General features: G+C 34.7%; 1 long non-coding RNA gene across 1 annotated transcript; it reads left to right on the top strand.

Annotated features, from left to right (window-relative positions):
• Positions 1–29,630: 29,630 nt before the first annotated feature.
• LOC141480105 (uncharacterized) lies at positions 29,631–58,613 on the top strand. The gene is made up of 3 exons (XR_012464164.1): positions 29,631–29,769; positions 56,449–56,544; positions 58,531–58,613. It is a non-coding gene; the product is annotated as an uncharacterized lncRNA (long non-coding RNA).
• The last annotated feature ends 13,476 nt before the right edge of the window (positions 58,614–72,089 follow it).

Here is a 72,089-nt window from a genome sequence, read left to right as displayed (position 1 = left end):
CTTACCAAATACCGAATGGAAATACCATTCTGAAGGGACATTTTCACAAATAAATGTTCATAAGTCCGAAACTTGACTAGTTAGGTATAGGTATGATATACATAGAAAGAAAGCAAATTTCAGCAGCTTTCTGAATTTTCAATAATATACAGGGTTTTCCATTTAAAATAATCAAATTTCAGGAACTTTTTCAAGCAAACGAAAAATTGTATTTTTTTACCACCCTGTATTGAAGTAACGGAGATTAGGCTGACGTGTGGGAAGTGTCCAAGTATCACCTAACTCCAAATCAAATTTCGATATCATAGTACTTCTTAACTAAAAGATATCGGCATTTTTAGAAGTCATGATTTTCGAAGAAAAAAATTGAAATTAATTTTTATTTCGAAAACGGTAACAGATAGGTATAGGGAAATATCAAGAAAAGTTGTCGGGCAATAGTTGGAGATTCCAAAAATAATATTATATACAGAGTGTTCCATTTGAAAAATCAAAGTTGCTACTGCTTTCTAATAGAAGCGGCAACACCGCATTATCGATCTAGTTGGCTAGAGAATGTCCAAATATGCCCTCCATTAAATTTTCAAAGTGATCCGTTGTCTGGTTCACCAGAAACTTCTAATGTGCCATCCACCGTGAATCAGCCAGTATATACAATACCCTACGGAAAAGATACCAGAAACTGCTATTAGAACGCAATCTTTGCGTCGATGAACAAATTATCCCTTTCAAAGGCCGGTTGAAAATCAAACAATATATCGAAAACAAACCTAAGCAGTGAGGAGTGAAACTTTATGTGTTGGCTAGAGAGAGTGGTATGATTTATGATTTCTTCATTTACCAAGGATCAACCACAGAAATGAACCCACTCTATATGCACTTTGGCGCATCAGCTGCTACAGTTATGCAACTTTCTGATCGAATTGTCGAATCTAATCACGCCTTATTTTTTGACAACTACTTCAGTTCTTATAACTTCTTTCAGTACTTTTGGTCAAAGTCAATATTTGTAGTGGGAACAATAAGATGGAACTGTTTTCGTCCTCAAATTTTGCCAAATGGTAAGGATATGAAAATGAAAGGGAGAGGAACTTCTGCTGAATGCAGTAAGGATGGCATAGTAATTACGAAGTGGTACGACAATAAATCGGTCATCCTGGCCTCAAATTTTGTTGGTATCGGAGAGCAAGACCTCTGTAGTAGGAGATGGGATAAAACGAAAAAGGAATATGTTAAAGTGCCTAGGCCAGAAGCAGTAAGGAGTTACAACAGCAGTATAGGAGGTGTGTATAAACATGATTTTTTGTTGGGTATCTACCGCTCTTACGTTTGATCAAGAAAATGGACAATAAGGCTCATTTTCCATGCCATATATCTGAAATATAAAAATGAAGCTACAAATTTGGGTCTTCCACAACAAAAGATCCTAGATTTACTACCCTTCCGTAAGTCTCTGGCTGAACATCTCATACTTACTAAAAGACCCTCAAAAAGGGGCAGGCCTTCAACGGAACTTCCCAATGATGACCTTGAAAATAGATATCAAAGAAACAGATTTGAGTCTAGACCTCTGAAAGATTCTAAATATGATGGATATCAACATATTGCGGAATATGATAAAAACAAATATAACTCAGATGTAAATTGGAAGGGTGCAAGGAAAGAACACATGTTCACTGTAATAAGTGCCAATGCATATATGTTTGCTGAAAGACAGAAACTATTTCAAAAAATTTCATAGTCGATAGTTACTCAAATTCAAACTGTTCTGAACAATAAAATTTTTCTTTACAATAAAAACAGTGTAACGGATCCATAGTTCATTTCGGTTAATTCAACTAAAAGCAACTTTACGTCACCGCGCCATCTCTTAGCAAACTTCTGCCACACACAACGGTAGTAAGATACATAGGGCACTGTTAAAGCTCTTTTCCCATCAGCTTATAAGTTCAAGGTTAGGTAGGAGGGAAATGAAGGGCGCCGCGCGTTTCACTTGTTGAATATTCGTTCTCGTTGTGAGGTTAGTTTTTTCAGGTGTTGAAGAAAACGGGCCGTATTTTTTCTAGAGAGTGTGGTTCGGAAATCGCTGAGTATCGAATGGTAGAAGATTGCTTGGGTTTTCAAAGAACTGTGCATTCCACGGGATCTTGCACCCGCATATTTCATTTTAGGTTATGGTAATTGTGATTGAAAGTGTTACTTGCTTAGTGAATAATGTTTTAGGCCATGTGGCCGTGAGAGGTATCAGATCTCATTGTAACAAAATGTCCGTACTGAGCCGCATATTTTATTTTAGATACTCAAATCAGAAGCCATATTACTGTCATCCAGCATTACTAGTGAAATACAAATCGTAGCTAACTGGTATTTCCTTTTCCTTTTCTCGTCACCCTACCGACCGGCGTACCCAAACCCTGCATCCTAAGAGGCTCCTGTGCAACAGTATTTTAGTTTAGTTGCGTAAACTAGATTTGTCGTTCTGGAGGTACATGTCCCAAAAACTGATGGGAGGGGGTAAATGTTTTTTTTCAACTGAAATATGATTGTTAAATGGGTGAATCAATCAAAATAATTTCACGGCATTTTTTTAGACAAGTGCTAGTGAAAGCGATATATTTATAACTGTTCCATTCTGTTAGAATCTGTTTTTTTTTTCGTTAACCAGCTGTCGCCCCTTTATGACAACTCTCAAAAGTTGAAACTTGTGCGGGGAAAGGACTACGGAGGTCTTACCTTTTAACGTGTGATTTCTAACATGGGTTGGACGATAGAAAGTGAAAATTGATCGTCCGACCTTGCGGTTCGAACCACCGGTTCACACAGCGATGGATTGAGTGAGTGAAGCAAACCACCCAAGTCAACCCACCGAGCTACCATCCCACCACTAATACTTCTGTTTCTGATGCTAAAATCCGTCTCAGTTTTGAGAATTGATTGATACCTATTGATTCTTTTGTTTTTTTCAAGTTGTTTCAATCTATAACGTTCTCAATATATGTAAAACGATTTCAAATGTGAAATAAAACAATGTTGTTGACATTATCTACAACCATTTCATTTTCAGATTGTTGAAGACAAATCTCCCAAAAGGAGTCGATAGAAAACAATGATATTCTCCACAGAAAAATGTCTTTCGTTCAACATATCATTGGCTGTAACTCATGCTAAAAAATTCCTCTGATTTCCTTTACTGAAATTAATATTCCACTGACATCTGCCGCAAAAGGGTGGCAGTTCCACATTGTATGGAAAGTAAATATGTTCATATCGTTTTGATAAACAGACTGATGTTCAGGACCAACACCAATCACGATGAAAATCCAATATGCATATCGAATTTCGTTGCTGATATATTTTTGTCTGTGGCGGAAGTTTGGCAAGACCGTTGCTGGAGAGAGATATCGTTATTTACCGAAGCAAATGTTCGAAGCAATTTGTATAGCGAAGTGCAGTAAAATGGTGGAGCCGAGAGACATTTCACATTCATATAAATGTCAGTGAATAATACGTTTAAAAAAAAACTCTGGATCATACTTTGTCAATCTATGGAATAGTCGAGAATATTTTGATCAAGTTGAAACATAAAAATACCTGTTTATGTTTCGAACAGGACAATATTTTATTGTATACATTCAAGAATGAATCTGATCAGATTCGCAAAAATTAGAAAACTGACCACGTATTCGAGTGAAACATCATTGTGGTCTGACACAATGTCAACACACATTCCACTATACTTACAGGTGTGTTCAATATTGATTCATGATCACTAGACATTGAGATCAGATTCAAATTTCAAGACACACATATGTTCATGTTCATATTATATGCATATTCATTTCAATGATCATTGACATTTGGATAACAAAAAATGAAACAAAGATAACAAAGATAAAAATACATCAATAGAGGATAATTTCATAACATCAGAAGATGCGCCTACTGTAACTTTGTTGTCTGATGATTTCGTACATATCCATTCAGTTTTTTTGAAGAAAATCCTTAAGGCACTCTCAGAGCGGTACCTGTGCGAAAGTAGCGATTCACATTGGCGTTGAATCGCTGGTGATTGATTTCATTTGGAAAAACGTTCTTAGGAAGTTTATTCCACATAAACGCAGTTCTCCAGATGGCAAAGTTCTTGAATAATGAAGTTAGAAGTGTACTGAGTTGAACCTCAAAACGATAAGCAGCCACAGACCGTCGCGTATATCTGATATGTACCGCTCTTGGTAGAATCAAATGTGCCAAGTCACTTGAACACCTTTCATGAGAGTATCTATAGAAGAGAGGTAAATCTTCAATCTTTCTTCGATGTTCCAGGCCATCAAGGTTGCACGTGATGTTCGCATCTCCAATCAGGAGAACATTACTCCAAAGAAAGTCTGATCTGAGCTTTATAAAGTATCAAAAGTTGCTGAGGTGTGTACATTTTTCTGGTTCGGGCAATGTTAAAAACGTTTGAGAAGCAGCCTTTGCAATTCCAGCGACATGATTGTGTCAAGACATATTGGTATCAATTTCAACCCCCAACAAGCTTATAGAAGCTGAAAGAGGAATTATCTGACCTGACATTATTATATCCAGTTCGGAGATATTCATCTTCTTAGAGAAAACTGATGCCTGGGTTTTTGTGGCATTTATTTAAACCTGCTTACTTCCACCCCAATGCGAAATCACTTCAACTATATGCCTATTAAAATATAAAATCTCCTGCTGCCGTTGAAGATGTTTCTCCGCCGCCGAGGATATGGATCCCTGGGAAACACCAGCGTTGATAGTGAAAGTATTCAAGAAATATCCATCAACGGCCACTTGCAAGAAACGTTCTTTTAGAAAGCTGAAGATCCATTCACCAAAATGATCCGACAAACCACAGCATCGAAGTTTGGCCAGCAAACCCTCATTTCAAGTGCAACAGCTCTTGATTCTCCATTTTTCTCGATTGCGTTATTTCAAATATGGGTTACATACGATAGGAGGTCGCCTGTTGATCTTTGTTTCCGAAAGCCATATTTATGATTTCAATTGTTACTGTGATTAGGTTTTTCGAAATATTTTCAAATAAGTAACTGTTGACCCGCCTTATATCATTATTGTGACCTGAATAGTATTGTCTCGTATCTTTTGTTTCAGTTGATCATTATAATCACGACAAGTACATTTTTTATTCCACTACGGTTATTTTTTTGGAAATTTTGTATGTATTTTAATTGAGGTTCGCGTTATTCGATTTATTGCTCCCATTCACATTTTCAATCTCATTCCAAGTGTCCTACACTTTCCGTTTTTGATTTCATTGTTTTTATTTGTTTCCATGCCTATTGAATTTCAGCATTTTCGAATCGTCAGATACACAGTTGTCTAATGTAGGTGTAGGAAAATGAAAACAGCATTGAAACAAATTTGCAATGGTACATGAATACTGAACTATTGGCTGAAAAAAAATAATAGAACTAGTTCATTTGGAAAACTCCTTCATATCCCGGATCAAAATTTCGTATCGGTTGCCCCACTCAACAACTTAATTATCAAAACAATTTTGAGTGTGTCAGAAATGTGTTTACAATTGTAACGAATTAAAGAATTAACTGTCTTAAACAACAATATTTCACTGTCACAACTAATTTATATTCCACACTTAGCAACTAACGCCTAATTTATCTTCACTGTTTGAATTCTTTATTTGAACGCACGATTCGCTTTCTGAATACAGGCTCCCCTCTCGGGACGAGAAGCGGGCCTCATAAACCGGTAACGACCGTGCTAGATTTCTCTAGTTGTTTCGGCACTGGCCTAGACTTTTCGCGACGGCTTGTCGATCGCATTCCATTCGCGGTGAGGCATATGTTTGCTGACTGAGATATCGGTCAGGGCCGGCTTCAGATTCGTTACACAATGATATCCTTGTGAGAGTTTGTTATCGTGGTGTGAAATCCATGAGTTTTCTCCTCATATCTGGTCTTTTCGATAAATTTGCTATTAACACCACTTTGACTTTTGATCGACTTTGACGTACTTTTGTCAGATTCGTCTCAGTTAGAAGCCGCCGTTACGAACTTTACATATCGAATTCGTGACCCCATATTTCATCACCAGTTTCAATGCGTTTTGTAAATGTGGGGTTGGAATTTATTTACACATTACAACATGTTTCCAACGACCTTTAAGAGAATGAGTTTCTGCAAAAAATTGAGGTCTTTTGGTACTAGTCGAGTGGCAACTATTTCAGGCCTGAGAAATTGTTCAAATTTTTACGATCTGATTCTCAAGATGCAGAAATTGCAGCGTTTGATAATAAAACGATGATTTTCAGTCACCATGATGTTCATGACCGACCGGTTTTGAACGCAGCACATGTTTTTGATAAAGTCAATTCACCGTAAGTCTTATTCGACATTCTCTGTGTTTTGGCACACGAAACTTCATGTGCAATGAAAAATTCAAGACAGATTCTTTGTTCTATATTTTTCCCTTTTTCAACAATCGCAAAACACATTCGAGATTGATTGATAAATTGTTTTCTGTAATTGAAATAAATGATGGACAATGAATATGGACACCATAGTTCAACATTCTGAAAGTGTTCAGATCACTATAATGTCATTGTCAACTGTAAAAAGTTTCATTTAAAAGGTGGAATTTCAGAAGAATACAATTCTATACAGAATTCATGAGTAATTTATCTGAGACCTGTATTGAGAATATTTTGAGAAGATTCCCAAAATTGAACAACGTTCATTTTTGAGGATAACATCATCCCAAGTGATGTGTCGCCAAAATTCATTTGCGTCCAATCGACCATTCGCATCTATTTGTCAAAAACTTTCTTCTTCGTCAAAGCTTCCATAAAAACCCCCTGAATTATCATTCTATTTCAGTTTCATATCCCCAAATCACTTTTTGACGATCGTCATTCATCAGTCCAAATTGAAGGCGATTGACCGGGGTTTCTTCTATTCAAACAAAAACGGACGTGGTCACATTTATTATTTCATTCCGTCATACAAATATAGATCCGTCAGTTGGAAGCTCATATATACATTGTTTGCTACAATGGATTCGTCCACAATGTAGCAATAAAGAACGTGAGACTCTCTCACGTCCCGTCTTATTTTCCGAGCGGACAAATGTTTCGGATTTCGCAATCCATTTTTCTGTAGTTATATCGAGTTGTCCGAAGGAATTGAGTCCATTCTCGATGTGATGGTCTATATTTTGAAAGATAATTTATAAGGAGAAGAGAAATCAAGGTTGTTATAATGAAATGTGTTATAGGCAAGGGACATGAATGAATTGATCAATAATAATGATATAACAGAATGGAACTGAATGGTAAAATTGAACGGAACTGGCCGATACTTGATGAAAATCGATATTAAAAAACTAATCAATACAGTTTATTGTATGATTTTCATTATAGTGGAAATCAAACAATAAGCTGTATTGATTATTTTTTTCAATGGTGAAAGATGAAGTCTACAAAGTGATCAAGAGTTCCTCTGCCTAATTCGCGACTATAAGAGGGCAAAAATCGAATAATTCCTTTTCAAGACCAGCTGTCTGAGTGGCTGATGAATTCGGTTTAGTTTTTATTTAACACCAAAAGGAGTGATCTTAACTGTGTTTCCGAATTGGAACTCGAATTCAGCAAAAGTCTCATATGAAACTAACAGATAGCATTTTACTCCTACATTGAAGACCTACACTCATCAAATCAACTGACTTTCGTTTTTCTGAGGTCGAGTGAGGTGAAGTTGAAAACTGAGGGGTTCATCATGGCCTGCCATCAATTCATTGCATTGATGGATATTGAAGTGAAACCATGTGATTTTTTTTATCTCTGGAAATAAAATATTCCAAATTACAAATAGAAGTAATTCATTGAAAGGTACTCTCTTGACAATATGAGAAATGTAGAATTATGCACGTCAGCTAAATAGTTTACAACTACCATATCACACTATAAACGTTAATTATACTGATATATTTCAGTATTCTGATGTTATTCCTTTGAGTTTTGGAACAAAATTTTCATCTTGTATACCACATGATTTTTTCATTGAATAATTCCATGAAAACAGGGCTCTGGATTCCATGACGCTTCTGATGGAAGCAAATATATACTCTGTTAATGTTACCTTTCTGACGTTTTTGCTAATAGTTTTCACAAATTCAAAACAATATCAATGTTTGATAGCCGTTCAAGAGAGATAGGTAGTTTGTTGAATGATTTGATGGCATAATTAAAGGGGATGTTTGCTGCTTTTGTCAATTTATGGTGGGGAACAATAAAAATATAGTTGGATCTCAATGTATATCCTGTGGCAAGCCGAAGATTATCTCTTGATTCAAATTTCTCAAGATGAGTTTTGACATAAACAATACAGTTGCATATAAATAGTAAAATAATGGTTAGAATATCCAAATCGGTAAACAGCTCCTGGAATCGGAAAATATCAATAGTAATTTTCCTAAACAACAATATACGGTTGATTGATCCTAAAGCCTAGATAAAATAAGTATAGTTCAAAAATACTAAAAAACACGCTTTTGTAGCATAGGAATCTAAAAAAATAAAAATAAATATAGTTCATAAAACACGCTTTCAAAGAATATCGAACTATAAAGATAAATATTTTTTTTTAAATAAGCTGAAAACAATAATTAACGAGAAATACTAGTATTATTGTGAAAAAATCGTGGGCGCTTTGTGCCATATTTTTTTTATATCAAACGCCCGTCGCTTTTTTCACAACAATACTAGTATTTTTCGTTCATTATCGTTTCAAGCTTATTTGAAAAAAAAAATATTTTCAACTTTATAGATCGATGTTCTTTGAAAGCGTGTTTTTTAGTTTCTTAAAATATATTCATTTTGAGCTATTAGTAATTCGTTTATTCTTGTACAGTTTACCGAAGTTGATCAGACAATAACTTAGTGAAGATTGAATAGTAGCATAGTAATAGCCCTTCAATATATTCAATGGAACAAAACTACGGAGATTACGAATTTCACCAGTTTACTCAAAATATAATCAATGTGCTTGTTCCAACAGAGTTGAGCATCAATGTTCAGACTTGAAAGTTTGACAGATGAAGGAAAAAACGATTGTATGAGAGCTGTTCAGAATGAGAACATTTTGAGAAAAATATTTTTGCATTTCAGCAACTGCTTGATTGGTCTGACACGACAATTCCTCATAATCCGAGGAGTTCACAGTGAACGATGAATCGTCAGCAAATTGCACTGTACAATGTTGACGATCACTGTTATTGAGGTCATGTACGAATAAAAGAAAGAGCATAGGTCCTAGGACGCTACTCTGGGGAACATCGGTGGGAACGACACAGGTTCTAGAGTGGAAGATCCCAGCCTTCAGTTTGCGTTCTGCAATCCAGATAAGATCTCAACCAATCCAGAGGTCGGTCTTCAGTAGTACTACAAATGAATCATAAAAAGAATGCTGACACCTACCCAAATTCTATATGGTTTATTTTGATTAGTTTCATCCATGCTATGATTAGGTATACAAATATAAGTTACCTAGCACTCTTTTCCTTTTGTTGAGTAATAGAATTAATTAGTGATTAACGTAGAGTGACAAGTCAGATACAGACAGAGATATATCTACTTTCAGTAATGTCATTGCTGAATGAATTAATGGAGCAGGTGGTAGCATTGCCTGAACTTTGATCCGATACCGATTCTATATGTTGAGGATGCAATTTTGAAAGGGCCTCCTCTGTGTCTGGCTTCACATAAAGAGTACGTAGTGATGATTCAATTAGAAATTTGGTGATTCATACATCAGTATGAGTTCCAACAATTAAGGTATTCATAGATATTAATCAAAAAGTGTAGTTAATGGAATTATGTTTTGAATTTGTCAATTTCAACTAATTGTAGATTCATCAGGATTTTAACAACGCTTTTTTTGTATCATAGTTCTGCCAGGAAAAATCATCAGAATCATAAAAAATATACAATCATATAAATCATCCAAACACAAAATTATGAAAGCATGTGTGAAGGTTGAACCCTTGAAAGGGCCGCGCCACAGATAAAGAACACGTAGTGTTGATTTAAGTAGAATTTTCAAGAATCATCTTTCAGAATAGATTCAACTTTTTGAATTATATGTATATGAAAACTGTTGATTTTAACTGATTGTGGAGTCAGTAGGAATTTCTTCACAACAATTATTTTTTTGTATTATGGTTCAGCCAGGCAAAATTATAATAGCACAAAATCATAAACAACGGACACGCATAAAAAGCATACACGCATGAAAGTATAAGAACTACTTAAAGCAAAAAAAACAAGTAAATGCATGAAATCACCATTGAATTAAACACAACGAGGAGATCGTCTTGGACGTACACTGTAAAACGTTAGCCTGAGGTAGCTACTGCTGAAGACACCGAAATCCCGGATCTCAAGAATCAGAGGAGTCTAATAGGAGGGAGGTTAAACAACAGTCTTGAGTTTTTCTCATGGTTCCTGAGAATAGGATTCCGATCAGAGATTGTTAGGTTTGCTGCATCAAACCCTACAGTAAGACCCTATCCTATATTTTGTTATATTCACTATTAAAGCAACCATTGAAAAGAGTGGAAAATGTCAGGACCTTGACACTCTGATTTCGTCATCCATCGATAATTCATTTTCAATAGTGATGATTCAGTATTGTAAAGTATCTACTTTACTAAATCTCATTATTATCATATTAAAATTTCCATGATTTTTTCAACTCCAAAATTCAATTCTAAAATCCGCTATCAAGTCCACTATCCTGTCAAATCCCCATATTTCACCACTGAATTCTTGCAATGATGTCTACATCAAGTAATCAACTTTCCTCGCAGTCCAGTAATCACATATCACATTATTTCTAGAATGCATTCTCATCGATCGTAGATAATGTCCTGTTTTGCTCCTTCAAACTCCATAAATTCTTACAACGAACGACTTTCGCAAAACTAGATACGGTTTGTTCTGAAATTTACGTTCTTTCAACTGCCTGATACTGTGCACTCTAGCTGCGACCTGGAAAGTTATCAGATTTTCCCGAATTTCAATTAGGACATCTAATTTAGTGTAGTTGAGATGTCCTGTGCAGGCAGTGCGGACAAGGATTCGCATGCTGGAAGAGACGTTTGTGGTTCATAATCGAATATGAGTTATATCCTGAATTTTCTAACACGTTTAATTTGAAAAAGGTATATTTTTCAGGAGAATTCAATTTTTGGGAAAGAAGCTTTTTAACTTCCTACTTTGATATCCTCATACAAAAAATGTATGGAGATGGAGAAGTAGAATGACAAAAAGAGTCTATCTTAACACATTCAGTTCTGAAAAAGTAGTTGTCCAACTACTAGATGGTATGACGAATCAAAAGTTTTCATGACTATTGAACCAAATCAACAGGTATAAAATTGTTTTTTGTTAGTTGGGTAAGCAACTATGAGGTCAATCACAGATGAACCAATTCATTAATTTACAGTCGTATTTTTTAATAAAATACATCATAAATGAGTCTTGAGAATTTACAAACCAAAAAAAATGTTCTATAACGTCAAACATAATCATTGTACATACATAACGCAATCAAGAAACAAGGAGAGTCGAGAACTGTTGCGTTTGATGTTTATAAGGCCTTTTGACCGTATGTGGCATGAGGGTTTGCTGGTCAAACTTTGATGATATGGCTTGTCGGATCATTTCTGTGTATGGCTCTCCAGCTTCCTGGACATCGTCTGCGGATGCACATCTTCTTTGGCAGCAGGACGTTGCATACTTCAATAGAGATCTAGAGATAATTTCGAATTGGGGCGAAAGTAACCAGCTTCAAGTCAATGCCATGAAAAACCTGACCTCGGTTTTCTTCAATGGAACATGTTTCTGAACCGGATATGATAATGTCAGGTCAGATAAGTCCGCTTGCTACTTTGATAAGTTGGGGATTAAAATTGAAAACAATATGTCTTGGCGCAATCTTGTCGCGGAATTGCGAAGGCTGCTTCTCAAAAGTTTGGATCACTGTTCCGAATACACACCTCACCAACTTCTGATGCTTCATAAAGCTCAGATCAGACTTTCTTTGGAATATTGCTCTCAAGTATCGATCCCGCCACTGAGCATACCCTGGAGCTGCTGGATTCGATCCAGAAAAAAGTGATCCGCCTGATTGGAGACACGAACGAACATCACTTGCAACTTCGATAATCTGGAACATCGAAGAAATACTCATCTTGCTTCAACAGATACTTTCACGGGTAGTCTTCAAGAGACTTGGCACGTTTGATTCCACCAAGAGCGGTACATATCAGAAATACACGACGGACTATGGCTGCTCATCGTTTCAAGGTTCAATTCTGTACACCTCGAACTTCACTATTTTAGAACTCTTTCATTTGAAGAACTGCTTTCATGTGTAATAAACTTCCTGAGAACGTTTTTCAAATGAATTCAATATCCAGCGATTCAAATCCAAAGTGAGCGGTTACTTCCGCACAGGCGACTGGACGATTTTCAATCTTGAACAAAAAATATTCCTCATGTAGGAGAATAAAAAACGTTCTTTTTGGAACTGGAACTTTGTCGATGTTCGTAGATTTCTACATTTTTCAATTCCTAAACTACCAAAAGCATCTAGAATATTCAATCCCAGAAAGCTGGTTTTGATTAATATTAGTGCTGTACAGCATAAAAACAAAAAAGAATCAACTACTCATCACCATAAATATGCTACACATCGGAATCATAGTATCGTATTCAAAATACGAATCAAATCTCAAAAAATTTATGACAAAGATTAAATTATTTGTCAAGAATATACCACGAGCAGAGATAATAGACAAATATAAATTTAAATACTTACTTCCACGATTGTGGGTATATATTGTGTATTAATTTGTTCGTAGTCTGGAACCCTTATGATTAAAATCTCTATATCCATTGATTGTTTAATTTATTTATATAATGTCCAAAAGTGTTTGGTTCGAAATTGTGTTTTTATCAATACTCAGTACCCATTCAATAAAGTCTTTTATTTTTAATTCTTCATATTCTGTTCAAATATATCCAGTTTGAACTTATATTCTCATCTATATCTAGCACATCTAGTACTTATTGTGATAGATTGATTAGTTTTATTCAATTATATTCTGTTCAAATGTAGCTATTTTGAATTTATATCTTAGTACTTAATTTGATGCATGAATCTCATTTAATGTCAGATTCAGTATTATCATTTCTTACACGCATGCAGATCATTTTGCTTCGTAAGATGTATTTTATTTGTAATTGAATAGACCTGGCCGATAATTGGTGAAAATTCATATTTAAAAAGCTAATCAATAGAAACACGTGACACGTGTTTCGCTATACCATAGCTTCTTCAAGCATCAGTTATGCTTGAAGCTATTGTATAGCGAAACACGTGTCGCGGTTTTTGTAAAACCCTTATACTGAAAATCATAGAATAAACTCTATTGACAAAGATAATTGTCATTTAGGAAAATTACATTATGGAAAATCCTATATCAATTGCCAAATGAGTCTACAAAGTCACATCGCCAAACTCCTATCTATCACTTCGCTATTCACTGAAATCGACTCCTAAACGTTTTTAAATTTATGAGAAACTTCTAGATACTATTGTGAGATTTTTATCAAACAGTTCACAAAGCCTGCAACAGAACTGTTGAATCAAAAGTATTGAACATGCTCAGAGTAGTACATTGAAACAGGTGTTAAAATTTAATGAACTGTTGGGTGGGAATGAAGTCAGTCAAATACGATCATCTATTTCCCTGATAACCATATATCTAGAAAAGTGATATACGTGACCTAACATAGATATTAATAATAATAATAACCCGTTCAGGAAAAAGCCCATATAAAATCCGCAGAGATCCCCTCACTTCTACGGAAACACAAGGATGAGCCAATGCGTCTCCTTCAATAGCATTGAAGACGTTGGCTCATCGAAGCGCCTGACGTTCGCTTTCTTCAGTTCGAGTGGGCTGAAGTCGGAAACTGAGGGGTTCATCATGGCTTGCCAGGATGGTATCTTCAACACATTAGTTCATCGCAGGCGCGTGATGGGAATAGAGGATCCTTTCAGAAGGTGCAGGGCCTGCCGCGAGGCGCACGAAACCCTAATGCACTTGCTATCAGCATGTCTAGCATATGCGGTCTCGGCCTATTTCCATCGACATAACGCGGCCCTAAGAGTGCTATATTACTATATACGGCACTCTCACGGTATTGACGAGACATCGGTGTTGCCCTACACTTCGGGGGATATTGAATCCGTTTTGGGGAAGGAGAAGTGGAACTTCGTTGAAACTATTCGTTTCCCATCCTCAGACTCATACAAGCTAATAAGCCTGCTGTAGTCGTTCTCGACCATCAGAGCAAGACGATATTTATCATGGAGTTTTCAGCTCGTGGCGAGACGAATATCGTCCGAAAAGAGGAGGAAAAACGGATAAAATATCGAGATTTTCTCTTCGAATCCCGCACACTCTATCCAGACCACTCTGTCAAGATGGTTGTTCTGATTATTGGAGTCCTTGGTGGAATGATGTCCTTTCTACTCTCGAATCTTGAAATCATACCGGCTTGCCGCACTAAGGCAGAAATCTTAGCCGTACAGATGCAGAATGCTGTCATTCTTGGCTCACTGCGCTTGCTCAGGAAACATGATTCTTGGACCCAATGATCACTCACTCCACGGTTGTGGGGAGTGGTCATTGCTTGATAATGCTGGCGCGCCCTCCCGAATGTATTGAGGCTTCAGGGGATAGGGCCTAACCAGCGAACACTACTGTGAAAAAAAAATATAACTTTATTCACAAAAGATAAATACAAATACGGATACAAGTAAGTTACAACATACGATGAATGGATAAAGTGATTTTAGGATAAGTGCAAATCACTTGTTTCCTATAAAAATTGACATATATGTACGAATGGTATTATGTACAAAAAAACATATGCATATAACATTTAGAAAAAATGACAAAATACAAAATATTATAATATATAAGAATTATAATGAGTTTTCAGTTATATAATAAAATGAAGTATGTAACACGTAGGTATATAAACATTATGATAAAATTTCAATATACTAATAAGATAAAAAAATGCAATGAAGAAGGAGAATTTCATCTGCGAGAGATGCGTTAAGCTCAGTCGTTAAAGTTGTGTCAAGTCCTTGTAAGTATTTGAAGTCTTAGTTCAGCATTTCTACAAAATATCTCCCACGTTCGAGTGTCCCCCAGCTTTTTTTTGAACATATGCTTATCATTTCTTTAGAATGTATGGGTAGGTGAGTACATTTCGATTTCGTGTATTATATTTGTGTTCTGGCTTAGCTGTTTCTGAGTTACAGAAATCAAATCTGACGTTTACATACAGGAAATATAGCTGTCTAGTATAAAAAAACTTGACTCTTCATACAGGCTATCGGAAGAAAATCTGAGAGTTTTATTGAGATATAGCCGAATGAATCTTTTTTGGATCATTTTCAAAGGATTCAAATATATTCTAGATGCGTTTCCCCAAACCGTAATAGCGTATCTCAAATAACTCTCAACAAGAGAAAAGTACAGTTCTTTCAATTCTGTAATGGGCAAACATTTTTCAAGAGTTTTGAATCGATAAATAATCTTACGCAGTTTTTCAATAATAAAGTTGATATGGAAGTTCCACCTCAAGTAATTATCGATGTACACGCCTAGATATTCAATGCTTCTTACAGATTCGATATATAATGTTTTTTCAGGTAAGTTTACAACAATTTGATAAAAAGTTGCAGCCCCGGATTTATTACAACCGGATTGACAGTTAGCAGTTTTGGCAAAACCAGTCACTTATGAGAATAAAATCTTTTTCCACAATGTTTTTTAATTCGTCCCAAGTATCTGCCTGATAAAATATTGTAGTATCATCGGCATATCCTATTACTCTTCCTGCACTGTTCAGTTCAAACACATCGTTGATATAAAGGTTGAAACAGGACCAATAACAGTACCTTGAGGTACACCACATTCAGGCCATCACCTATTTTAACTACTCGTTTTTTTTTCTAAATAACCACTCAGAATATCCTTTCCTTTCTAATGTTTGTACTAATATAGAGTGGTCTACAGTATCGAAGGCCTTGCTTAGGTCAATGAAGAGACATAAACAAGGCTTTCCATTTTCTAGGACTTTATGAATTTCATTCGTTAACTCCAATAGAGCATCTTCTGTGGAAGATCTTTCTTTGAAATCAAATTGTTTTTTAGAAACTGAATGATATTTGTTAATAAAGTTTACTAATCTTGCCGTCATGAATTTTTCCAGGATTTCCGATAAATGGTTGATCAGAGATATTGGTCTATAATTAGTCACAGAGGTTTCGTCCCCTTTTTTATATATTGGGCACACTATTGACTCCTTGAACACATCAGGCCAAACTTCCTTCCTAAGGCAGGTTCAAGAGATACAAGACATTCTTTCAGATCATTTTTATTTTCTAACGTAGTCTCCTTTCAACTATACACACTCATTCCAGCGATGCTTCCATCTCTGTAACCCATCTAAATAGTACTGTGTTCTCCAAATGCAATTTTTAAATGAGTGAAAAAAGTCTGGTGAGTAAGGCGGATGGTCGAGCAGTTCACATCGTAATTCGTGGATTGTCACCATGGCACCCGTTGAGGTGTGGTTGAACAGGCTTTACTTTCTGCAAGTGTGGTCGTTTTTCCGCAAGTTCTGCTTTCAGCTTGTTGGAGCCGGTATGCATTGCATTTACCGGATACCCTATGAGTGAGGAAAATCCTATATTTGTGAAACTAAGAGGCCATTGAATGTTCGCAGACCATGTTTGGACCCATTAACACAACATCGAGTGATCCCAAGCTGAGATTATAAACAGAGAGGAACATTGGTTTAGGAGAAAATTCAAGGATACATGTTGTCCAACAACGTATTCAGCCGAGCCAGCGTAGAGATACGCAACGTATGGAAACCCATCATCAAGCGAAAAATGGCCAACTCCCGCCAAACAATCATCTCCCACTAAACCAGTGAAGCGAAAAATGGAAAGCGGGGATGAGTGAATGTACTCGAACGACCTATAAATAGTCATCTTTCGGAGGAATCAGTCCAGTCATCACCCGAAGACGATTGTAGATACCAACAATCGAAACTTCGTGAAATAACGTTGAATTGTTCTATTTTTACTTGTATTTTATTTCACTGTTATTTCATTTCAAGGTTTTTGCTTAGTATAATTTTTATTTTCAGCTATTCATTTATTAATTCTTCTCTTTTGGGTGTCTCAGGGATTTTAAATCATTTTATATATTAGACAATGGAATTCCGAACCAGTGGAATTCACAATGTAACAAACATGTTCTTTCAACTTGATGATAACCTTTACTTTCTTTCTCACTTTGATTTGGCGGTCGTCTTGCACCATTCGATGACCTTCAGTGATGTTTTCGTCGGTAGTTGCAGTTTTTGATCGTCCAGTACGTTCATCGTCTTCCAAGCTTTTATAGACACGTTCAAATTCAGCTGCCCAAAATTTCGCTGCGGTAAATGATGTTGCAGAATTTCCATACACAGAATCCAACTCATCTTTAATTTTCGTAGGCGTGTTGCCTTTCAAAAACATATATTTAATGACAGCTCGATACCCTTATTCATCCACTTTCATGAAAACACTCACATCAATTCACTCAAATGACTGTAACATAAAAACGTTGCGTCCATTAGACTGAAATTTTAGTGAGTAATTGTCAATAGATGAGCAACAAAATTCACTAGCTTTTTGACAGATTGAATCTTAGATAGAATTTATGTGCCAAAGACTGAGAATTTTCTTCTTCCAAAGGTTGAGTTTCTTTGTTGACTAAGACTGACATCAAGAAGTGAGTGTTAGATTCAAGAACAAAAATAACAATCTCAAAAAGAAAATCGCAGTCTTGGTCACTAGCTTTTATTTACGATGCTATCTTCATATTGAGGCCGAAAACTTTTCAGAACACCCTTGTATGTTTGTACACTCGGTGACATAAATGGAACTTTTGATGAACTTGAGAAAAATATGAAAAAAAATTTATATTGGATAGATTTGGCACTGGAAAAATAACTCCTTAAGTAGATCTTAATATCTGTGTTAAATCACATATTATTCAGAATATCATATTGCTTCATTAACTTATATTTGGACTTACACAAATATCTTGTTTAATGAAAAATCAAATATATGATCTAATGAAAAATAAAATTATAAATTTCAAGACTAGTTCAACTAGATTTTGTTAAAACTCAGTTGTTTCTTACATTTCTGCTTAGTACTAGTGATGTACTAATTACTATAAAGGTAGTTTAACTCAGGTTTTTGTTTGATGAAATATCTCTATTTCAAATTCATCTTATAATTTTGTCAGTGATTTATAGTACACTGTTCACTTATTCTCACGAGACATGAAGTTTGATTTTGTTGAAAAAGTGGGTTTTCACTATCGAAAAATTCTCATCAACTTATAAAATATTCCATATATTTCCAAATGAAATTGAAGTAACTTTCGAATAATCGTGCATGTGATACATTTAAGGAATAAAAAATTTGAAAAATAAAATTTTCCTAGCTGAAAATTCGGTAATGATGCCATTATCGAAAAAAATGATTCTATATTTTCAATGGTCGTTCTGAAGAAACGGCAAACTGACCTTTTCGGAAATTTCCGGCAATATGCTTCATTTCCTACCAGGTCACTTGAAATCCATCAAAAACTTTAACTCATTCAAAACTCATATAAAGAAATGGTTACGACATACGGAACGATATATATTACACCATATAGTTTACAATCAATTACAAGAAGTCACTCTCAATTACTAAATAAGCTCAGCAGTTTTCTGAACTTTGTATTTTACTAGTTATTATTATGTGACATTTTTTTCAAAGTGCTCATCTAGATTTATAATTATCCTTACTCGTATTTTTATAATATGTCATTAGGTAATATGCAGATTTTATTTCCATTTAACTTTTCCAATACTTTGTATTAATATTTTATTTTATATTCTTCCAACTTCTACATTTACATTCTCATAGTCTCATCTTTATCAGCTTTTATATTCTATACTCACGTTTTCTGAAGTTTGTATTTTACTAGTAATTATTATATGATATTTTTTCAAAGTGCTCATCTACATTTATAATTATCGTTACTCGTAATTTTATATTGTTCCACTAAGTCTATTTACCACTCAGGTTATTTCTTCACACATTGCATCAACATCTGCAATTATACATGTTTATATATAGAAAAAATTCTACACATCATCATCACGCACACCCAATTCAGCTTCAGTGACTACCCTGTTTATTCATGCATATGCATATGTATATGTGTGAGAAATATGCATAACTTCAACGAAAGTCATTTTTTGTGGAGGAAAAAATCAGTTTTTTTATCGACCTTTTTTGGGTGATTGTTACCTTCCACAATCTGAAAAAATATAAAAATTATAATGGAGAACTTTATACAAGTATAACTTCTATTTGTATTTGGTGACTTAACATTACATTACAGTATATTAGATTACATTCAGCTCATGATACATTTTCATGTGTTACATCCTGGTCAAACTCTAGAATAGGAATAGGGAATTCTGTCACTCGAGAATTTGCTACCAGTATGGGTTTCATCACAGATCACTGCGGCAAATGGCGTCATTCTATAGAAATTAATTTCAGTACGCATCTCAGCATAGCAATTCGGTATTCTCAGTTGCTTACCTCGGAGTATTTCTTCATGAGATCCGCACATAATATCCCAAAATGAAAAAGACTGACTAATAAATCCTTGCTCACATATCGAAACCCCTATGTACGCTGAAAACAAAGGAAATAAAGAGGGATATACGATGCAGGTAAGTGTCTGCCTCATTTGAATGTGGATTTATTCATAGTGTGTAGCGCTCTGTTTATGGTTTTGGCACAATGCCTGTTATTTGGAACTCTATCCAAGCTCAACTAGACTAATAATAGTAAGCCTAAGCTTGGGCTTATTCAGCTTTATAAGTTTTGCCATCAGTGTTGAATCGGGGACGTGAATGTGAGGATGAAAAGGGCTCATCCAGATCCGAACCGATGAGACTATTTCATGGAAAACATTGGTGGAAAATAGAATACCATTGTATCTAGAACTTCACCTATAATATATTTTCATCACATGTAATGATAGTCTGCTCCAAACGTATAAATCAAATAATCAGAAAAATATATTCAATATTCATTTCAAATCAGTTATGATCATTAAAAAAAATTGTTAAACTTGTTCGAAACAGTGTGAATGCAAGTACCTAATTAATAGTAAAAATAATGATTCATTTATGTCTTCGAAGATGTGAGATACCTATAGGAAAAGTCAACAACGAATACTGAAGGGCTACATATATGTATTTCATTTATAAACAATATTGTAATATTATCAGTCGAGTAAGCCTTCAGACGGATTTCTTTCAGAATATTATTAAAAACGGTTTGCCTCAATAGGTGAGGCGAGAGAAAACAACGTATTTACAGTGAGGAACATTGAAAATTGATATACTTTCTTGTGTTATAAGAATTAATTTCTTTATGAATAGTTAACATAAGGTTGTTTCTGATTATATACTCACACATTTTGAAAAATAAATTTCCAAAATTTGGGGATTGAAAAAATTATTCTATCTGCTAGAAGTGGTAGTAGTTATACTTTTCAGTGTATGTTTTTACACAATGAAAACACCCCCCAACAACATACAATATAGCGCAACCGTGGAGCAAATTAGGAATGATACGATGTCAATTTCTGTTCTTGTATCGAGACACATTTCAAATTTCTAAACATGTAACAGATGAAGTTCAGTTGAGAGATCAGATTGAAATAATGTTCCTTCCAGTTTAGAACCATATCCACGAATACCCTGAAAATTTCACAGGATGACTTAATTCGAAAGAAAGATCATGAATATTATTGGGGGTTGGACATCTTTTCTAGTAATTGTGAAATTGAATCACATTAGTTTTTTCGCTGTTGAAGTGGGAGAATTGAAATTACGTCATGATATCAGATTACCAATAACAAATGTAGAACAGATAATCCTTAAGTTCATTCAAAATGATCACAATAACGTCATTAGCATACCTGATGAAACTCACTTCGGATAGCATGTTATCGATGACATTTATATAAAACAAAACAAAAGTATGCCGACTCTATGTATGCTGACTCTGAAAGTATGCTGACTCTAAAAGAATGCTAACTTTAAATATATCGAGTTCATGCAAGAGCAGAAAATGTTACTCGTTTATGGTGGAAATATTAGGCCTCCCATTGTCTGCCCATACCGTTTTTTCTGTGAATATACTGAGAAATGATGGGAAAATAACCATGAAGTCACCATCTGAAGCCACCCCTGACCGATATGCGGGCCAACTCAGCGATCTAACACATGACACCACTGTGATAGAATGCAGTCGGGAATCGAACCCACTACAGATTTCTAGAAAGGACCGTTATCGATATGAGCACGGCTTCCCGGCTCAAGAGGGCAGTTCAGAAAGTGAATCGAGCTGCTAAACTAGAAATTCAATTCAATAGTGGCAATTATTTAAGCGTTAGTTGCTAAGTGTTGTGAGCAATAAATTAGTCCGTGATTAGTGAAATATTGTTGGAAATAAATTTGTTAAAGACAGTTAACTCATTAATTTCTTATAAGTGGTGTCAGAACTGGGATTTGTGAAATAAATATGTGAGCGCTTGGTGGACAATTTTTGTATTGCGGTGAAATTGACTATGCGATTTATTTGTTCGCGCAGAGAGACTGGTAATTCGTTATTTCGCGAAGTGGACAGTACCGGACTACGGAAACAAACTGATAGACCTGTCTCGCGAAAAATATACTTGTGTAAGTTAATAAGTGTTTAGGACTCGATTGAAATAAGTGGACATATACAGTTTTGTGGAAAATAGATAACAAGAGACGAAATGTGTTCAAGAAAAGTGCGAATTGAAGCAAGAATTGGAGGAGAGGGAGATAGATTGTTCTGGGAAGCAGACAACACTCCAGAAGATACTGTGGATAACTTAACTGTATCAGGAGAAGATCCCAAAATATATTTATTCGAAGTTTAATAATGTGCAAACTCGATGAGAATATCAAATCGCTGAAAGAAGAACTTCTGGAAAATTCGAAGTGCCTGGAGGAGAAGCTTCTGGAGAATTCCAAAAGTTTGGAAGATAAATTTCTAGAGAATTCTGATGGCTTGAAGGAAAAACTTTAAAGAAATGCAGAATGCTCAAAGAAAGAACTTTGTTGTGTGGCGAGTCTACCCGAAGAATGGATGAGAACCATCGAAACAGAGATAGACAAAATCAGGAAGGAAATGAATACGGAAGTACAGGAAATCTGAGAAGAGATCAAAGATGAAATCAAGGCAGAAATGAAGAGAATGGAAAAAAAATAGGCGATGAAATCAAAGGCGGATTAGAGGCAGAAATCGGCAAGATGAAGAAAACAATGTTGTGGAATTGGCCGCGGTAGTAGTGCGGCCGATTCACGATCGGAAGACCGTGGGTTCGATTTCTGCCTCGACCAGATATTTATCTCGAAAGAATTCATCGGGTTGAAGCTGGGATGATAATGCAACCGTGTTAGGAATCACGCGTTAAAAGGTAAGACTTGTTAGTCCTTAGCTCGCACAAGTTTCTCAACTTCTGAGAGTTGTCGTTCGTATAAAGCGACAGCTGAAAAACAGATTTTAAACAGAACATAACCAGCAAGTTGCAAAACCAAATCGTTAATTCTGCCCACACCACAGAAACTGTTACCGAAAACTCAATTCCGGAATTGAGTTTTTACATGGAAGAACTTCAAAAGGTAATGAAAGATGTTAAAGTCAGTTCTGAACCAGGAAAGCTCTCCATGAAGCCGCCCCAGTTCGACGGAAACACTCTTTGAGCAAATTACCGCCGACAATTCGAAGCTGTCGCCAGTGTAAATGGATGAAATATAGGAGAAAAGGCGGTAGCATTAACAGTGGCATTGCATGGAGAAGCAACGAATATTTTGCAAACTCTCACGGCCGAAGAACAGAAAGACTATGACCAACTTATGAAGCATCTTGAGCTACGGTATGAGCAACCCACGTAGAGCACGTTCACCATTCACAGCTGAAAAACCGCTGCCAGAAATCAGGAAAATCTCAAAAGAAAGAAAATTGGGCATGTGCGTAGCAAATGTCCAAGCATTCAAAGAACCAACACCAAATCAGGAAAACTAAAGAGGGTCGAACTAAAGAGGAACAGACGACGGGAGTAACGGACCTCGGATATGACCAAAAGCTTCAATGCGCCAATATAACGTGGGTAGTACCTTTGAGAGAATCGCCATCGATATCGCCGGTTCATTCCCAGGGCCCGACCATGGGAACAAATATATCCTGGTAGCCATGGACTACTCCAATAAGTTGGCAGAAGCCTATGCCCTGCCCAACCATGAAGCCTTTAGCGTCGCTGACGTTATGGTTAAGGTATGGATATGTCGATTTGGTGTCCCATTGGAGCTGCATTCAAACCAGGGCAGACATTTCGAGTCCAACCTGTTCCAAGAAATGTGTGAACTGTTGAACATTCGAGAGACCAGAATCACAGCCTTACATCCACAGTCCGATGGAATGGTGGAATGAATGAATAAATCCAAGGTAGTCTCCGACCACCAAAGAGACTGGGACCAGTACCTCCAACTGTTCTTGGTTAGGCAGTGCACGAGTCAACCTATCAAACCCCTACCAGTATCATAATGGGCCGTGAGCTGCGACTTCCTTGGGATTTGGAATCTGGGACGCCGCCAGAACAAAACATTGCGGGGAAATACTATGTCAGCAAGCTTCGACAGAGAATGGACGACATCCATGAACAAGTCCGTCTGAACATTCAGAGCGCCAACGATAGGATGAAGAAGGATTATGACATCAAGGCGAATGCTGGAGGATTCGAAACCGTTGATCTAGTTAGGCTGTACAACTCTAAGCGATGCCATGGTTTATCACCGAAGTTGCAGAACTCGTGGGAAGGTCCGTAAAAAATCATGAAGGAGATAAATGCCGTCGTCTACCGAATCCATAAGCCACCTCGAGGAAAGCCTAGGTTCGTCCATTTTATTATATTGGCTCCTTGTGCTGGAAATAACGACAAAGTTCGCGCTCTCATACCACCGGAGGATGTATGATGTATATGTCTTTATACTCGAGCGAGAAGGTTGTACATGAAGTAACTCAAGAAGAGCCACCAGACCTTTTCAAGGTTCTAGTTGATTACTCAGTAGCTCACTGCATGGCAGAGGATGTCCAGGGGTATCACTGTGGTATCCAACAAAAAAATCGGTCAGCTCCAAACATTACGAGAACAGAATCCAGAAGTCGGAGGAGTGCTACAGTTGATGAAGGGTCAGAAAAACATTTTCTACTTGGTAACCAAAAAGTATTCTCGAGACAAACCGTCCTGTGAAGATATCTGAAGGAGCCCCACCAGACTGATAGACACGATGCTCGACCAGAATCTTGTGTACTTGGCAATTTCGAAATTAGCCTTTGGGCTTGCCAGACTGGATTGGAGAATTGTAAGAATGAGGTTGGAAACGATATTCAGATCCAGCGACATCAAGATTTTGATGTGCGGTACCCATCTTCCACAACCGAGCATTTAGACAGTGGATTCTTATTTCTATCGAACTTCACAGTGCAGATATGGAGAGTTATGCAGGTATCAACACACGCCAAGGATGATATTTCGAGGTGAAACGTCTTGAAGAAGGGGGCAATGTAACGAATCTGAAACCGTCCCTGACCGATATGCCGGCCAACTCAGCGAACAAACACATTACATGACCGCGAAAGAATACAGTCGGGAATTGCCGGTAAAACTCTAGAACCGAACCAACTACAGATTTCTAGAAAGGACTGTTACCGATATAAGCACGGCTTTCCGATCCAAGAGGGCAGTTCAGTAAGTAAATCAAGCGGCTAAACAAGAAATCAAATAGTGGAAATAAATTAAGCGTTAGTTGCTAAGTGTTGTTATAAATAAAATATTCTGTGATTATTGAAATATTGTTGGAAATAAATTTATTTTAGATAGTTAATTCAATAATTTTTCACAATGTCAAAACACTTCAGATGTGAGTTTGATATTATTCACTCCGAGCTCATTCAGCCATGACTAGTCACATTATTGTTGTTGTGTAATTGGCTGGCCGTATACTGAAACCATCAATTTTCAGTTTTATGAAACCCCTGCCTGCTATATTTCAATGTGCTCAGCTTGACGGAAGGTAATAACAATCGATTTCATCTTGAAACGTTCATAATGTTACCGATATGTAGGTTCACAAAAGAAAATTTCTGCTCGCTGACGATTATTGCGTATCTCTGACTGCTACTTCGGATATTGAATCTTGACAGTAACAGAATGTTTTGTGAAAAAAAAAATATAATGATAATGAAATATCAACACATTAACTGCTAGTTTCTGAAAATGTTCGGCCGTCGCCGTATGAGCATTATTGTTGTTGAAAAAATATATCACAATTATATACAGGGTGTTACCTACGTACAGTACGACACTTCAGAGGGTGATTCGTTAGGTCGTTTTAGAAAAAAACTTTCTCTTGAAAATATGTCAGGGTGTGTTGCTTAGTTTCTGGGATACAGGGCATACCAGAAGTAAATAATTAACAATCTCGACATTGAAGTAAATGAGCAGAATGGTCACTTTCTGATGAAATACACGACTACAATAAAGTTGTCATTGACTGTCTGACAGGTTCAAAAATACCTGGAGTACTCCTTATGACATTGCAATTGTCAATTATTCGATTTCTCTAACCATTCACATCTAGTACAGGAGTTTCATTCACAAGAGCCTCATAAATAAATATCTGGAGATTATACATATCAGTACTGCGAGCTGGCTAATTTTGAGGTAGGTATACTGCACGTCCAATCGAGCGATTAGGGTAAGTGATGTCGAGATGCTGACTAGCAAGAACACTAAAATGAACTGGAGCCCCGTCGTGCATAAACCCCATTTACCGGCACTTCTTCTAACAAAATGAGTGAATGATCTCCCAAAATGTCCGTGTATCATTCTCCTGTTAGTTTTGCTGGTAGAAAAAATGGACCAGTCAGGTAGTCACGAATCATTCCTACCCAAAAGTTCAGCGAAAATTGTTGTTGAAAATGACTTTCTCTAATAACTTGGGGATTTTCTTTGGTCCAAAAATGGTTATTGTGAAAGTACATAATAGCATCGCGTGAAAAATTTACTTCGTTCGTGAAAAAAATATTTGAAAATGATTATTATTGTGTGCCATCGTATGAATCAACCACCTGCAGAACATTAATCTTGGGGGGAACTCCCGATGCAGTAGAGCTTAGATCCGCTGTATCTGATATGGGCATAGGAGACTCGTTTTCAAAACATTCCATACGGTTTTTGGCTACCTTCCAGCTGCACTGAAATCTTCCTGGTACTATTTGAAAAATTTTCTCCTATCGCATCAAGTTTACCTTCATCTAGCTCATGCGTTGTTACAGTTTCTGTTCTTCCATCATCTGCATTTTTATTGTCATGGTAAATTCTACGGGCTTCTTCGGCATTTACATTTTCTAATCCATAAACAAAGTGCATTTCAGCCATTTCAGCGTTAGTAAAATTATTGATGATGAAATCACTGCTAATTGACAACTCTGACTATCATTGATATGACAACACTATCATTGTCAGCTGGTCTAAAGAAGGTTTTCATGACATGCAAAATGGCTTCAAAGCTAGATATTTCAAAAACTACACCTCACGATTTGACCTCCACAAACTTTATTTGAAAAAATATCACAACATGTTTCGCTGAGACATTAGCTTTTTCAAGTGATTCATGATCATAAATCAGTTACCCTCAAGTTTTGTAGTATTCATTCTCAATGAGGAAATAATTTCCAGAAGACATTTGATCTCTACAGATCAGAATACATATTCAGTAAATGTTCATCCAATGAAACTTTTGCGTTGCGTCATCAAAATTGACAACTCTCAGGTGTGGAACACCCTCAATGGTGAAATGATACTGGAATCATGAATTATATTCTCCTTGGCAACTCATATCAGTCAAATATTTTTTCAATTCGTTTTCTAAAAAGTTCGAATAATCATTTGGAATTATTTGAAAAAAAAACGGGTGACTATATCGATTCAATGTCCAGTACAATATACTGTATGTTTAGTTTCTGATATCGATAGCGTAATATCAGTTTTCAACCGTATACGCCATATACGATTTAGATACATACAACACCAACCCCATTTTTTGAATTAGTCTTCTACGAACAGAATATGTGAATAAAACTTATGGAAATAACTCATTTCATTTTTGACATTATTTTCAATTATTTATCGGTTTTACATTAATAATAAATTCCATAAATAACTAAAATAAGATTTTTATAGACATTTTTGGTGGACAAAACATATATATATATATATATATATATATATATATATATATATATATATATATATATATATATATATATATATATATATATATATATATATATATGTTGGGGATGCAGTCAAAAAGTACTGGGTGGTTGTTTAAACAATACTTTGTTATATGGTCGAGCTTTCGAGAATGTTTATTCCCTTTATCAAGACATCTACAAGAAATTGAAAACTTTGCTGCAAAATTGTAAAACAAATAGATGAAAAATGTACTTACTAACTTGAGGTTATAGTAAAAAGCCAGACGTTGCAATGAGAAAAACAAAGATAATACTTTTCATCATGTAGAAAAGTGCCACACGTTAAATTTTTATGTTTCAGAAAAAAAATACAAAACTTATTTTATTTCAACATTTAAATGATTTGAAATTTTAGAATTATTCCACTTGCAATGCACGGCACTTACTGGTCGCGTGGTAGCAACCATAAAGAAAGAGGAAACAGGAAATATTTGAAAATTGATAATTGACATTATGACATTTGAAGTTCAAAAATTGACAGTAAAAAAAAAACAGGATTACCAAAAGGCACAACAGCAGCATGGTTGACATTCGCAAATTCAAAAGTATCTGAATATGGGTACAGTGCTGCCAAGTACTCACAATTGAAGTGAATGACAGACTAAGCACTGCGTCCAAACCCACACACTATATGTTGCTTGAGGAACCTGGGGAAGTGAGTTCCAATTTTAAGATGTAATTATAAATATTGCTGAGGTTGTTGATCTCAGTATTTTTGTTCATGTTGTTGGAATTCCTTTTGATAAAGAACATTTCTTTAAACAACCGTTTTTGTAAGTTGCTTTTAGTACACAAAACTCTAACTTCGGTGTAGTTCATGGTGTGCTTTGTGTTGATGACATGTGCTGCAAATGCACAGGTGGTTTTATTTGTATCACAATCACTTTTATGGGACGTTATGCGTCCTGGAAAAATTCTAGATGTTTGACCAACATATGTCTTATCACATGTATGACAAGGAATTTCATATACTACATTTGACTTTTCCAAAGTTTTCAACGGAGTTTTGATTTTGGAAAAAGATTATTCGTAGTGGTGACAATGTATTGGGCAAATTTAATATTTTCACTTTCGAAAACGTTCAGGAGTTTGGATGTCAAGGACTGAAAATATGGTAATGTTTTGAAAAATAATGAATTTGGAGGTATATCTCCACTATTTGACATATTTAAATGATTTTCATTTATGGGATTAATTAAATTATTTGGAAAAGTATTCACTGTGGAAAAGGAGCTGAACAGAAAAAAATTTGTATTCGCTCAATACATTGTCACCACTACGGATAGTCTTTTTTCCAAAATCAAAACTCCGTTGAAAACTTTAGAAAAGTCAAATGTAGTATATGAAATTCCTTGTCATACATGTGACAAGACATATGGTGGGCAAACATCTATAATTTCATCAGGACGCATAACGTCACATAAAAGTGATTGTTATACAAACTAAAACCACCTGTGCACTTGCAGAACATGTCATCAACACATAGCACACAATGAACTACACAGAAGTTAGAGATTTTTGTACTGAAAGCAACTTACAAAACGGTTGTTTAAAGAAATGTTCTTTATCAAAAGGAATACCAACAACATGAACAAAAAGACTGAGATCAACAACCTCAGCAACATTTATAATTCCATCTTAAAATTAGAAGTCATTCCCCCAGGTTCCCCAAGCCACATATAGTGTGTGGGTTTGAACGCAGTGCTGAGTCTGTCATTCACTTCAATTGTGAATATTTGGCAGCACTGTACCCATATTCAGATACTTTTGAATTTGCTAGTGTCAACCATGCTGTTGTTGTGCCCTTTGGTAATCCTGTTTTTATTTTTTACGTCAATTTTCAAACTTCAAATATCATAATGTAAATTATTAATTGACATTGACTTCGAATCAAATATTTCCTGTATTCTCTTTCTTTATGGTTGCTACCACGCCACCAGTAAGTGACATGTATGGCCACTGAAATAAATTTAAAATTTCAAATCTTTCAAATGTTAAAATGAAATAAGTTTTGTATTTTTTCTCTGAAACATAAAAATTTGATGTGTGACATTTTTCTACATGATGAAAAGTATTGACTTTGTTTTTCTCATTGCAACGTCTGACTTTTTTCTATAACCTCAAAATAGTAAGTACATTTTTTATCTATTTGTTTTACAATGTTGCTGCAATGTTTTCAATTTCTGGTAGATGTCTTGGTAAAGGGAATGAACATTCTCGAAAGCTCGACCATATAACAAAGAGTATTCTTTAAACAACAGCCCAGTACTTTTTGACTGCATCCCCAACAATATACCGCATTTCTCCTTAACTTGTCAGTCAAGACTACCCTTCGCTTTTTATATACATATTTATGATGGAATTGGCCGATACTTGATGAAAACCTCTAACTGAAGTATTCAAAAAACACTTTATTGTGAGATTTTCACACGTGTTTCGCCATACAATGGTTTCTTTGGGCGTGTCTTCACTAGCTATATCCTACATTTTCAATGGCTAATATACCTAATTTTACAATTTGAAGTACCTACATTTCGAGTATCTGAGTTTTACCTGAGTTGTAATGAATAACATTATCTAAGCTTATGTCCCAATTTCCAAAATTGACAAAATATTCAGTAACGGGGATTTTTTCAATTCTAATTGATCATTCAATAAATTACACGACTTCTTGGGTGTAATGATTTCTAAATATTCTAGAAGAATGAGTTTAGAACTTTCCTCTTCTAAGTGTAATACGTCTTATTCATTATTAAACTCATATCCTTCTGCTAGAAGCTGGTTTGCGGATGTGGAATCGGTCTTTTTATTCACAAAACTACTACAAATGTAGAATATAGTTAGTAAAGTCACGCCCGAAGAAGTCATTATGGCAAAACACGTGTTTCGTTTTTGTAAAACTCTTCAGGGAAAATCTCACAATAAATTATTTTTTTAATACGTCAGCATTAGATATTATCAATAAAATGTAAGTTGCTCACCATTTTTCCACATCCTTTACATTAGATCATTTCAATTTGATCATTCCGTACACTTTGCGTTTTGCGTTCGGAATGCCCAAACAGGTGTTCATGTGTGTTGTAATACAGAAGAGCAAATTAGGTCAGAAAATCTGTCTCAACTTCTTGAATTATCTCATTGGATTATTCAGTTTTCTTCGAATGGAAAATGTACTGTTTAGGAATTTCAGGTGTATAATGAATGGTAGTATCAAATTCTGATATCCATATCCCATGAAACGTCAGTTGACTTTGTGATTTTGCAAATATATTCATTTCGTTTTTCTTATTCCTTTCCCCTCAACGCCAAACCGATATATCCTCATTACATTCAGTATGTTTGGCACAGAAGTTATATCCGTCGAAATTTCAAATGCAGAATTCATAGATTTATGTCCAATATCCGGAACGGAACAAGTTTCGTGAATGTTTCGTCAGATCCACCAAATATTGATAAACCATCATATACACATTTGTGTTACATTCAGCATACCCACGTATTTAAATTTGCAAACGGCAACCCTTATAATTGAAACATCACAGTCAGACTGATCATGTTTCATTCAATTGAAATTTAGTTGCATACGAATTTGCACTCCAAGTATGACTCGGGATTTGGAAGCTAGATCAACATGCAGTATTTATTCCAAACATTTGATGTTGTATTAGTATACGTTGTGTAAAAGCCAAAGTCAAATTTGAATTATAATTTGACATACTCCAGTGGAAAAATGCTACCCCTACCTTCAACCCCCGTCGAATGTTAGGCACAACCACCGAAATTTGATAAAACACACTCAAAATTTATTGCAATATTCTCAAAACTTATTTCATGTTGAGGTATTGATAATAAGAAAGTATTCGTGATGCACTGTTTGGAACCGTCGGGACTAGTGATAGGTGAATTATTATTTAGGCATATTCAACTATAAAATGGAAGTACAACAAAGAAATAATCTTGAAGTGAACAGCTCTCACTTTTCATCGGAATGCGATGTTAACAGCTAGACGTCTCACATCAAAAAAAAATCCTCTCTCTATTTCTTCTCAAGTGCTGTCAACCGAAAATCCTGTCCTTGTATTCAGTACTACCCACTCGGTTCTCGAGTGTTCGGCTACTCGGTTCTCGAGTGTTCGACCACTCGGTTCTCGAGTGTTCGACCACTCGGTTCGAGTGTTTGTTGGGTATTGGTGACAGATCACAAACCCCTATAGAACCTTTGATGTAGCAATTAATATTACTGGAGCTTTTTTTTTTCAACACCAATCCGTTATTTCAACATTTCGACACGTGTTTAGATCACAAAGTGATCATCTTCAACAGGAAGATCAAACTCTACCTCTTGAAGATGATCCTCTTCAAGATACTTTGCACTGTTTGGAACCTTTGGTGTAGTAATGAATATTACTGGAGTTTTTTTCCCAACACCAAATCGTTATTTTTAACACCTCGCCACGTGTTTCGATCACCAAGTGATCATCTCAAAGAGGAAGATTGAAACTAGAAACTAATGCGAACCAACCCTATTTATGCTATATAGGAATCCCATACAGGTAAACCATTCAGGCGTACCACCCATACAAGTATACCAACCTAAATTAATTTTACAGTTTCACAATTTGCCTCATTATAGATAAGGCAAATATAAGGCAATATATGTTTATATAAAAATTTTCAGCTATTTAAAAATTTTCACAATATTGCCTATCCAAATTTATTTTTGCAATGTGTCCTTATGTAGTAATCAGTGAACCCAACAACATTATTTCATTTTAACAAGCTATATAGTTTGCTCTTTGGTATAGGTCCGTCATCGTTATTCATAATATTATTGTGCTTACTCATTTCTACACTCTCATAGGCATCTAGTTGTCTGTTGTTAACTTGTCTAACTAATCTGAACTGAAGTCTATGGAATGGTTTTGTTGCAAAATATGATGGGCGACTGCTGATTTTTCAGGTCTTCCATATTTTAAGTGTGCTATGTGTTCCTTATATCTTACTTTAATAGATCTTTTTGTTTGTCCATAATATTTTGCATCGCAGTCCTTACATTCAATTTCGTAAATTCCAGACTTTTCCAAATTCTTGACTTTGTCTTTTGAACTTCCCAAAAGGCTCTGTAGTGTATGACTTGTTTTAAAATCCACCTTCATACCTAGTTCCTTGAAAATCTTTACAAAGTTCCTCGTATATTGGTGGTATGGAACTGAGATGTATTTATCTTGGTTTCTGTCCTTTCTGAAAGTCGAGATTTCGTTCATTCTTAACCTAAACTTCTTCTTCCTTATTATGTTATTCTCGAGGGGTATTGTAGATGATATACACTACACTACTCTTGGAAGATGATCACTTGGTGATTGAAATACGTGTCGAGGTTTCAAAAATAACGGTTTGGTGTTGGGAAAGAAACTCCAGTAATATTCCTCTTCAAGATGATGATCCTCTTCAAGAGGAAGATCAAACTCTTCCTCTTGAAGATGATCATTTGTTGATCAAAACACGTGTTAAAATAACGGTTTGGTATTGTGAAAAAACTCCAGTAATATTCAATAAGAAAGTAAGCAAAAACCATAGCAATGTTCTTCTTAGATGGTATTCTTTAAAAAACTGTAAATAATTTCCGTGGCAACGTTAGTTCAAAACGCTTCGTCAACTTGTTTTGTATATCACAATATTAGTTGTCATTAATTTAATTTGAGTTTGAAGTTTGTTAACTCAAAGTCTGATAAATGGTTACATTAACTGAACTGCATGAAATAACAGTTTCATAAATGATTGGTTACGGAGATAAAACTCCAACACAACAGGAAGTAGCTCGACTATTTCAAGAGAAATTTCCTAATTTACCGCCCATATCTCAAGAAAAAATAAGCAAAATAGAAAAGCAGTTCCGCGAGCAAGGTTATGTAGGGCAAATGAAAAAAGCAGCTGCCAATGCAATGAGTGATGAAGTCATTTTAGATGTTACCCTTGAGTTTGAGAAAAACCCAATACATTCAATGTTAGCCATACATCGACAGTAAACATATTAAAAGAGAATAAATTGCATCCCTATAAAATGATACCTACTCAGGAGCTCATGGAAGACAATTTTGATATAAGAACTTATTTTTGTGAGCAAATAATGGACATGTTGGATAACAATATCATTCAATTGGAAGGCATTGTATTTTTTGAGGAGTGTACTTTGTCCCTCAACGGCCATACTAATCGGCAAAATTGCCGCTACTTATCAATGGAAAATTCTCACTGGATGATCTTTCATCATTTTTATGGGAATATGTGAAGAGCAATCTGTACAAAGCTTAACCTTCAGATTTGAATGACTTAAAAGAACGAATAACGTTTGCGATTAGGTCGGTCACGTCTGATACGTTAAATAATGTAAGAAGACAGTTTTATTTGAGATTAGAATGTTACCACAACGTTCGCGGTGAACATTTTGAACATCTATTTCGTTATCATTCATAGTTCTCTTTCATATTTTACATTTCATTACGTTTTGCATTACATCTTAGTTTTTAGGTTTATTTTATCGAATTTCGTTAACTATATGATTTTAATTAATGATTTATCTCAATTGTTGCAATAAACTTAAAGCGATAATAATTTTGAATAGAGAATGGAGAGACATTTTAAAACAAATGTCACAAACCTATACTTCCTATTTGAAATATTGTGGATTGTTCCTATCATTCGAAGGTGGTTGAAGGTAAGGGCACAGATTAAATACAGATGCGAAAGCTACGCCTCCCACCAGAACCTAGTTTTTAACGCATGTGCAGTTACAAGAGGGACAGTTTATGTTGTTCGTGGTTGTTTAACAAAAACTAGGGAAAATACAAGGTTGTTCAGAATTCAGGAGAATTCTACAAGGTAGGTTAAATGTTAATAATTTTCATTTCTCAGCATTATCTCAACGCAGTATTTTGAACATTGTATTTATAATCATTTGGAAATGTCCCATGCAGATAAATTGATACATTGTTAATGTTTTTTAGGGCTGCTTGTTGGCTACGGTTATCTAATAAAAGATTTATTAGGTATCCATGCCTTGCATAGAAACTATACGGTATGTGAAAAACATTTTGCCAAAGAAGTCATTTCTCAATCTAGAATTCGTAAGCAACAACAGTTCCATCCATATTTCCTCACAGTGCCACTAAGCACTACTTGGAAGTTATCAATGATGATAATTGCGAAAGACCTCCTAAGAAAAGTGCTGTCTTGGATGGTGAGTACCATTTTGTATGTTCTTAGTACATATTTTTTTGACGGATATGGATACCTACGTTGTGTTCCAAGTTTACATACTGATTGTAATATCTTCTGCATTTCTAAATGATAATTTGTTATTTTTGGACATTACTAGTAACATCGTCATGCACGCAGAAACCATAACTTCCCATCCACCTGCTACAGATATGTCAGGTATGTTTTTATGAAATATGAGAAAAGAAAACAATATCAATTATTATTCTATGTAGGGTTATTTTGATTTTCTCAAAACTCATGTATTTCTTTACACACATGATGTATGTACCAGTTCAAAAAGAAATTAGGGTAAATCAAGAGTTTTATCAAATTATATATCACTATATGAATGAATTACATTACAATTTTTTTCCAGTCCCAGGTCAGAGTTCTTCACCTTCTTCGAATTGTAACGTCTCTTCAACAACTGGTACTCAAACACAAGCATTTTTGAGCTGTGGAACTCCACGAAAGATGAAGTTGCGTGAGAAACTAAGAGCTATGACAAGGAAAAAATGCATTAAATCATCCAGTCATGAAAGAGATCCGACTCTAGAGGACTTCAATGAGATGTAGGACAAGTTTTTGAGTAAACTTTCATCAGGAATTGTCAAAATACAAGCAAAAGTAAAGCAATAAAATCCGTCAGCAAGAAGGTATTCTACCGAATACAAAACAATTTGCATTAACACTTCATTTTTTGGGGCCTCGAGCATATCATTTCATGAGTAAATTGTTTCGTCTTCCAACAAAATGTTGTTTGGAGCAATTAACTCAAAAGCTCTCATTTAAACCAGGTTTTCAAAGTGAAGCAGTTTTCTAATGTCTAGAGATCAAATCACGAACCATGTTAAATCAAGACAGGCCATACTGGTCGCGATGAGATTGTTGGGCTACATGATATTGTTACTTGCTCAAAATGCTTGTGTTATTATGGTGAGAGGACTATATAATAATTGGAAGCAGAAAATAGCATATATTTTTGTGAATACATAGTTTTCTGTTGTGAAACTACATTGTGTGATTGATGAGTGTATATCAAAATTGTTTACAGCTGGTTTTATTCAGTTATCTAATATTCTTGGTGTCACACCTAGTAATTGTAAGTTTCAAGTTGATGACAGGAATATTATATATTTATTTGATACATGTCATTTGATCAGAACCACAAGAAATAATTTGATGCAAAACGTTGTTTGTTTTGAAGAAAAGAAAACATCATGGTCCTTCATAGACATGTTTTTTCAGCAAGTTAAAGAACAAATCAATAGATGTGCAGCTAAACTCACATCTTCACTTATTTGTCCTACAAATTTTGAAAAAATTAAAGTCAAATTTGCTACCCAAGTTCTTAGCAACACAGTAGCTAGTGCAATGAATACTTATGTGAGTTTGGAGGCTCTACCTGCAGGTGCCATGGCAACAATAGACGAAATTGAAAAATTTGATAAATTATTTGATTTATTCAATCTTCTGACAATAATCACCCAAATAAATTGAAAAATGTTTTTGCGGGGTCTAATAGGATACATATCGTGTTCTCAGAAGGACATCTACTCAGTTTGTAATTATTTTCCTTCCAAACCTGACGAAGAAGTGTTTAGCCTTCTCGATGGTCTTCGTCGAATGGTATTTATTAGTGTCCTCTGGAATATTCTGTATTATCAAATGCATTATGCACAAAATCAATGCTTATTCATAATATAGCTATTGTTGAGGTCACTAATACCAATGCCAAGTAATAAACATGTCCTATTTTCAAACATTACTGTATATATTATATTGCACAAAAGTACCCACTCATGATGTAAATGTCGTCAGTTCTTTGATGAAAGATGTTTTGTGGTACTGATATACTTTACAAACCTTCATCAAAATTATCCTCTCTGTATATTTCTATGATATGTCTGGCAATTGTAATCAATTGATTTTTTTTATTTTGGTTAAATTTATTTTTAAACTTTATTTTTCATCCGTGTTATTTTTTACTTGCTAAAAATATATGTAATGTAGTCAAATAAACATTTATCTATCACAGAATTCATTGAAATGTGTCTATTGAAATCGATTTTATGTTGTTATTGATAACTGAGTACCTATGCTCTGTTATTTGAATTAATTGAATGTAATGAATAAACAAGTCGGATTGTTTAATTTTTCAAATGAGTCTTCATTCACCAGTTATTGGGTGACAAGGTAGCCTGCTTGCTATTTGTATTATTCGTTCATCTATGAAATTTATCTCAACCAATAAGAAGTGTAATTTTTGTAATATACAAAATCTAACGAACTTAAAACGTTCAAGCCAGTCTTGAATATACCTGCACAGTAGGTTAAATGGACTGACGACTATCAGAAAACAACTACTCTCCTGGCTAATTCTACGAAGGGCGTTGGATTATATCCGACAGGCGTCAGTGCAGGAATTTTCACAGAAAATTTACTGCATATGCAATTGGCAATACAATTGAAAGAGTCGACCTTCAATTTTGGAACGGGCACACTTGCAGACCGGTTTCAGGCTCATTAGCCACTCATCAGTGCAAGATAGTGGACAACATCGACCTAAAGTCAATGATATGTCATAATTGAAAATCGAAATTCTTTCAGAGTATTTCATTCCTCTTCCTAAGTTGGAGCGAACAACAAAATGTCACTCAATCTAGTGGACGAGGTACTAACCAACTATGAAGATTCCTGCACTGACGCCTGTTGGATATAATCCAACGTCCTTCGTGGTATTAGCCAGGAGAGAAATTGTTTTCTGATAGGCGTCAGCCCATTCAACTCACTGTGTAGGTATATTCGAGACTGGCTTGAACGTTTGAAGTTCATTTCTTTAGATTTGTTTACTGCCAGTCTTCAACCATAGCCCACTGACTAATAATAAAATATACAAAATGATTAAAAATATTCCTAATTTTCATGAAATTTCACTATTGAACTTAATTGATGATATCTACTTATCTCTTTAATCAAATTTGTCAATATGCAAATTTCTTTATTTCATTATAATATACCACAAAAATAGCATCACTTTTTCTGTGAACAACGAAAGCATGTTTTTTCAGTGTACATTGAGAGGAAATAGTTGAAATCAACCAAACCTTTTTCTCCGTGTATATCGAGGTGGTATACACATCATATTCAAGGTTACGAATTTTGAGCCATCGAACATCAAAGGCGGCGTCAAAGCTTTCGCATCTGTATTTAATATGTTGTAAGGGTGGCATATTCACAATAATTTACATTAGACGTTTTTCGGGATTTTTTTCAAATATGTACAGTAACTGAAATAATGAATTTATCCCATTTGGCTTTTACACGCTGTATAACGAATCTGAAAAGACTTTTTGAAGTTGTATGTAGGTATACAGTGAAACATTTTTTTCTCAGGCGTACTTGAGAAGTTTCCAATTTTCCACCTCTGAAAAAGAGGTTGATGTCATAGTTCGATCTGGGTACATCACTTCCTGAGGAATATCGTATTGAAAACACTTGATTGTGAGATTCTCACTGAGCAGTTTAAAGAAAACGCAACACGCGCAATCACATGAATAAAAGTACTAGAAGTGGAGTATTGAGAGCGTTGAGACAAAAATAAGGAATATTAAATTTTGTTAACCATTGCGAACTCGTTAAAGCACTGTCTGTGCCGTTTGAGAAGAATCAAATAATGTCAGTGTTTTTATAATGATCACAAATGATTCTGTAATATCTCCAACTTATTGGTACCAACAGCTGGCTTTCTTTGGTAAAAAACTTCTCGTAGTGCTCTCTGGTGTCCATTCTGAGCTGAACCCAACTACAAATATTCTCATGTCTCCATAGTTTTATTCACTTTCCTGACTGATCTATTCATATGTTCCTTGTCTATTTCCAGAACATCGATATTTTTTAACAAATATAATTAGTTTCACATCAAATTTCGTCGTTTCGTTACAAATCTATAATAGCCATCAATAATCAGTTTCATGAAAAACTATTCAATCGATAAAAGAGGTCATAGCACTTTTTGAGACCAAAAAAGCCAAATGAGTTTCCGTATTGCTTTGTGTCGATAGTAGTAAATAAATAGCCTCGTTATATCTTTTCGAGCAACCGGAACAAACGCAGTTTAATTTCATTAAAACAAGAGTCACGTGACCAACAAAGCCCTTGATAGAATTTGTGAATCCTCGCCGCTTTTTCCAGTTCAACTTTATATTACCCCATCGCAGCAGTATCGTCTTCCTGCGGCCGTCTCGTAATTCACCCCTCTCCTGATAATTTACAACCCTCAAGATACACGGCTCAACCAGTTTATACATTCATCATTCTGTTTGTTACTCTCTGCAGTACGGGTGTTTTCGTTTTTAAACGAATACGCCCGAAAACGAAAAATCTCGCACCTGGCTCATTCCGAAAGCATTTCCACGGTTATTAGTCTAGTCCATCAATACTTTTTCGCAATTTGTGAGTTCGTCTTCACAACTAATTTTCATATTAGAATGACTTACAGTTCAGTTTGAAAAAGTGTTGAATTTTTGCAAATACGTCAAAAATAATTGCTAATATTTGGAACATTGAAAAAAAATTCAGAAAAATTTAAAAAAATAAGTTTATCTGTTGGTGCTTTTGTAACAGACTTCGTTATTTCAATGCTTGCATGTTTTTTCGACTCTCCTTTGAGTACATTAGAAAAGATTGACGAAGGAAAGATTTTAAGATTTCAATTTCAGATGTACCGATGGTTATGATCAATCAAATATGTTTTGAAATGAAATGAAGCATCAAATACATGTTTTACTCAAATATTTTGATCGTTTTGTTGTGACGTTGATGTAAAGTTTATTATTGTTTTCGATTTCCTAATCTGATTTTTTAAAAAAGTGTTATAAACAAATTCACTGTTTAGTAGTTGAATAAAAATTTAGTTCCAAAATCCCAAATATCAATGCGAATGATGATTTGGAAAACTGGTTTCCCAAAAAATTGTATAAAAAATAAAAACGTATTCTTCAATTAACTATTTATTTTTGCCAGTAGATATTATCAGCGAGAAAACATTTATTCAATCCTATATTTCAACTACTCCTTCGCATTCCGACAAATAATTTCATATGTCCATTCAATATACAGTTTGTTATAAACAAATACATTTTCATTTTATTTTGTCAAAAATAAATTGCTCAAATCGTGGGTTATTCTAAATGAAATTATAGAGAGATAGAGGATGGTAGTTTATTTTACAACGCTGTAAAAAAATAGATAGATAGACTTCGTTGAAGCTCACAATCCATAGATTTGCATAGCTCAGGTCAAGGAATACAATTTAATGAACATAATAAATTGAAAAAATGTAAATAAGAAGAATATATCAGTAATTAATATGCCTGAATAACACCGCCGGCCGCCACTGATAGCCATGAACCAATTCTGATGTAGCTGAGAGCGCGCGAATGTACTATCTTCGCTGCCGCTCTAGATGTAGCGAGAATAATGCTACCAACTTCCATGGAATTCCAGCGAATTTTCTACCGCATTCGATTACGATATATAAACGCTAACCACGAGCATATCGACATAGTAAAGTGAAAGTTACAGTGCGGTACGCGAAGCGATCTAGTAAGGCGATGGACATTTTAGTAAAAGTGCTTGTTGTATTTGAAGTGATATTAATTTAAGTTTGATTATTGATCAGTGTAGTCAATCATTAGTCAACCCACGGGGAAAAACGTAACAATATCAACTCTTAATCTAAATTAATTTAGGTATGTATATATGAGCACATCTGCTTATCAATTACACACAAACCACATTGAATATTTTAAATAAAAGAGATTCGTTGAAAAATCCTTATAGTGAGTTAGGCTCAATATCACAGAGCAGATCAAAAATACGATTTTTAATATATTTCAAGTACAGTCCTTTTTCACCATCGTGAGCAAATGATTGGAAAATGTTATATAGGTATACATAGTCCATATTAGTCCGGTCAAATTAGACTAAAAAATAAGAGTGAAGGTACATGAATTTACAACAAGCAGCAAATGCGTGTAATTGTTCAAAACATAGTTTAAAATAAGATTTTGAAATTCCGAATGATTGCGATGCCTGAAAAAAAATGTTTTCGAGGTCAAAGGTCAAAAATTGGTTTTTCGCGATTTTCAGGAAAACAGTAAGATTAATTATTATGAAATAACTTCAGATAAAAATTGTAGATCATAAATTTTCTACAAAAAAAGTAACTACACTTTTTCTTCTTAGAGACACCGTTTCTGAGATACTTCGAGTCAAAAAGTTGTAAATGTTGAAATGGTCATTATATGCATAAGTATGCCATGTATATAGATCTCTGAAGTTGTAATTCAAGTAAAAATATTTTTCTTTTGGTATACATAAGTATAAATATAAGAATATCAGTTAGAATGAAATCCAGTCTCTTAATTTGTACGCTATACATTGGTTAAACACGCTAAAAACGATGTCGACGTACTGATAATTGAAACAGCTATAAAGCAATTTAATTTGACAAATACAACTATTGTTAGTGGTGAAGATGGAGACTTACTCGTACTTCTTACTGCTCGAACTCCACAGTCTTTAAAATGTTTGAAAAACAAAATTTAGTTCAATGTGCTGAAGTTTTCAAAAAAAGTAATTCGACTCAACAAGAAATTATCACCAACGGGATTCAGTTTTTTGTTTCTATGTACAATGCTTCAAAAAAAAACACCTGCTTAGATAAGTATCGATAGGCATGTTTCGTTAAAAACACTAAAAATAAGAAACAGGTGCAATTAGCTTGTCTTGCTCCAACCTCAGTTGCTGCTCATCAACATCTTTTCTCCGGGTATGTTACCAAGTTCAAGTGTGGCTTGGATATCAGCTAGACCCAAAAGACTGGGGTTGGAAGTTGGTTGACAATGCATTGGAACCTATTCAGACTTTACTCCCACCTGCGCCGGAAAAACTGCTGAACACAATTTTTTGCAACTGTAAAAAGGGATGCATCGCTAAATGTGGTTGTAAAAAAGTTGGACTGTTATGTTCTCTGGCATGTATACATTGTCAAGGCCAGTCATGTTCTAATGCTGAATCACCAATAACGGAGGATTCATTTGATATCAACGAGGAAACATGCGATAAATCACTCTTGACGCAGTTTACCTACACCCAGAATGAACATTAAGAAGAAGAAGAAGAAGACCAAGAAGAAGAAGATGACCAAGAAGAAGAACAACAAGAAGAAGTATTTGAAGGTTATGACTCAGATGAATATATTTTCACATTTTTTTTAATTTCAATCGCTTTTATAATTTCCAACCATTCCCAAGTTTTGAATTTGACAGAATCACCCCAGACAGAATAAGCCTACTGGGGAAACCACGTTAAAAAAACACGCTAAGTACACTACCTCATAGGTGGCGTGGAAACGTGTGCATATAATGACGATTACAACTTTTACAAATTTTTGACTCGTTGTATCTCAGAAACGGTGGCTCTGAAAAAGAATATCGATACATTCTTTGTCGAGAATTTTATGATCTACAATTTTCATCTGAGGTAACTTTATGATAAAACTCAACATTTTCCTGAAAATCACGAACTATCAATTTTTTTTCGAAATTTTTGACCTTTGACCTCGAATAAATTTTTTTCCAGGCCTCGCAATCATTCGGAATTTTGAAATATTATTTTCAACTTTGTTTTGAACAATAACAAGCGTTTGCAGCTTGTTGTAAATTTATGTATCTTCCAATGTCTAGATTGATCGGATTATATGGTCAGAATTACAAAAAAATGTTGGTAATGAACAAATGAATTCGTTAAATAACTGAGAAGAGTCGCATAGGTGAAAATATACAATAACTAGTATATATGAGGTAGCAAGCTATTTGAATTTTCAACACAACTTCATTTTACAAAAAATTAGTAAACTCTTATTGTGACAATTACAAATCTATTTTTTGCAGTGACATAAATTTGTAATGTTATGATCTGTCCTTCAATGTTATCCAAAACGATGCTGATGAGATTATGAAATAGGTATCTTATCCCGAAACTTCAGAGTACACCAATGAGGATGGAAGTGTTCCATATATGTGGCATTTTTCATCAAGACATATCACATTGTGTAGAGTTCATATGAATGATATTTATTTTAGTTCTATAACGAATCCAAAAACAAACACTTTTCCCTATCACTAGTTAGAGTGCTTTCCACGGACGTGGATCCGATATGTAGAAGATGTATTCGCGATATTTATACGAAGAAAACAAAAGTAGAGGACTTTGTTTCAACCCTCAACAACACTCCAAATGATGAGTTCACATATGAGATTGAAAACAAAGAAGAGTTTCCACTTTCAATTGTCTCGGTGATTAGAAATAACCGAAGTCTAGAAGTTGATATTTATCGGGCGTATACCAGTACGTATTCCTAATAGCTCTCACCATTGTTCACATCACAAAATGGCATATCTGAACTTTTTCTGTTCATGGGCTTGTTACGTTCCCCCGAGTTAAGAAAGGGAAGATATTGAGAAAAATGTTCTCAGGGATATGGTTGAAATCAACGGGTACTCATGGAGTATTGTAAATGAGGAAGAATCTTTCTTAATTTTCGACTTTTCACTTCAACAAATGTTAGTTTGCTAACTCTAGGGACTAGATGTTAGAAAGTGGAAAATCAGGGATATTCCAAATGGACTAGATTGAAAAATATATCGGTCAGACTAAGCGAGTCATCAAAACTTGTTTCAAATAACTCGCAGCATATATTGGATTTCCAGGACGAGAGAAATCTAGTTTTGGATGTTGTCGAAGATCTGTTAACTATCAACAGTGATGAAAGAAAGTCCTGTTCCAAACAGCCCATTGTATTTTTGTTTATGAACCACTATTCCATCTATAGCAAATGTTTGTAATACAAAGTGGATGAAAAAAGTAACTTTTATACAGGGCTATTCAATTTCGGTTCTGTACATGGGGATCTCGTAAACGATAAGAGATAGAATGTCGGTTAAATTCTGGCAAAGTTGCGTATTTCAGACACCTATTCAATGATGTATAGAAATTGACTATAGCTCTTTTGTTTCTGGAGTTATACAGGAAAAACCAAAAAATCCCAAATTATTTTTTTGCCTATATCTTCCTTATTCGCACACATTGAAAATCTGTCTACATTTTGCTATTGGCACTTGATATGGGCTTTCAGAATATGTTCATGAATCTTTTATACAGGGTGTCATCTGACTTGGTCCACCCCATCTTTGAATTTTTAAATACGGACCTGTATTTTTTGTTTCAGTTTTAGTATCGTTAACATTCACTTCATACTGATGAATTAAACTCAATTTTATATTTCGTGTTGTTTTGGTAATATTTGATTATAATTGTGTGAATTATTCCCTTTTTAAATTACGGCCCTGGAAATTGGTTGATTGAGTTGGATAAAAACACAATAGCAATTTTCACCTATGTACCGTAGAATTTTTCGAGATTTTTTTTCATTCTTAGGTACCTATTCATATTTTTTCCATTGCTCTGAGCATTTTCTACAATGAACTTCGAATAAAAAAAAACCTTTTATGATTATCTGAAACATGTCTACAGCAAAAATATATTATATGTGTTTTAATGAGCAGAAAAAGAAACGATAGCAATCATAACATACGAAAACGAACACTATAATTGTAATGAAAATTGAAATGAAGTAATTTATATACACAAAAAAATTAATGGCGCAATAAATGTTCGATCTGAAGTCCTCCCATTTCGGGACATTTTTGAAATCTGTTTTTCATAATATTTATGAGTCTCGAGTCTTTCACATTTTCTATCTCTCTGCCAGCGTAAATTCTATTTTTCAACTTCCCCCATAGAAATAGTCCAAAACCCATCTTATTGTCCCATTATTTGTCTCGAAATGGAAGGACTCTAATTCGAACATTTTTTGTGTATATAAATTACTTCATTTCAATTTTCATCACAAGTATAGTGTTCGTTTCGGATGTTATTATTGCCATCATTTTTTTTTCTGCTTATTAAAACACATATGATATATTTCTGATGTACATAGGTTTTAGATATTCATAAAAGGTTTTCTTATCTGAAGTTCATTGTAGAAAACGCTCATAGCAATGGAAATATGAATAGGTACCTAGAAATGAAAAAAAACCTCACTAAAAACTCTGCGCTACATAGGGAGACGTGAAAGTTGCTATTGTGTTTTTATTTAACTCAGTCAACCAATTTCCAGGGCCGTAATTCAAAATGGAATAATTCACCCTATTATAATCGAATATTACCGAAATATCCTGAAATATAAAATAAAATTTAATTTCTCAATATAGTGTGAACGTCTACGATCCAATAACTACAACAAAAAATGCAGGTCCGTATTTGAAAATTCAAAGATGGGGGTGGCCCAAGTCAGATGACACTCTATATCAAATATTCATGAACAGATTCTGATAGCCCACATCAAGTGCTAATAGCAAAATGTGGACAGATTTTTAATATGTCTTTGAATAGAGAAGATATAGGCAAAAAATAATTTGGGATTTTTTGGTTCTCCTGTATATCTTCAGAACCAAAAGAGCTATATTCGATTTTTTCACATCATTGAATAGGTCTCTGAAATACGCAACTTTGCTACAATTCAACCAAAACTCTATCTCTTATCGTTTTCGATCCCCATGTACAGAAACAAATTTGAATAGCCCTGTATATTTAAGGTTCACATGGATGTAGTTGTTCCGTAAGATTTCTCTTTTCGTTTCCGGAAGTTCCGCACTTGCTTTGTTCAATGCTGTAGAAGTGGGAATCCAAATAGCTTTTTCCCTAAATAAACTAACCTCTCCCAAAAAACTGATGTTGCATCAAGAAAAAGATATTCGCAAAGGAACAGAATTGGCCAATTCAGTTCGTATTCTTTACTCATTACCACTTTCAAAGCAAAATGGAGTTTACGAATTTTTAATCAGTGGTTGTGTCTCCAAGATGCTACTGCGGACCTTCGGAACCAAGGAATACAACGCTTTGCGATGCTTGGTTGGCCGTTAGCAGCAAAATATTTAATCCTTTCTGAACATACCCTTGCTCAGTGGAGACGGGTGGGGTTCTTTATTGAACAAAAAAAAAGAAAATAAATCAATAAAACTCGAATAGTTATACCAACTATATTATCCATATTAAACAACCTATCAAGTTCGATAATCCTCAACAAAATCAAATAAATGTTAATTGCTTGTCGTTGACAATTGACAGGGTGACAATGTTGTGGAACCGAAGCTGACAGTTGGGGAAATCGCAATTATGAATGATGGCTAGCCTGATTTCAGTAAGGAAAAGAGTGAGAGGAGTGACAGGAAAAGAAAGAAAAAGAGGGGCTATGGTGTAAACAGGGGTCAAAGGTCGATCTTCATGTAAATATTGCATGAGATGCAAAAATGCAATCTTGTAAATTGTATGGTAATATTATGTTCTTGAGGCAATTATTCGTCATAAATGTATTAGTTCCATGCGCTAAATTCCTTAACCTCTTAGTATATATACTGAAAGTGTACACTGTTAACGCTAGAGGTAAGTTGTTCAATTTTGACCCACTATAGGTTCTTTTAAAGTTGTTATTTTTATGCTTTTGTCTTTACAGGAAATGAGGATGTGACTGAACTAATGGTCTAGCACAACTTGATAACTGTACAACTATAAAGAAAGAAAACAAAACAATTTGTGTAGTAATTCATGCACAATCAGTGAAAGCGACCATGCTGAGCAATAAAATGATAGAAATTAAGCACAGTTCTGAAAAAAAAGCTTATCTGTTTCGTCGGTGTCTCCTTCAAGTCCTGATCCACTTCATGAGAGTATCCTAAGAGTTGGGGTGTTTAAATATCACTCGTGCAGTCAATTAAAGCAGAAGCAAATACCTCAACCAGTGAAGCCTTATGACAGATTCCAAATCCCTATTATTAAGCAGGAAGGAATGAGTAAGCCAGGTTTAGCACTATACTCCACTACTCTACGTCTTGATATATAAAGCAGAACAAATCAAGGATAATAAAAGAAGGAAACAGGTCTGAAAACAATGAATACATTCAGTATTAATGACATTCTATTGTAGTGAATGTTCAAATGAAGAAGGTAACATACCCTAGATGTTGTGTGGCCTCGAAAGTGAACTTACGTCGAAGAAGGTTGGAATGTTCAGTACTCCAGAAAATATATCCACAAATGAGTGAAGGTGGTTAAGATTACCCAACTTATCAATAATCTGCACTGGTAAAAATTTTTGCACCGGTACCGGTGGCAATTTAATTACCGCCCATATTAGCGAGAAATTACTTTTGTGTGTGATCTTACATTCCATGCGGAATATTATTTTGTAATTCTACCCCGAAGACAAGTGTGGAATTTTTCAGTTTAATTTTTCATTTTGAGTCTACTTTTGTGTTGAAATAAAACTTTATAGGGTAAATTTGCGATATAAATTTATATCGAGATATTACACTCTTGACAAAATTTTACAGTAGAATTTTACACTCTTATATAATTTCACAGTGGAATTCTATACTCTGATAAAATTTTACGGTGTAATTTTTCATTTACGGGTTATATTACCTTGGGATATTCAGTTGTAAGAAGGTCCGTATTCAGAGTAGTTTTGAAGATAATGATACCTCAATCGGATGTTGACTCTTGACTCTTAAGTGGCCATTTTTCCTCATAATTTAGATAATTGAATGCACAAGACATATTACACATTGATATATTAAAAAAAATATGTATATACAAAATTAGTTCATATACATTCTTGGAATGAAATTCTACAAAACATTTTTTTTTTCATTTTCAAAAAAGTCAAATAACAGTACAAAATAAAAAAAACCATTCTTCAAATTAACACATTTTCTTTCTTGCTCATGGTGGTATTATTCGGAAAGAGAAATGAAAGTAAAATTTCCTTTTCTATTTTCCTCAATTCCTGTTATTATCCTAAAAGAGAAATGAAATATCATCAAATGAATAGGTTTAGAAATCTAAAAACACAGTAAGTTGACGAACACACATTCCTAGAGAAAAACTACTACTAGTTTGACTTCAATAATAATATTTCTCAAAAATTTTTGATACATATTCAACCGTTTAAATAAAAAATTAGATTTTTCCAAATGTTTTCCAACATTTTCTGAAATATAGCAAATATAGCTATAATGATATGGTATGAAGTGGTGATGAAGCGTTTTGTTCACCTCTTCAACAGAAACAAAAAGGTTCTAAAGTGTTTCTCGATTCCTTCAATTTTGAGTTCCAACTTGCCTCCCATCGCAAAAATGTTTTCAAGTTCAATAATAAGAATCACAAATCCTCAAATTTATCCAAATATATGAGAGATACGAATAAAACGTTCAGATATTTTTTAGGTGAATGAAATTACGATTTAACATTGTCTGATATTTGCAACCACCAATACGAAACTTTATTCCTCATCGAAATTCATTTTTAAAATGGATCGTGCATACGGCGTCACTGATGAGTCACGCCACTGCTATCGAGTATATCTCTTTTTCTCTTTTTCTCAATACCATTCAGTAATTATCACAAACATTTCCAAATATATGTTCTGTAATTATTTGAAAATCAGTTAAAATATGTTGTACTATTCCATATAGTATGAAATAATTCGCAATGTGAGGTTAGGATATACTTGTAATAAAAAAAACACTCTATAATACATAACGAGAAAACTCAATGAATTCATCTGTTTATTGGACTAGTTACTGAAATTTTACAAGAAATGTACTCACTTTCTTTACTTATTTTCACCAACAACAAAAATATTCTAATGCACACGTCATACAAACCGATGCGCTTCTGTAGACAAGAATGAACAATACAATAATCACTCACAAATACAAGCGTAATTTTACATTCGATAAAGAGATGGCGAAAATTTACATTTCACTAAGGGGGAATACCCATCGTCCAGTTAGTAATTCTCTTCACATGAAATAATACGTTATGATTTCACACATATATCAGATGAATATTCAATTCTCAAAGAAAAGTACATTGCCTACTGCAATTACGATCGGGGATGTGAATTATTCAATAGAGAGAGTATATTTTCAATAAAACTGAAGTAATTTTCTTCGTTCGAAATGAAAATTCCGAGGTAAATTTCAATCATTTTTCCCGGTGTGGTGCTTTTGAACGAGATTTCCAGAATAAATCCGCAAAATGCGTAAATTGAATATCACCATCAAAATGGAGGACTTCAATTTTTTTCCAGTTTTTTTTTTCTTTCCTTCACATCTGTGCCAGTTCTAGTTACCTTTTTCCCAAATCAATGGTACCAAATGTGGACGAAATTTCAATCATAGAGAAGAATTTCAATACAGACATAAATCAATCTGAATGGATGATGATGACAAGTATAGGTTATGTTTTGAAATTTTATTTATTTTGTAATAACTGTTATATTTTTAATGATCTAAGTGACTGAAGAGACCAAGTTTACTGCCAGAGATAGTGAGAGTAGGAAAATTTGAGAAGACTTGAAATAAAAAAATAATATTTAATAATAATGATTATCTGTAAGGGCAAGGCCACATATAATATAGATTTGTTGACAATCCGATTCCTCTATTTATTTTCTCCTTCTTCCCTTCCTTTTTAGTCTAAAATTCTTAATATCTAGAAAGAGAAAATAAAACCGTAACAAAGAAACTAATACCGATTTAAATTTTCTATATGAATCAGAAAAAATAAAACTCAATATAAGTTACTATTTTTCAGGGTTAATTCCACTGATATATCATATTACTATTGGAATATTTCAAAGCGTAATTTCAATAAGTTCAGGAATGCATATTTTTTTTCTAATTTACCCGACTTTGTATCTCTCACGGTTTCCGATTTTCGCAAATTGGCTCCTCATTGTAGACACATTGTTTATAGGAATACAGAGCTGTAAAAATGAACCGTTGTTTTTATTGTTATCTCACAAATTTTGAAACTATTTATTCGAATGTATTTAACTGAAGACAGCAGTTCATTGTAAGAATCAATTTCGAGTAAATTGTTTAACGGTTTGAATGTGTCAATCTTGGTAAACTGGGAATTGGAAATGAGTTCATTCTGGTCCTTATGTATTTTTAACAGACATTGATAAGTAGTTTCTGTCAGTGTAGGTACCTAGTTTTTTTGATAATGACGTCAGGAATCCCTGAATTCAGTACCTGAACTTATTCCGTTTATGAACAAGGGAATTTTCACGGCAATAAAACAGTTGCCTGAAAATGCAGTTCTGTCCTTCAGTTGCCTACTTAGAAAGATATATATATATATAGAGCTAACCCGTCGAGGTAAAATAACCAAAGGCTCATGTATTCAAAACGTATTGGTCAGTGCTTCAAATACATCCATTCTGGCGTTGAAATGATGACGTCACATCAACTATGATTTTAAACGTATTCATTATGAATCAAAATTAGCGTGAGGTTGTTTTGAAACGGAATTTGGCATTACGTTACTTCAGTTGTCAGTTTCTGCTTCATTTTGACCTTCATAGTTCATGAAGTACTGAAAAGTTTTCATCAAATACGTTGTAAGAATGTACAAAATAAAGCTGGAAAATTACACTAGCTTACAGCCAATTTACGACTGTAATGCCAAAGTCAGCTTTGTTAATTTTTGGTCCCTAAATGCGAAAATGATAGTGAAAATTTCCCTACACGTAAGATTTTTTGAGTTATGATTTTTTTTTAATTGATTGAACACGAAATTCCAAATTTGCTTTTCCCCTAAATTGAGGAAAGTGTTTAATATCTGGCAACACAGCGTCTAAAACAAGTTCAAAGCCATTCTGCTCCACAATGGTAACAAAAGACCCTCTATTTCTCTTGCACATGCAGTTGCCATGAAGGAAATATACGAAAGTATGTTACTTATTGTGAATGCAATAAGTTATAATACGTGTGAGTGGCAAATATGTGGAGACCTAGAAGTCATAGGATTATTACGAGGTCTTCAGAGCGGATTTATGAAATTTTGCTGTTTTCTTTGCCTTTGGAACAGTAGGGCAACACAGAGCCATTATCATGTAAAAGAATGGTCTCCGAAAGATAAATATATTCCAGGTCAAGCTAATGTGAAGAATATACCTCTTGTTGATTCCAAAACCATTTTGAACCTCCATTACACATTGAACTGGGGTTAATGAAAAATGTTGTCAAAGCATTAGACAAAAAAGATGATACGTTTAAATATCTTAAACACGTTTTTTCGAAATTAAGTGAAGCAAATCTCAAGAAAGGTATATTTGTTGGACCACAAATCAGAAAACTACTAAGTTATCAATTAAAAATTAGGTAAAATCATTGAATCAGCTACGTGGAGTTCTTTCAAAAGAATTGTTTCGGAGTTTTTAGGCAACAAGAAAGTAGAAAATTACGAAACGCTTGTAGAAGAATTATTCGAAAACTACTGCAGAATAGGATGTCGCATGTCTCTCAAAATCCATTTCTTGCACTACCATTTGAATTGAATTGAAATTTTGGTGCTATCTGTGACGAACAAGGGGAAAAGTTACACCAAGACAAACTGACAATGGAGTAACGTTACTAAGGCAAATGGGCTGCAGCAATGATGGGATTATTGTTGGTTCCTTATGAGGGAAAACGATGAAACATATAAATGAAAGTCAATATTTGCAAAAAGGTTATGCACAAAAGACTTCATTTGAATGTTTATTCATGTATATTGTAAATAAAGTCTGTTATCCTCAAAATATGTTGTTGGTTTTTTCATTTTGATCTCATATTTCCGTACAATATGTGAAAATGTTTGTATAAAATGAAAATAACTATAACTCAAAATAATTACGTGATGGAGAATGTTTGATGTTGTAAGTCGCAGTCAGGATGCATTAAACTCTCATGTATAGCCATTATAATATTAGTCGCATTTATTTATTTATTTGTTGGCCAGTGTTATTACTGCACAAATCCGATTATAACTGACGTTAGAGAAAATTCAAAGGTTTGTTTTTATTATTGAATTTGACATCTCTCATAAACTGAATCATTTTTTTGTGGCCCAAATAGGTACGTTTAAACGCCAGAAAACACCTCGAATAGAAGTGTTGGTCAGTGTTATTGCAATTTAATAGGCGTAAACCTGATAATACTACAAATAGCGGAAACATAATTCTCTGGGCTTTTTATTTATCCAGTTTCCGTAAGTTGGCATCAAAAGAAGAATATGTCTGATTTAGAGCATAATAACAATGTATAATAGACGTATATCACACATTCAAGGTGAAAAATGAGGAAAAGAGATTATTCATTCATGTAATAAACAAAAGTGACCCTGCCGTAATCCATATGACGATTACAAATCGAATAATATCATATAATTATAATTTTTGGTAAAGCCAAACTCAAGAATTGGATAGTGGCACTTGTGACTAGTCTATATGTCTCATACGGTAGGGGATAGGAGACAAAAACCAGTGAAAATGATTCATGGCGAAAAAGCTGAGAGGGATTTGGTGAGACGTCGCTAGAATGTTCAAATTGTTCATCATCTGGGAAAGTTGATACTTGAGGCGGCTGTTTTCTCAGCTTTCGGTTTGTTTGTCGCTGTTTCACTTATTATATACTCATTAATTTGTCAAGAAAGTAAGGGCTCAGTACTAAATTAGTACAGCGACCTCAATACACTCTAAAATAATTCTCGAATGTGAATCCATAGTTAATTTGCGTTTGTTGAGCGCGAAAGAATGGCAAATACTTTGTATATGTACGTAAATCGTTTCCCGACTTTATTTTGGAAGAATGAAAAGCACAAAAAAATTAAATTTAGTTCTTTCATTTCATCTACTTTGCATTATTCATTTCGATTATTCCCATTGATGCAGAAAATGATGAAAAAACGTAAAAGCTACGCAGCTCTTCATAGACATTAGAAAAGCTTGTTTGATTGATTATATCAGTCCTATTGAAATACGAGGTAATGACAATGAATTTCTCTGAAACATTGTCATAATTTTTGAGATGGAATACTTTTTATATATCCCAGATGGTTCCTAGAATTTCATTGGGAAATACACTAATATAAATAAAGTCTCTCCAACTATATTCCCATGATTTCATCAAATTATCACCTTTACATTAGTAATGCATGAATTATTGTTCACTATGATTGTGATATCGACTTACACATATTTTGAGCGATTAAACGAGGTGCGAATTGAATGTAACTACTTTTTGAATATCGTGTGATAAAATGCGTCTTGAAGAAGATTCATAGTGTAAAATTGCATAGTTCTTATCACGGATAGAGCTAATAATCTTCATCAAGTAATGGGTCGTGATCTGAAACATCTAGCTTCCGAAGTGATTGTATAAAATTATATAATCGTATCGTTTATTATGGCTTCTTCATAACTGAGTGAGGAATATTCGAAATGGCAAGCAATTCTATCAGAAAAACTAAGAACGAATCTGAAAACCCTTCGAGTGAGGAATATTACGATTCATCTGAAGGTAGAAATAAGTTACCATCACCAAAGTATATCTAGGTTTATTGAGAAAACTTTAATCTTTCATGATCTGCAGTTATAACCGAAAAAATGTTAGATAATCTGATGTGTTTCTTTGTGCTTCGCTTTTCAATGAAATCAATAAAACTGCCTTCGATTGCAAACTCAATTATATTTAGTTGAACAAAAAACTTTGAATGAGTAACAAAACATTCTGATGATATTTCAAGATGACTTTTTTGTCAAGGTTCAAACGAAATGCAACAAAAACATTGAATTTGAAATAGTCTGTTTTATCGTCAAAATTTATTTAGTTTTTTGAATTGAAAAATATTTCTATTTATTTTTTTTGTGATCTGATATTAAAAAAAATGGATGGAACCAGTCCATGAGTATCTATTTCAAAACTCACTGAAAACAGTCAATGTAAGATTTTAACTATAAAAGGTCTGATGAAAACCTGTTAGAGTAAAAACATTACTGTAAACTCTATAATACTGATATTGTGCATTTTATTGATGAATTATAATATTCTGAAATCGAATACATTTTGAAAAGTTGGTGAACTTCAACGAGAAATAATACGGTAATATTCTCTAGGCCAAATTTCCAGGATATTACCTGACTCATAATTTCTATTATAAAATTGCCGATACTTAATGTAAATCTACACATCAGATAAGAAGGAAAGAATTCAGTTCTGTTTGGCAAGTGTCAATTCCTCAATGTATAAATTCCTACTCATTTCAAAAGATTGAGTATCAAACCTTTTTCTTCCAAATATAATACATCATAGTCGTTGTAGAACTCATGAACCGTCTGCCAAAAGATGATTTGCGAATGTAAAACTAGTTTTCACATTCAAGAAACTACTTCGATGCTCTTTCAAACTTTGGAAAAAACTTTTTGCCGTTTGGCCGATATAAAGTTTCGTAACTTTTTTTATCAAATGGGTAGAATATAGAGACCCAATCCATAGTTGCCAACCATCTTTTGACACAGGTGCGTAAGTTCGATCACGTTTTGAAACTCGATTTATTCTAATGCTAGGAAATGAATATATTTCAGAATTTGAAATATTTACTGAATGACCAAATGATATTGAATTATTCTTCTGTGATAAATCTGTTTTCTAATGTGGAAATTGGTAATTAGTTCACCATATGTTCATTTGATGAGTTGGTTAAATTTGCTTCATGATGTGTGAAAAAAATCAGTCCATAATGAGTTATATAATTCGAATCAATATGCTGTTGAAGCTCTTATTGGGTAGAATTCAGTTAGTATGAACAATCCTGATGAATTTTGTATAGCACAACAAGTGTTGCTGATTAGAGAAAATTTCAAAATATAGTGTTACTTGAATAACTCAAAAGCGGGTATCTTGGTCTATCATATTACCCACCTTTCATTATTGATGAATCTCCTTCAAATTATATTGAGTTCCATAGAAAAATTGCATTTTGAAAGTATTTACTTTTCACTCAGAGTATGCTCTGATAGTTTTGGAGAATGAGAGCCACCGAAGTATAATCAACGATTTAAACATCATCTTAGCCCATTTTTTTTAGTGTTCATTTGAAGTTATTTTGACCTAGTTGAGACTCATAGTCTCATGACATTATAGCCAAAAAGTGAGGAGGTTGATGAATAGGTCTGATGCATACAAATATAAACCAATAAATTCTCAGGAATCATTTATATATTTGATATTTTTACAACTTGTATTCTGTTCAGGACACTTCAACAAATTCAGGAGTAGTATTCCCCAATGATACAAAAGAGATTAGTTGAATTATCTTCTGATGTGTCTCTTCTTCACACCGGATCCACAAAATGAAAATCAGCGAGCACAATGTACAGTCAATGATGACTTTACATTGGAAAGAATCGTCTGGATCAATGTTACACCAATGAGATATACGAAGGTAGTCTAAACATACCCGATAATAATGAACTGAGTGAGACTCATCTGCGGAGTGAATTTACACCATTCCTGATCACTTGGACATCCCAAAATGTCTTCTCCACAGTTCAGAGTCATTGTTCTCACACTTTTTTCATAAACTTGTGGTGTATTTCCAGCAGAATGAATGGAGGATATTCTTCTAAGAATCATGAAAAAAAGTCAACCCCAGATAATATTTTTTTTTTGGAGAATTTCTTACGAAGAGTTATTATCGATGCGAATATCGCGATCGATAGAAAAGCACCCACGAACATCAGAATTCCCATATTTCTCGTACCTGAAAATAATAATCTGGTTTCATTATTAGTTTTGGCATATAACAAGTTTCTTATGGGAAATGATAAAAAGTGACATTCTCAGTTGTAAAAGATGTCGAGTGACATCACCCATTAGTTCATGATCAATTTGGAGATTATTTTTGACTATAATGTTCATCTGAATTGAACAAGAAGTTCCAGTTTTCGTCTGGCAAGACGAAATTCATACCTTGAATTTACATCCCAAACAAATTGGATTCATTCAATTCTTGAATTTTCAACACTGAAATCCCGACATAGTCACGTCCCAACTCTAACTTTTCGTCAGAAAATATCTGAGGAGAACTAAAAACATTAATTCAGAGGTTCGAACGGGTTTATCTAAAAGTTTGCGTTGTCTGTGATTTAATGTGCAGGATTGCCGTGCTCCAGAACGGTTTTTTACTTTTATTCGAAAACTTTTGCTTCATTTCTGGTACTTTATTATATTTGTATTTACACTTCCTTCAGCAGTTTCATATAAAAGCGAAGTTGCGCACGAGGAAACCATTCTGAATTGAAGCTGAACAGAAGTGTGAGAGTTATAGTTGGATCCGAATCGAATTGATTGCGTGTCACTAACTGGATGAAATGTCAGGCTGATAACTTTTAACTTTTGTTGACGTGCTCGATTTCAAGTTTCCTTTTTTGAATTTCGATATTTATATGATAGAAATGTTATGTAGGTTCAACTTATGAGTTGAATAAGTAATTTTTTTTATTATTAATGGAATTTCAACAAGATTTCAGATATACAAGGTATCTGATGTGAGGACAACTGTAATTGCTCTTGATAATGTTCACTACAGTCAGACTCAGAGACCTGCAGAACATGGCATAAACCAGGTAAATATCTCTGATACAATATTTAAATATTTGTCAAAATTTTCTTCTGGGTGGCCTAAACTAATTTTTTAAACAGTTCTGTCGGTCTGAAGTTTATATTTCGACAACACGGTTTTAAAATAATTCAGAAGCTTTCTGAAATGATGAATATCGTATTTTTTGTTCAGCATAGAAAGAGAAAAAATACTTTTACCAATAAATCAAACTGACAGCAAAGAATCATCAATGTATCGAAGTATTTCTTCTTCAAATATTCAGTCATTTGATGTATTAGTGGAAACTAAAGTTGTCATGATGAAGAATGATGCAATATTTCTGGATTATTTTCAATTATTTTCATAATAATTACAATTTCACAATTTCGATGAGTATGAGGACAAAAGAAAGAGTAGTTCAACGTAGTTGGTCATCCACTTTCTTCCTGGGAAAGTTAAACAGTATTTTCAACAGTTTTAAGTAACAATCAAAAGTAGAATTTATAGAAAATTAAATTTTTACTCATCCATCTTCATAAAAAATGAGAATCTTACAAAGGGAAGAAGACAATTCGAAGGAAATAATACAAGTATCTCATTCTGAAAACATCGATGTTCACCATTTATGATGATAGTGAAATTTCACCTCGTTCATTCACGATAGTCTATAACAATTCTGTGAAAGATATCTGTCAGTTCCATATCGAATGTTTGGGATACAAAGTAAATAGGGTGCAATTATTCATTAGTTTATATTCATCCACGATATAATTAACACAACGTGCTTATTTTTGCAGAACTGTAGAAGAAGGCGAAACATTTTGTTTGAGTTGAACTGTCACACAAAGTTTGTTTGATATTACATAGTTGGCGCCATTGCCATGGTCTTAATAATAAGTGTTATTCTATTTTGAGCATACAATTCAATGTACATCAAAATTTTTGTTATTACTAAAGTATTTTTTCTTTCGTGTAATTTAATGTTTATATGAAAGTAGTTGTTTCGAAAGGGATTATTTCCAAGTTTCTATCTGAAAGTTACTTTTTTGTGAAGGATTCCTTTTGTAATCAATTGCTTTTTTCGTTCCTCTGGAAGATTCCCACATTTTTGTATAAAAAGCGAGAAGTAGAAAGCCAAAACCTTTTTTTCTCAAAATTTATTTTCTTTGTGGAATATACCCCTTTCAATTTAAACAAGAATTTTATTGCTGGTATCAAATCGAATAGCGAATGAATATCATTACGTGCTGGTACTGAGGGGCAATAAGACAAGTATCCTATTCCGAAACATTGATGTTCAGTATTAAGAGTGACATTGTTCAATGAAAGAGAAATTTTACCTCTTCCGTAAATGATTTTGTGCAGCATTTCTGTGGATAATATCAACTCCATGACGAATGTTTTGAGTTTAAACTCAATAAAAAAGATGTTTTTTGTATAATTCAATGTTCATATGAGAGTAGTTGTTTCTGAAGTATTTTTTCAGTCGTGAAACTCCGTTTTCATATGAAACTAGTTGTTTCGAGAAATGAAAATAAAACAACTAAATGTTGAAAATAAACAAACTAAATGAACTAGAAAAGAAAAATTAAAAATGAGATAACGGAAAATAATAATTATATTAACCAAAATAAACCTGAAATGAAGTAATAGTGAAATAAAATACAAGTAAAAATAGAACAATTGAATAAATAAAAATAAAGAAATGAAAAAAGAAAGAAAATATAAAGTGAAGAGATTCCAAGTCACGTTAGTTCACGACGTTTCGATTGTAAGTGTCTACAATCTCACCCGAAGACGATTGTAGATACTAACAATCGAAACATCGTGAACTAACGTGACTTGGAATCTCTTCACTTTTTATTTTCTTTCTTTTTCTTTCTTTCTTTATTTTTATTTATTCAATTGTTCTATTTTTACTTGTATTTTATTTCACTATTATTTCATTTCAGGTTTATTTTGGTTAATATAATTATTATTTTCAGCAATCTCATTTTTAATTCTTTTTTAGTTGTTTCATGGAAGTCCTAACTAGTGAAAAAACTAAATAGTTACTGAAAGTCGGCAGTTTCTTCTTATGGCATGGACGGCGTGAAAAAAATATATATATATTAGGATAATTTTTTTCGCATCCAATTTCGAATTATGTGTGCGATTAAAAATTTCAATTCATGATTTCTTGATCTTTCAAGTTGTCATTTTCCAGGAGACATAGTTGAATTTACGTTACATCAGCATATTGATGAATCTTTCAGTATTGTATTGTATACGTTTAGAGAAATATTGAATAAAAATATTGAAATAAAAATGTTCAAAAACTGAACCTTGTGAAACTTCATCATTAGTGTTCAGAATTGCAGATTTGGTGTGATCCAGGCTGACGCATTGGGTTCGACATTATCAAAAGTTTTTGAAAAATTTACGGTACATTTATCACAGCCGAAGTGATTGAGTTTATATCACCGACAATCGGTCGGTAGCCGGGCGGTTCGACGTGGGTGCTTTGTTCACTCAGTCAACCGGCCGATGTGTGTGTCGATGATTCAAGCCCCAGGCTGAACGCTCGATTTTCACTTTCTATCGTCCAACCCGTGTTAGAAATCACCCGTTAAAAGTTGAGACCACGTTAGTCCTCAGCTCGCACAAGTTTCGTCTTATGAGGTTTTTCGGAACAACAAACATAACATATATGAAAGACTGAGGTATCGAAAGCTCCACTGAATTGTAATATTATTTTTATCGATTACTTTGAGAATATCGTTTATATAGAAAAGAGAGAGGACACCGATGGGAGATATAAGTGGCTTTTCTCTCAGTTTTGATTACTCAAATTTCACCACCAGCAGTTGCTTATTTACTAAAGGGGCCTCCTTTCGTCTTATTTGAATTATGACTGATATCAATGCATGACCTGTTACTAGCAGAAAACTTCACGAATGCAATGGATTTGGTGAAATGCCAAGAAGCAGTTTGATCAAAGTTTCTAAAATATATCGCGGTTCAAAAAAGACTGATGAGAGCATAGTTTGGGTATTCAGAGTCGTTAGTTTGATGAAATTCATTTGAAGGCGTGTTACTGGAACATTAAACTATTCTATAATGTCTTTCAAATAATAGTAGGTTTTGACAAAATGTATCAGATGAATGATTCAATTTGGAGAAAATATTGAATTCTGGATGTTTTATCAATTGTTCTTTCATTTTTTTCGAAATATATCTGTATTACCAGATCATTAACTTGTTTGAAGAGTTTTGTCATCGATTACTGTTTTATAAAAAAACATTGTAGAATAATTTGATGTACTTACTGATGCAATACTGATACTGATGCTGATACTGAAGAAGCTATAGTGTAGTACAACGCGTCTAAAATTAAATTTATCATGAAAATTTGATAATTTTCATCATGAATAACATGCAATCATAACAAAATTAGTGTAATCCATATAAAAGTATTTGTTTCGTATTTTTCTTTCAGTTTGTGTTTGAAAGTTACTTCTTCGCATGATTTCTTTAATGAAATGAAAAAAAAACACTTTTGTCCAATTTCCACTAGTTATTTTATTTTTACAACGGGTTTCGGGTTTTACCCCATTATCAAGTATAAAACTAGCTCACCTAAAAACTATCGGAAGTTTTCAGGTAAGCTAGAAGAAGAGGTAATTGAATGGAAAAGGATACCAACTATAAAATTCAACACTGAATATTATAGGGGTTGTTCAACTTCATAAATTGAGTTGCTCGTTTAGGGGTAGGTTTCCACTCATAAATTTATCCAACCCCTATAATCTTCAGTGTTGAATTGTATATTTGGCACCCTTGTTCATTTAACTACCTTTCCATCTAGCTAATCTGAAAACTCCCGATATAACCGAGTTTTCAGATTTCCCATTTTAGTTTCATACTCGATAATGGGACAAAATTCGAAACCGGTCGTGAAAATAAAATAACTAGTGGAAATTCGAAAAAAGTGTTTTTATTCATTTCATTAAAAAGATCATGAATTTCCACAAAATAAACAGGTCAACAATCACACATATTTGCACGATCTAAAAATCTTTGTATGGAGTTACATAAAAAACCACGAAGTTACATAAAATCCATAATATACCGTGACATCAAATGAATAGAGAATAAACCAATCCTGCATAAGGATAATTTTGAGTGCCATCGAAAAACTTTGTTTCACCACAGGGTATCGAGCCGTATTAACAAATATCTGTGATGTGAATCAATCCGGGATGAGATTCTTCCCATCAATTATAAAAATCTTCAAAATCGGGTTGAAATCAGAAAAGTTATTCAAGATCAAAGTCTGTTAACACTTCAAGGTGGTGGTTTTACATGTAACTTAGTGTATATTCATTTTATCAATGAAAAATCTCTAAAAAACATAGTAATGTAAATGTAATTGATACCCACTGAAAAATATTCAATACCGAAAATTTTACCTTAGGATTAGACCAGCAAAATTTTCAAAGCGTAAAAAGTAGGTAACAATTGTTAGTTTATCCATTGATTGATTCATTGACAAAGACACTTCGTAAACCACAAGGAAATATTCACATATACTCAGTGTGCATACCTGTAGACTGGTTGCAAATCAAATTAACATCTCGTTCAGGCCAGTTTTGATTCACCTACACTGTAGGTTAATGGACTGACACCTATCAGAAAACAACTATTTTCCTGGCTAATATCACGAAGGGCGTTGGAATATATCCAACAGGTTTTAATGCAGGAATTTTCACAGAAGTATTTTCTACATATGCTGTTGGCAATACTAGTGCTGGTATTTATATTTAATTATGGAAACGGTCACTCTTGGTCTGCAAGAATGTCCGTTTAGGGTATTTCTCCTCTCGTCAGTGCAAGGTAGTGGCCACCAACCATCAACCTGAAGTTGATGATATTCCATAATTAGGAATAGAGTTTCTTTCAGAGTATCATTCCTCCAACCAAACTGAAGCGAACGACGAACAACAAATTTGTCACCGCTCCATCTGGTAAACAAGGTATTAACCAACCGCATATCTAAAATTCGCCCAAATCCTTGGATAGGGAAAGAAACCTTCACACATATTCAGTGAGCATACTTGAAGAATGACTGTGAATCACAATAACTGAAAGAACAAATCGTTCAAGCTAATTTCAACTGGATCGGAGTGTGAAAGATCAATAAAATCGCACTTCTTTATAACGAGTTAAACTTCGTCCTTCATTTCCCCACTATTTTTCTACTTGCAAACTGTCCCGGCTCCGCACGGGTGCAATACTGATACTCTATATACATATAAACGCATACGATTACTGCTATTCATAAAGTGCCTTAGGGCGAAGTGCGGCCGCCCCTCTGGCCGGTACTACCGCCGCAACTGCTATGTCCCTGCATTTCAAAAATAATGATTTGAATTAAATGTTGTAGTATGCCATATTGATCTATATTGAATGCACAATGTATTTAAGGTACTTAATTGGATGAGAATTAATGCTATATTGCTGAAAATCGCTTCGTAAATAGGCCATTATTTCTTGAGGATGAAAATTACTATTGTATATTATCTTTATGAGATAGAAATATACCATTGCGGACTTTTCCTAGCCTTTTTAAGATGTACAGAACTGCAGTACATTTTTTTATGTATCTCGTAGGGTTCAGCCAGCGTTTGCAATTCAAGCGACACTTCTTTAATGAATTATGCATGTTATACACATGTAAAAGTTTCTTTTGAATCACTCTTCATATTGAAAGGACCCACATCAAAATCCGTTGTGTAGTTCTAATGATCTGAGCATATATAGGGACAGACAGCAAGAAGCCATTTTGTTTTATACTCTGTGGTGATAATTCACTAACCAATCTAGCAAATTTCATAGAGCCGTAAGACTATTTAATGTGGATTTAATATAATCAAAACAAAAAAAAACATGAACTAAGCACTCAGATATTATGCAAACCGCATAAATGTGTTTCTAGCTCATTGGCTGTCAGTACAGTATAGCCGAGTGCTAGGTTAGGCAACACTTTGTTTCAGAAAGAAAACGAGTACACGGGGTCATCAGCTCTAGCTACCTGCGTGACGTCCGGTCTCAGTATTCGATATAAATGATGATCCAGCGAGTGGTTTTGATACAATCAAAAGCAGGAAAAATTTATGAACGAAGCACTCAAAAAATTTGTAATCCGCAGACACGAGTTTCTAGCTTGTTAGCTGTCATCAGTACGGTCTAGTCAAGTATAGTGTTAAGCAACACTTGGTTGCCAACCTTCTCCTTCATCTGCAGTAAAATGATCCACAATATTCCATTTTATTCTCCTATTCTTGATAGAAAAAGTCCGACAAATCGAAAATCGTGAGAACTACTTCAACCGTTATTGAGTTGAAGATATTGTACCTACACGATTTCGCGACTCCGATTCATGCATTGAGATTTTTTTTACGTTTTCGTTCCTGAAAAAGGAACAGTTATGATTACGATCATATCTTTTGCAACATTTCACATTCAGAAACCTGCGATGAGACTATAAAATTAGACAATGTGTTTATCAATGATGGAAGGAGGAGCCACAACTTAGATGCATGAAAAAAAGCTTCGTTGAAATATTAACAAATTTTGGTCTTGAATAACTTGTTCATTTTGAGCCCAACAACGAAGTTACGTTTTTATCATCTACGTCCACGACACTCTGTGGTATATAACAGTTTTTAGAAGACACTCAAAACCATCGTATATGCTAGGTTGGTTCGTTGTTTTGTAAACAGAATTGCGATATCAAAATGATTGAAGGAGAATGAACCACAGAGGGTACCTCATACCTAGAGGATTAGAACATAACTTTGTTTTCTCTTGTGTAATGTATAATAATTGAGCCTTAATAGAAAATTTGTTTAATGAGAATCATTCCAAAATGAATATCTTTTCATTAATTGGAAAAAAATAAGGCTGAAAATAAAAACATTATTCGAAATCATAATTTGTTAACATATCAAGGTGAACGTTTCTTAAGCACCTGAGTGTTACAATAATCAATATTCACATGAGTTACGGTAATGCTGAACTATATCAAATAATAACAGAGAAAAACCACCATACTGCAATAACATCGATCCATCGAACATCATTATCCCATACTCTTGAAGACTGATCAGTAATCCGCAGACCTATGCTTGCAGCTGTAGACTCGAACCCCAACCGCTAAGTAGTTGTGAGCCCGAGGCGAGGTTTGAAAGCTCATGTATCATTCGTGGCAATACTAAATGTTTCAAGCGATTTTGCATTGGATTGCCCAGTCAACCGTTAAAACGATCAGAAATGCACATGGGCCGAAATGTTATAACTGGAGTTTGGTGTCAGGTGTGTAACTGAAACTGAAATGTCGCTGCAAGGTTTCGGAAATGAGTGATAGTTGTTATGACGACCAGGAGAATTATTATACAAGTTTATCTGCCCCATTTATTGAAAAGTATGTTTTTTCATTTGATAATATCAACTGTAGAGAAAAAATAAACCAAATAATCTAAGAAGTAAACAAATAATTCAAGTATATAACAATCACAGTGAAGGTGTTGGCATCTTCATTTGATTTTAAGCAACATTCAATTGTAAGATTCTGTTTAAAAAATCTGTTTTTCCGTTAATCAGCTGTCGTCCCTATAGGAAGGACAACTCGCAGAAGTTGAGAAACTTGTGCGAGCTAACGACTAACGGGGTCTTACCTTTCAACGTGTGATTCCAAATACGTAAGATTTCTATTAAACAGTTTACAAAACCGCAACACGCATTTCACTATACGAAGGCGAGTTAATACTGAATTAATTTTTTATCGACCTTTTTTTGGGTAATGGTTACCTTCCACAATCTGAAAAAATATAAAAATTATAATGGAGAACTTTATACAAGTGTAGAAGGGCAAACTTTTTAGTTTACCCCGATAAGTTACTGCTTAAAAATCAAAGTATTTTTCACAAAGAAAAATCTTCTATTTATCAGTAACTTGTCGTATTTCACAATTTTGCCTATCCAAAAAAATATTAAGAAATTATAGTTATCTTTTACGTTTCGGAGGCCAAAATCTGCCTCCGTCTTTAGAAATGGATAAAAATTCGAATAAATATGCAGTTATTCCTTTTTTGAGAGCTTATTTCTTTACTTCTTCGACAGATGTCAAAGAAGTTTTGAAATATATATATATTCGTTTTTTTTTTGAAAATGATGAACGCAATAATATCTACCTCGTGAAACTTAGTTTTCTCTCAACATTATTTTTCTATAGTGGAATATTCAATAATCTGTGAGGCATACTACTGAATACTGCTACTTTATTCTGATAAGCAGATCAGTCAAAATCGTTTCCAATCTCAATTGGAAACTATTCATATTGTGTATTGAATGGTCAGACAAGAGCCGGTTGGTTCGACGTGGGTGCTTTGTTCACTCACTCAAATCGACCGCCGTGTTGGTCGTTGATTCAAGCCCCAGGCTTGAATCAACGACCAACACGGTCGTTGCTATCGTCCAACCCGTGTTAGCAATCACACGTTAAAAGGTAAGACCTCGTTAGTCATTAGCTCGCACAAGTTTCGACTTCGGAGGGTTGTCGTTCGTAGGGGTGCAATAGCTGGTTAATGAAAAAACATATTTCAAACAGATTTTCTAAACAGATTGAATGCGATATATGTACTAAAAAGTCTTCTTCTGCAGAGTTGAGTTAATATCCACTACAGAAATTTGATATGTTCACATAAAAATTAAAGAATCGTAAGTACAACTGTAGATTTTAGTTCAATTGAACTGCAGAATACTTCAAAATATAAAACCATTATCTCTCAATCACTATCTGAATATTCATGTAAGATACTCGTCAATATTCATTATATCTACATACAGATCATTCACCATACGATTTTTCAAATGATTATTTTTCAATCGAAAATATTTGATATTTTATCAGTAAATCTCCTACGGAGAACATTCTCAATACAATCTATTTATATCATCAGTACACAAGAGATATGTTGTACAAATCAATATTACGCTCATAATAATGGAAGTTGAGGAAATAATAAACATTATGACTGAGATGAAAATATTATATTTGCTGGAAACGACATTCTTTCTGCTCAATTTCATTTTTGCCGTAATATCCTCTGTCAGATGTGAAAATCTTATCGAGAATCACATATCACTTCTGCTTTATTTCTATGAAATGTCTGACATTTTGAAATCGAATACTACCTGACAGTCAGTTTTGTGATCCTAAATAAAATTCTGTTTACTACAGGTGAGTAGTTCTGAATTGTTTGTGTCTCTAGAACCGATGTTCAATAGATGAGGTTTCAAAACGTCTTTTTTCGATGTAGATAATTGTCTCTGGTTATCCTTCCAGACGTAGTAAGGAAATGATGTTTTTTTTTACTGGAATGGATACATTTTTGTATGATTTCTAATTTGTGAAGGAGGCGAATTCAATCCTTTTCATTTTACAATTTCAGAAATGTATATACCAAAAAAATTTAGTATTCGAAAAAATTCAACAAAACCTACAGTTTTTGAAAACTCATTGTTATTTCCAATTATCATCAAAAAAAATTATTGCAATATTCAAAAAAATAAGACGTCATATGCCGATATTTATATGAAAAAGTAGATGAACTACAGCAAAAATGTCAAAATTATTCTTTAGATATATCCACAAAATTTTTCTTGTTCAAAAAATATTATGTCGTGTTTTAAAATTATGACTTCTTCTCGAAGAAATGAAAATTTTTGTTGGTAAGACACAATGTCAGATCTATATATGGAAAGTGACCATTTCTCCAGTTTTTTAAATGCTTTTTCTCCGACCATATAGAACCTTCATCTCGACGATCTCAATCATATAAGCGTTTGAGCCATTGACAATTTTTACGAAACAAGCATTGCATTGTTATATGTACAAAAAGTATAAATTTTTATTGATTATGTACCCATACCTCATTTAGCCGACACTAGTAGAGGTAATAGCGGTTATTATTCATTGCATATTTTACTACTGCAATAATACTTTTTGGAGTAATAATTTTTTTGTAAAGGAATCTAATTGACACTTTATTGCAGACTTTTGTAGGACACTAGCGGACTCGGCGAACGTTGTTCCGCCTAACAGTCAATGAATGAGCAAATTTAGAATTTTAAAATCGATATATAATTATTAAGTATAATGAAATAAATTATTATGGTATATAATGAAATGAATGATAATTGGTAGTAGGAGTGCTCTCTTCAGTGAAGCACTCAGTGATATACATGAGAGCTATCTATTTCGTTTCATTATAACACATCACTATTATCAGTGATGTTTTGCCTCTTTCATTTTTATTATTTTCATTGATGAAGTATCATATTTCGAAACGAATTATTCTATTCCCGATGAAGACAAATCCAAAAACATGAAAATCGTCCTACCTTTCTTGAGTCATTTTATTATTTGTACCGTAGTTTGCGCTGGTCAGGTCCTATCCCCTGAAGCCCCGATACATTCGGGAGAGCGCGCCAGCATTATCAACCAACGACCACTCAAAACACCTTGGGGTAAGTGATCATTGTGTCCGAGAATCATGTGCCCTGAGCAAGCACCGTGAGCCAAGATTGATAGCCTTCTGCATCTGTCCGGCTGAGATTTCTGCCTTAGTGTGGCAGGCCGGTATGATTTCAAGATTTTAGAGTAGAGAGGGCATCATTCCACCAAGGACTCTGTATTGGTTTGAATTTCTGAATTCAGAAGAATCAGTAGAGCTGCCCTGTAAGTTCGTTATTTTATCACAATATTGCTGTGATGGCGGGTTGTCTAGTAAGCAGGAGTAAATAAAACCGAGGAGATTTTCACGGTCAGGATTTAAAAACTATTCAGATTAGTATCTATCGTAAAGCCTATACGAAATCAAGCCTCTAGCTAGGGACCGCCCGAAACCTAAAAACATCTAATGTCAGTCAAATCAGTCAATTCAATATTTTCATTTCCCATTCTTGAAATATGGGTTTCAGGTTTTTTGGACAAGAATAATAAGATCACCTATGAAAGATTCACGTCGAGCACTGTCAGACCTTTTATTAATTTTTTTGGTGGTAGAAAAAAGCTTTCAAGGCATATTAATCTGGTAATGGAAGAAATTATTCGGAAAAGCTATAGTTGCATCATACATTTCATTCTTTGAGATATGAGGAGACACTCCAGAAAGTACCAACGGAGAGCAGTAGCAAGTATACAGTGTGGTCCAACGAAAACTTAACACCTCGATTTTCCGGCGTTAACATGAAAATGTGGAAAATCGCTCGAACCCGTCAATTGCTGATTCGAGGGGGAACAACTTTTCCGCTGTTTTCATCCCCGTGACTTCAACCCCCTAACGGGGGTGAGCACAACCCCTTGATTTTGAATAGGGATGAGGGGTGTTGAGATACCTCATTTTGAAGATCTTATCGTGTACTATCTGCCCGTAAAATTTCACTTCAAAATATCCATCGATAATGAAATAACAGCGAAAATAGTGAAAGAGGCAATATGGAATTTATCTCGAGAATATTATTCGTATCCGACGCATTTCAAAGGTATTGAGTGGTTAATTTTTTGTCCAAAAAAGTAGACGGACCTTGTTTTTGTACCTTAGTCTATCGTGAATTGTTAAGAACGGTACAAGTGTGTACAAGCGATTGTAAATTTGTAGTGGAATTAAAATGGTGTATTCCGTAGAAGAAAGGGTGGAAATGATAAAATTATTTTTCCGAAATAACGACTCTGCGCGCACAACAGCGGCTTTATTTAACGAACGACATCCTGGAAAAAATGTATCCGCTGCTTACGTTGTGCAACTGGTTGCCAAATTTGACGCTACTGGGTCAGTTGGAAACAAAAAGAGGGTGCATGAAAGAGACGAAGCGAGGGACGTGGCTGTCTTAGGTCATATAGCAATGGATCCGACCGTTAGTACTAGGAAATTGTCCGAGATATCTGGTGTTTCACGCACAACAATCATGAGAATCCTGAAACAACATAAATTCCATCCGTATAAGATACGATTGGTTCAGGAACTGAATGAGGATGATCCCGATCGCCGACTCCAGTTCTGTGAAGTGATCAGTGAAATAATTAACTGCAATCAAAACTACATGTTCGATATCTGTTTTTCGGACGAGTGTTCATTTTACCTTAACGGCATTGTAAACCGGCATAACTGTCGGTATTGGTCAGATGAAAATCCACGATTATTTCGTGAGGTGTATACACAGCGCCCCCAAAAATTAAATGTTTGGGCGGGTATTTATGGAAATCACATAATCGGCCCTTTTTTTCTACCCGGTAATCTCACAGGCCAACTTTATCTCGATCTATTGGAGAACGCTATTTATCCAGCCCTCGTGCAAGTATTGGAGAATGCAGAAGACCATCAAACGATCATTTTCCAACAAGATGGCGCACCACCTCACTTTGTTCAACCGGTGCGTCAGTTTTTAGATGACAATTTTCCTCACGCCTGGATTGGAAGAAGGGGACATATTGAGTGGCCACCCAGATCACCGGATCTGGCTCCACTGGACTTTTTTCTATGGGGTCACCTGAAATCCAAGATTTACGCTACCCAGCCTGAGTCACTGGATGATTTGCGAACTCGGATTATAATGAATGCCGTCAAATTACACCAGACATCTTGAGTAATGTACGTGAACGTTTTCAGCAAAACTTATATTACTGCATGGAAGTGGATGGTGCCCATTTCGAACATTTAATAAAGTAATCACAAAAGTACGTACTCTTCCACTCTTTTACCTGTCATGTCGGTATCGATGGATATTTTGGAGCGAAATTTTACGGTCAGATAGTACACGATAAGATCTTCAAAATGAGGTATCTCAACACCCCTCATCCCTATTCAAAATCAAGGGGTTGTGCTCACCCCCGTTAGGGGGTTGAAGTCACGGGGATGAAAACAGTGGAACAGTTGTTCCCCCTCGAATCAGAAATTGACGGGTTCGAGCGATTTTCCACATTTTCATGTTAACGCCGGAAACTCGAGGTGTTAAGTTTTCGTTGGACCACACTGTATAAGAGAAAATATCAAAATGATGATGCCCCGTGAGTAGAAGCCCTGATATTGTTGATATATTTTGGAGCGGTCTGAGTACTGAAATCTACAGTTCAATCCTGAAATTAGAGGATAGTTTTGAGCATTTTCCTTTTCTCTGTACACCTAAGACAGCTGTTGACGGGGGTAATAATTATCGAGTTTGATTGAAGTTACGTAAGGTCTATCTCTGTCAGTTCAATACTCGAATCTTTTGATTCGATATTGTTCCGAAGTAAGATTTCCCCAGTAGTAATATCGCGATCAAAACGGCCTATAGCGGCGTATTGATATCTTACTATAAACGTTTTTTTAGTATTAAGTATTGGTTCTTTGAACTTGATGTATATATATTTGCCTGTTTTTTTACATTAGTTCGTTGCAAATAACATATGAAATCAATTTTTGAGTTATTACACAGTTGGTAGTGAAGTTGTAAATATTTCTTTCTATATATCAATTTAATATAAATTTCAAGCTTGGAGCTTCGTTGTTGACTTTTTGGTTATTTCTCCACCCCTTTCTTGTTGAATCCGTTCAACTAGCGCCCCAGGGCTTACTTTTTTCCATCTATTTCGACTGTAAAAAAAAATTTTTCCTTACCCACGTCCAGCCCCGACAATAATCGACTAGCCTAGACCAAACTACTTTTTGGTAATTACATAAAAAAACAAGGTAGGTTATAACTCCAATAATCAGAACAACAGAGTGTTCTGGATAGAGTCTACGGAGTTCAAATAGAGAATCTTGATATTTTATCCGTTTTTCCTCCTCTTTTCGGACGATATTCGTCTTACCAGGAGCTGAAAACTCCACGACAAATATCGTCTTGCTCTGGTGGTCGAGAAGGACTACATTAGGCTTATTAGCTTGTATGAGCCTGAAGGTGGAGAACGAATAGTTTCAATAAATTCGGCACTTCTAGTTCCACACAACGGATTAAATATCCCCCTGAGCGTTGGGTAAAACCGGTGTCTCGTCAATACCGCAAAAGTGCCGTAGATGGTAATATAGCACTCATACGGTATTGTTATCCCGATGGATATAGGCCGAGACCGCATTTGCTGGATATGCTGATAGCAAGTACATTAGGGTCTTGGGCGCCTCGCGACAGACCCTGCACCTTGTGTCAGAAACCACTATACCCATCACGCGACTGCTGTAGACTAAGGTGTTGAAAACAGTATTCTGGCAAGTCATGATGAACCCCTCAGTTTCCGACTTCAGCCCAATCAATCTACCTGAGGAAAGCGAAAGTCAGGCGCTTTGATAAGCCAAGGTCTCCAATGTTATTGAAGGATACCCCATGCATGGGCTTATCCTTGTGTTTCCGCAGAAACGAGGTGATCTCTGCGGCTTTCATATGAGCTTTTTGCTGAACGGGTTCCAACTCGGTGACAGAGTTGTGATCACCTCGTTCAGTGTCGAAAACTAAACCGAGTTCATCAGCTGCTCTGGCAGCTGCCCTAAAGAGAAATGCTCCAATTTCTGCTATCTCATGGTCACGGACCATACAGCGAAGGGAATCCGGATTCCTGATGACTTGACAAGCTATATCCAGTACCATTCTGTCATAAAGACACTCCATACTCAAAAGTCCACGGCCTCTCCATTGACGGGGGAAGGACAACCGTGAAACGGACGATTTGGGATGCAAACTCCTATAGAGATGCATCATTTTTCGGGTATTTACATCGAGTTGATACAGCTCCTCCCGAGTCCACTTCACTACTCCAAACGAGTGGAGTGCACCCCTCGACAAACCAAAATGAAATCGGATGCTCTTCGTCCAGACATGAGTTGAAAACTCTGGCCAGATAGCGGTGGATGCTTGTTAGTTATTTCCACCAATAAGTGTTCAGCCAATCTGGGCCTGGAGCAGCAACGCTGCTCTTCGAACGTCATCCGAAGTCATCGGGTTGCGTAGTTCATTAAGCTCAGGCTGTCGTTGAAGCTCTCTGTTGAAAGCTTCGAACTGCGCTAGGGCTGGAGTGTCTAAGTTGAGTGGCTGCGGGTATTCTTTGATATTTTTCCAGAAGGATTCCACCTAATCAGCGGTCGGTGGATTATCCCCAACACATAGAGGTTCTTGGAATAAGCGAGGTTTCAGGTGGAGCCTAAGGTTTTACGCGATACTCAGTGCCTGCCTCACTAATGACTTCTTAGCAGCCACTAGCATTTAAATCCTATCAATGCACGCCTTTACTCAAAGTGTGATGGATACATCGTAGTTTGGCGGCTATTCGCCGCACTGCAGGCGTGAAAGACCTATTGGCCAACCTGTTTTTCGGTATTATCATTATCATTAATATTTTAATTGATGTAATATCATATTTCAACACTTGTCATCCCATTTCCGAAGAAAACAAATCTAAAAATCATGAAAATTAATCCAGACGTTTTTTTATTATCTTCATTATTATTGTTTTTATTGATGAAATATTTATTTTCAATACTTATTCTATTCCCG

This window comes from Leptinotarsa decemlineata, unplaced genomic scaffold, assembly GCF_025532065.1.
Source record: "Leptinotarsa decemlineata unplaced genomic scaffold, Ldec_3_MD MMD2_P_RNA_scaffold_6, whole genome shotgun sequence".
Classification (NCBI taxonomy): Eukaryota; Metazoa; Arthropoda; class Insecta; order Coleoptera; family Chrysomelidae; genus Leptinotarsa; species Leptinotarsa decemlineata.
Note: the sequence above shows the minus strand (reverse complement) of the source record. Positions and strands in the feature narration are given on the sequence as shown.